The sequence below is a fragment of the Panthera leo genome, chromosome F2 (assembly GCF_018350215.1).
Source record: "Panthera leo isolate Ple1 chromosome F2, P.leo_Ple1_pat1.1, whole genome shotgun sequence".
Classification (NCBI taxonomy): Eukaryota; Metazoa; Chordata; class Mammalia; order Carnivora; family Felidae; genus Panthera; species Panthera leo.
In genome coordinates, this window is record NC_056695.1 from 31323346 (window position 1) to 31395434 (window position 72089).

Here is a 72089-nt window from a genome sequence, read left to right on the forward strand (position 1 = left end):
AGATGGCTTCACTGGTAAATTCTACCAAACTTTTAAGAAATAAATAATAGATTTCAATACAGAACTACACAAGATCTTCCATAAAATTAAAATGGAGAAAATACTTTCCCTCTTAATGAGGTCAACATTACCCTTCTTACAAAACTAAAGAAATGATGACAAAATAATCCTATATGAATATAGATGCAAAATTCACACAAGTTTTAAAAATCATATCCAACTATATGTTAGAATAGGTAATGGGGATTAAAGGAGTGCACTTGTGATGAGCACTGGGTGTTGTATGTAAACACTGAATTACTAAATTATACACCTAAAACTAATATTACACTATGTGTTAACTAAGTGGAATTTAAATACAAACTTGGAAATCAAAAAACAAACAAGCAAAATAAAATTCATTTATTAAAAACATATCGTGACCAAGGAAGATTTATCCTAAAAATGCAGAGTTATTTTGACATTTAAAAATTAATTAGTGCATGGAGCACCTGGGTAGCTCAGTTGGTTAAGCATCCAACCTTGTCTCAGGTCATGATCTTGCAGTCTGTGAGCTCAAGCCCCTTGGTGGACTCTGGGCTGACAGCTTGAAGTCAGGAGACTGGAGCCTACTTCGCATTCTGTGTTTCCCTCTCTCTATGCTCCTCCCCCACTTGCGCTTTCTCTCTCTCTCTCTCTCTCTCTCTCTCTCTCTCTCTCTCTCAAAAATAAGTAAACATTAAAAAATTTAAAAAGTAATAAAAAAATCTATCGGTGTAATTCATCACATTAACAGGCTAAGGAAGAAAAATAATATGATTATATACATAGATGCAGAAGAGCCATTTGACAAAAACTAACATCAAATTCTAATGAAAATTACCAGTGAATAGAATCTCTCAACCTGATAAAGAGAATTTGCAAAAATCATAGCTCTTATAATTCTCAATGGTGATAACTTTAATAACTCTTCCTAAACTCAGGGCTAAGGTGAGGATGTTAGCTCTCACCACTTCTAGTCAACATTGCATTGGAGCCCTAGCCAGTGCAGTAAAGGTAAAAAGAAAAAATTCAGATTCATAAGAAATAATTAATCTCTCTTTGTTTGCAATGTTCTTGTTCTTAGATGACGTGATAGTTAAATAAAATACTATGGAATCTTCAAAATATCCGCTTGAAATAATAAGTGAGTTTAGCTAGTTTACAGACTATAAGACCCATAAATAAAATCAATTATGTGTGCATGTGTATATGTATATATGAATGAAATAAGCTGATATTAAAATTTTTTTAAATTCCATTTAATAAATGCAAACATTCTATTATTTGTTCTACCCTTCAGTCCTCATGTAGTAAAAAATTAAAAAGAACAAGTAAGTTCAAAAATTTTATATAAAACCTTACATGGTCAAAGAAAGAAATAGAAAGCAAGAAAGGGAAGACTCCTTGAATGAACTCTGGTGATAGATTGGAGTCAGCCATATAGGTATATATTCATATCATTTTAGTATTCATCCTTATGAATGGTTAAAGAAATAAATATTGAGTTGTGTGTATAGATGGGCTAGTAAATATACATATATTTCCTGGGTGTATCTGCTCGGAGGACTTAGAGACAGCAACCTCTTAAGGCAGCAAGCATGCCATCACCTGGATCTTTGTTTCTAAATGCAGTTCTCTAACAAATAGAATTGAGATCCCTTGGAGAGATGGATAATTTAAGAGCTGAGGCAGGATAATACAAGATGAGGCTAGAACATCTCATAAAACCAGAAAGTAAGAGAATGCAAAAAAAAAAAAAATAATGAGGGCATTATTCACAAGGACACAGGAACCAACTATATATAGTGAGCTCCCAAAGGCCAAATCTGTAACAAAATAAATGGCAATAGTATTGGATTATAATCCAAAAACAATACTGAGTATCTGCAAGTCTATGCTGACATAAATAAGTGATTAAATGACAGGATGGATGACTAAATCAGAGGAGGGGGAAAAAGTAGAGAAGAAGCAATTAGTTTGACTTACACAACATAGCACCAAGCTTTTATGTAAATTAAGCACACACACACACTCTATAATCATGAATGTTTATATCTGAGTATATACTCTCTCTATATACATATAGAGAGTGTATATATATAACTCTCTCTATATATATATCCATTATATACATTCACACATTTTACACATTATATCCACACAATATAATATGTACACATTACATATTATAAATATATGTCTCTATATATAACTTATATATATATACATATATATATATATAAACTCATACTAAAATAGATATAAATGGATATAGAAAGGGAAGAGATTGCTGTTAGGGACTAAGAAGGAAGGGAAAGAATGCCTTTAAAAATACTATGTGCCATATTTCTATATACAGAGTGCTTTTAAAAATACTATGATAATGTGTCATGAACTGAAAATATGTATCAAAATAATGGTAAAAATAGTAAATGGATGTAAGAAAAAATAGTCCCTGATCACTAAATAATTACCAATTTTATCAGATATCTCATTTGGTGATTAGTATAATTCTATACTTAATAAAAGGTAAATTATAATGTTTTCTCCAGAAGTTAAAATAATCATAAATCTATTGAATTTAAAATCTACACAACTAGGTCAGAAAAAAAAACAGATAAAGATTCATTAAAGTACCCATGAAAGACAGCTAATACATACATATCATCTAGTTGAATTCTCATATTACCATGGAAGTAGGTAATATACTCTTAATTTGATATTAGAGGAAATGGTGTTTCGGTGAAGGTGTCTAATTTGGCCAAGGTCACACAACTAGTTTGTGGGAGAGCAAACACAAGCAACCCATGTCTATCTGACTTTTAAAATTCAGCCTTTCCGTGGCACTATATTTACTTTCTTTTAATTAACCCCTGTGAAAACCTTTTTCTTTCTTGAGTCCCAGTTGAGTTTATAAAATATACAAAATGCTCAAAAACAAAATTGTGATATATCCACTATAAGTAGGAGTAGCTACTTACAGCTTTATAAGTGACGGTTGGAATTTTATGTTCAAGCGATTGTGACTTCCTTTTCTACATATTCTGTCAAAACTGAACTACAGTGTCTGCAACTGTACAGAGACTGTTATTAGGTGACATGACTCCTGTATTTGCTACCCGCTGGTTTTTAGATTAGAGATATTCACAATAGTGTGTCCTTAGGAAAACATTTGTGTTACCCCTGTTTTCATATTTCAGAAAATAAAACACTCCTTTTTTATTGCTATCAGTTTTACTCTTTATTCTATGTCATGTTCTATTAAGTTCAAATGCTATAAATAGCCACAAACATTTGTGAAATGCTATTATAAAAATGTTTAGAACATTTCCATTTTTAATGATATGGAAAGAAACTTTTTATTTAATGTGATATATTCACATATATTTGTGTTTATTTTATAGGAAAAGAAGTGAGACCATCTTTCACTCAGATTTCTTATAAATATTTGACACAAAATTGTCTTTAATGAGCATTTCTTGTTTTAAAAGTCAATACAGCATGTCTTATCTAAAATCTTATCTGAAATCTTTACTGAGAAGTAATCAAAAATTATGAAGATAATTAAAATTAATAATGTGTATATATGGCAAGTAATCGAGAGTAAATATTCATTCTTATAAGGAAAATATAAGGATTAAGTTGATAATAAGCAGACTGGTTAAATGTGCATTACTGGAAATAGACACGCTTTTTTTTTTTTGAACATGCTTTTCTGTAATGAAAAGTCTCTATTATAACAGGATCTTTAAAAGCAGAGAAAGGCATCAGCAATAAGGAAATAAGGATTTTGTAACCTGGTATTTTTTAAAGACCTGTGAGATGAGGTTAAATTATTTACTTAGTTCACAGTTAAAATTTAGTAGAGAAAAAAGTTAAATCCTTACCTTAATTTCAGTGCTGTTTTATAAGACAATTTTAAATTAGAATCTGCGTACCTGTGAGCTGTTTGAAGAAACTCATTTATTCTTGTAATTTATTAATTTTGAAAAGCCGTTTTGTAAAATTTGCTATGCTAGACCCTGAAACTGCAATGGCAAACTATTCTATTTGCCTTAAAAGATATGGGATTCTCAAGGAATAATAATAATACTAACAACTAAAGAAGGCAATGATAGTGTATCTGATAGGCAATAACGTGTGAAATACACATTTCCATCAGAACCGGAAAGGGTCGCCTAATTCAGTATTCAGATATCAAGGAATGTTTTCTATAGGAAGAAATTCTGATCTGTAGATGGATGTAATGAATAAAAGTTTCATAGATAAAGGGCAAAGATAGAGGTGGGAAGTACTGGGGAGAGTGATGAGGATGAGTGCTCCGTGCTTAGACAAAGTGATACTGGGAGTCATTGGAAGAACCATAAGTGGTATAGTTTGGTAGAAATGTCACATGCATGGCATATGCATGGCTACATAGAAAAAGAAGTAGGGAACAAACAATGAAGGAGCTTATGGTCTTTCCTAGGGAAATAAACGTTAGTAAAGAGGCTGGTGATATGTTTCAGGTGCTAGATTCATCTGGGCATAGTGATGGAAGTGCTTATGAAGAATGAGGAAAAAGGGTGTGGGGCTGTTTTGAGCAAGGATTGAGTTCATGTCCCGGTATCTCTCATTGAGTGTGAGTTTAGTGAGAATGGAAGTGTCAGGATTAAGTCCTGAAAATATATTACGTAGAGAAAGAGAGCAGTCCAGAATGGATACTTTGAAGTATCAGACAGGCAAAAAAAAAAAAAAAAAAAAAAAAAAATGAGGGGAGGATAGTGACATGAATTCAAAGGATGAAGATTCTCACAAAGTGAGTAGTCTACCACATCAAAAGCCATAGGAAAGAGTATAAGATAAAAAGCGTGCAATGGATTTAGTCATTGAGTTGGTTGCTGATTAACGTGATAAATCTGCTGTTCGTTGATCTGAAGGCAAGGGTAAAAGAATTTTGGTAGTAGCATTTTTAGTATTAAACCCACAGTAATTATCTCTAAAGCAGAAACTACTGAATATTTTTCAAGGAATCAAAGATACTCATTTGCTTATCAAATCTTAGAACTATGATTAAACCATCAATACTTTCAAAGGGTGTATTGCATAAAACAAATTTAAAGAGGTAGTAAAGAAGGTTTTGCAGTAAGTAATGAACTCATGTCCCATTTTCCAAACAAGTTAAACAGGCTAAAAATAGGACTGGTTTTATGAAGTAGCTAAATGTTTTTCTGAGGCAGATATAAAAATTTACATAGGCTAAGCAGAGAGACTTAGGAAACTATAGCTCTGTGTCTCACATTACTGAAGATAACTATCAAAAATTGTATTGTAAGAAGCAGTTTTCTGTTTCTGGAGCAGTATGGAGTAGCTTATATTAACTACAACAAGGAAAGATGAGAGTGGTTATCATGCAGTTAGAAGTTTGATAGGAATTTTTTTTTAATGACCTGATAGGTCTCTCACAGTGCAGTAAGTGCAGTGATTATCATACTTTCGGACTTGGATTATTGTGTGACCAGAATTTAGTTGCAATATCTAGAAATTATTAGCTATATGATAATACTTTACTTAATTTTCCCAGGTATCTAAATCTCAGTGCCTGCATTAGTAAAATGTAGCGAATGACAGTATCTATCACAAGGGGTTATGATGAGGATGACAGAAAATGATCTACAAATCAGTGCCTGGCATATGCTGGTTCCTTAATAAATCCTTAATAAACATTTGTCTTATTATTGTTGTTACTGTTTTTATTATAGTGAATCACCATAAAAATCACATCAAATATCCTATCTTCAGTTCAGTAGCAAAGGGATGGTATCAGGCTTGAGTAAACAAAATCGCTTGGTTGCAGTATATTATCATCACTATAATTTTTAAATTAAAGAAATATTGTACAGTAAAATTATTACATATATAATGTAATATATATTGCTGCCTCTTGTTCCCTCCGACATGAAAGAGCAAACACAAAACTAAAAGTTACCCAGTTTATATATTTCAGCACACAGCCTTTGCCCAAGTAAGAAGCAACCAGAGTCTAGGAGTTCCATTTCTCACAGTGCATTTGCTTCAAGCAGGAAATTTTATTTTTCAGGGCTAGCTTCCTCGAGCATGTTCATTAGAGTAAGAGGCTTCATTTATTTCTAAGATTATTTTTACAGTCATACATACTGATTCCATTTTGCTAGCAGTATGGAACTTCTGGTACTTTGAATCCCCCAGAGATTTAAAGACTATGGGGCAGAAGAAATCGCCCTCAATCAATTAACCTGTCTTCCTGTCTTCTGTAATATATTTAATGCAAAACTGAACCAAATTTCAGTAACATTATATTATAGGAAAATGAGAGGAAAATCCATACTTATGTTGTTATGGTAAGGACATATAAACAGCATGCAGTAAGAGTATATATTTTTACTGTTTTACATAACTTTAAGTTGCTTACAAATTTTCTGAACTTTTTGTTGTCTTACCTTAGGCCAAACAAAACCCATTTTATTTTTAGTTTGTGTTTTATAATTTTGCTTTGGAAATCATTACGTATAAATTATTCATAACAAATTCCCATTGCTCAGTCTTTCCATAAAGCTATCCATAAAATATTATAAATGCTATGGCTGTTCAAAACATTTTAAGACAGAGATTTTATAAAAACAAAGTGAGGAATGAAAGCCATTAGATAAATTTTGAAGAAGTTATGCAGTGGCAGCATCTAGAAAAAAATAAGCAGCAACTATAACGATGAAATATATACACATACATTAGCTGTTTATTGTTTTTCTATTATTAGGCTCTGACTATAGAAATTAAATTAATAAATTACATTGATTATATTCTTAAAATGATGTTATGTATGTAACAAAACTTTACATAGGAATCAGAAGATATATTTGAACACTTTGAAGAAACTTTGTGGTCACATATGTCCTTTCACTTTTCTTGAGTCTGTCAAAAAGCAGAAGTTTTACTTGGAGTCTTAAAAAATACTCAGTGACAGAAGACCTGTAATTAGATCCTAAACATCAAAGCAGTTGCTACATATTTTTTTTTTTAATTTCTTACATTTGTTTATTTTTGAGAGACAGAGAGAGACAGAGCACAAATGGGGGAGGGGCAGAGAGAGAAGGAGACACAGAATCCAAAGTAGGCTCCAGGCTCTGAGCTGTCAGCACAGAGCCTGACGTGGGGCCCAAACTCACAAACTGTGAGAACATGACCTGAGCTAAAGTCAGACACTTAACTGACTGAGCCACCCTGGCACCCCTATTTGCCCTTATTTCTTAACAATTTTGATATCTAGTTCACTGTAGATGTCTATATAGTTCACTGTAGATATCTATCTATCTATAGATATATAGATATATATATCTACATATATATGTAGTAGAGACATCTACAGTGAACTAGATATCAAAATCATTAAGAAATATGTATGTACATATTTAGTATATAAAATCTCTCTCTATATATACATATAGTATATAAAGTCTATATATATAATATGAAGTATATATATATATATATATATATATATATATATATATATAGTATATAGTATACTATGTAATATATAAAGTCTTCTCCTCCAAAGATCTTGTTACAAAACCTTCCTTAGCCTCCTACCCCAATCATTTGGCTCATATCAATAAACTTGAGATCTCACAAATCTCAATTTCAAATATCCCTGAGTCATTCTATTACCTTTTTATCTTCCTGCTCCCTCTGTTAACCTAACTGCTACAATTTTTCACACCCACCAGAGCTACTTGGACCACCAGCTGTTCACTGTTCTAACTGCTTTTTCTCCCCACCACACATCTTCATTTCCCTCTTCAAGATACTTTTTGTTGTCCATGCTTATAATCATTCCCTGATATACCTTTTAAATTTCCTTGTTTCTCACTCCCTCTATCCTTCAAATGACAAAAGCACCAACCTTTGTTCCATTTGGCACTCTGCCTGTTCTGCGCCGGCTCAAGCAACTACAGAAAAGCCTCAACTAAAATGTGCTTCCCCAACAGGAATTCTATATGGTTCCTTATTACATTCATTCTCTCTCTATTCTCGATAACTTCCATATTCACAACCCTTCTCATTATATCATACACTCTTATGCCTGCTACTTTGGATGAATTCCCTTTTTTAATATGCAGCCAGATTCTCATTTCGTATACTAGCTTCTACACCTTTAGCCCACCTTAAAGATATGGCTCAAATAATTGTTCTAACTACCTTTTGTAATATATGCCCCCCTCTCTATTGTATCATTTCCATCAGCATAGAAACATGCTATAATATCTCTCATATAAAAAAAACATGATTACACATTCATCTATAATTGTTTCAGCACAACTTTGCAGGGAGTCTCATCAGAACAATTACCTTTTCTTGTGATGTCCACTGAAGGAGGCTTCAGTCATTCTCGAGACCAATACCCTTAGAAATTCAGAAAATATGTTCTTCTTAAAGTCTCAAATGACTTCCAAGTTTTCAATTCCATTGATGATTCCTCAGTACTCATTTACTTGACCTAGCAGAAGCATGTGACAATTGATCATGTTCTCCATTATGAAATACTTTACTTCCTTCACTTCCTTAGCTCCCAGAACACCATGTTCAATTGATTCTGTTGTAATTCAGTGGCTAATATATCTGTTTCATTTACTTCCTTTCTGATATATTCATAATGGACTGCTTCAGGATTTAATCTCTAGAGTTCTCATCTCTACCTATCTTATCCATTCTTATGGCTTGATGTACCATCAATGTGCTAATAACTCCCAAATATGTACTTCCAGCCAGACTAACCTATAGTCCAGACACATCTATACAACTAATTATCGTCTCTTGTATGCCAGCTTTTAAACTTAACATCTCCAAAACCAAGCTTCCACTTCTTTGCACCAAAACCTGCTCCTCTCCCTAGCTCCTTGGTCTCAATAAAGTGTTCTTTACTCAGTGTCAAAAGTCTTAGTCATTTTTTAGTTTCTTTCTTGTATATATCCACATGAAAGAAATTAGTAAATCTTGCTAAATTTACCTTCAAAATACACTGATAATCTTACCACCTTTCATAGTATGCATTTCTATCACTCTATTCTGAGATATCATCATCAAATAACAGAATTCTAATACCTTCATGACTGTTCTTTCTGTTTTCATCCTTATCCTTGTAGTCTGTTTTCCATGTGCCAGTCCAGGTAATCCTCTTAATATTTAAATTAGATCAGATAATTCCTGTGCTATAGCTACTTGAATGGATTCCCATATGAATAGAGTAAAAGTCAAAAATAATAGAACAGGTTAGAAAACCTATAGAATTTGATTTCATCCACTACTCTGACTTCATTACCTAGCAACTCATTCAGACTCTTCTCCAGATTTGTTAGCCTGCTTATGTTTCTTTAACATTCCAAGTATATTCTGCATCCTGGCCTTTGAACGTGCTATTTTTTTTCTTTTCCTGGAATGTGCTTCTCATAGATATGCACATCTCTTATTCTCTGAACATTTTTAATTCCCTGTGCTTGTGTGTGTGTGTGTGTGTGTGTGTGTGTGTGTATACATATAGTATACACATGTATATAGTATCTCCATGTGTAACTATTTTACTATATATATATATATACTACTCTCACTACTCAATTATTAAAAGGACAGCTTTTAATAATTCCTGGAACATAATATATACTTAATAAAATACATATGTGTTGAATGAATGAATAAATGGGAATTTTAATTCTGACACTCATCCTTTGGTGTTGGGTATTTGTTTGGTTTTCCTGATATTTTAAGTAATTTTTTTTTCTATTGGGATCTGCTTTGGCTTCCCTTAGAGAAGACCTATGATTTTGTGAGCAAAAATTCATATTTTGGCACAATCTGTGAAGATCTCTATTGTGAATCAAATTTCATGTCCATTGATCTGGACAGGTCATCCTATGCTCTTATAAGGTGAAATTAATTTAAAACACAATCACATCTTTTTTATTTTTATTTTTTTCACTCAGGCTGAGGTAGTGATATATCACCATGTTAATGGGGGTGGGTAACTTGTTTTTGTTTTAAAAAAAAAACATGTTTTTTCTCTATCACTCCCTCAAGGACTTAATCCACATTCATTTCTCTATGTGGACTTGATTTTAAAGTTTGTGTATGTTAAGATTCTTGTCTAAATTAGGTCTGACTCTTGATCTAGGTATTTGGGTAAATGTTATAAAAAATCAATCATTGCTGAATGAACTGCTATATAATAATGAATTGCCAATTATGATTAGCATTTTCTTACCATTTTGACTTTTTATTCTAATAATGTATAAAAAATATGAAAATTTCAACAAAATGCTATATTTTATTCTTTAAAAAAATAATTCCAAATTTGAAATTATATGTGCTTAAATTTTTTGTTGTTGTTTTATTTTTTTTAATTTACATACAAGTTAGTATATAGTGCAACAATGATTTCAGGAGTAGATTCCTTAATGCCCTTTACCCATTTAGCCCATCCCTCTCCCACAATCCCTACAATAACCCTTTATTTGTTCTCCATATTTAAGAGTCTCTTATGTTTTGTCCCCCTCCCTGTTTTTATATTATTTTTGCTTCATTTTCCTTATGTTCATCTGTTCTCTGTCTTAAAGTCCTCATATGAGTGAAGTCATATGATATTTGTCTTTCTCTGACTGACTAATTTCACTTAGCGTAATACCCTCTAGTTCCATCCACGTAGTTGCAAAAGGCAAGATTTCATTCTTTTTGGTTGCCAAGTAATGCTCCATTGTGTGTATGGATATATCCATACACACAATGTATATATATATACACGCACACACACACATGCACGCACACACACATATACACCACATCTTCTCTATCCATTCTTCCATTGATGGACATTTGGGGTCTTTCCATACTTTGGCTATTGTTGATAGTACTGCTATAAACATTGGGGTGCATGTGCCCCTTTGAAACAGCATACCTGTATCCCTTGGATAAATACCTAGTAGTGCAATTGCTGGGTCGTAGGGCAGTTCTATTTTTAATTTTTTGAGGAAACTCCACACTGTTTTCCAGAGTGACTGCACCAGTTTGTATTCCCACCAGCAGTGCCAAAGAGTTCCTCTTCTTCTGCATCCTTGCCAACATCTGTTGTTGCCTGAGTTCATGTTAGCCATTCTGACAGGTGTAAGGTGGTATCTCATTGTGGTTTTGATTTGTATTTCCCTGATGATGAGTGATGTTGAGCATTTTTTCATGTGTTTGTTGGCCATCTGGATGTCTTCTTTGGAGAAGTGTCTATTCATGTCTTTTGCCCATTTCTTCACTGGATTTGTTTTTTGGGTGTTGAGTTTGCTAAGTTCTTTATAGATTTTGGATACTAACCCTTTATCTGATATGTTATTTGCAAATATCTTCTCTCATTCCGTCAGTTGCCTTTTAGTTTTGCTGATTGTTTCCTTTCCTGTGCAGAAGCTTTTTATTTCGAAGAGGTCCTGGTAGTTCATTTTTGCTTTTGTTTCCCTTGCCTCTGGAGTTGCTGCAGTCAAGGTCAAAGAGGTTTTTCCTGGTTTCTCAAGGATTTTTATGGCTTCCTGTCTTACATTGAGGTCTTTCATCCATTTTGAGTTTATTTTTGTGTCTGGTGTAAGAAAGTGGTCCAGGTTCATTCTTCTGCATGTCACTGTCCAGTTTTCCCAGAACCACTTGCTGAAGAGACTGTCTTTATTCCATTGGATATTCTTTCCTGCTTTGTCAAAGATTAGTTGGCCGTAGGTTTGTGGGTCTATTCTGTTGCATTGATCTGGGTGTCTGTTTTTGTGCCAATACCATACTGTGTTGATGATTACAGCTTTGTAATACAGCTGGAAGTCTGGGATTGTGATGCCTCCTGCTTTGGTTTTCTTTCTCAAGATTGCTTTGGATATTCAGGGTCTTTTCTAGTTCCATACAAATTTTAGGATTATTTGTTCTAGCTCTGTGAAGATGCTGGTGTTATTTTGATAGGGATTGCTTTGAATATGTAGATTGCTTTAGGTAGTATTGACATTTTAACAATATTTGTTCTTCCTATCCAGGAGCATGGAATCTTTTTCCATGTTTTTGTGTCTTCTTCAATTTCTTTCATAAGCTCTCTATAGTTTGCGGTATATACATTTTTCACCTTTTTGGTTAGATTTATTCCTAGGTATTTTATGGTTTTTGGTGCATTGAAGTTTTGGAGATACAATAATAATGTGTAGTTTTGTACTAGAGGAAAAAAAAAAACCAAGCAAAACAATTGAATTGAAAGTACAATGGTGCTGACCCTGATCAAATCACACATGATATGTTATAGGTATGACTTCAATTCAGTTGGAAAGGATCCACTAAATAGTGACACTGAACTTTCTATTTAAATAAAATAAAGTTAAAAAGTAGATATGAGATAAATTTCATACCTACATGGATCAAAGCTATAACTTAAAGAGCTTAAAATAAATTATAGGAAAATGATTTTACAACCCATGGAGCAGAAGACTTTCTAAACCAAGATTTGAATATAGATCCATAAAAATGTGATAAAAATCAAAAGATTGAAAATTTGATCAGTTATCCATATCTGCATAAAAAAAGTAATTCAAATAACAGTGTCTTTAAAAAGTATTTATTACTTCTGACTTTGTGGTTGTTTGATAGTTCAGCTGATCTGAGCCAGGCTTAATTGATCTTGACTAGACTTGCTTATGTGTGTGTGGTAAAATAGTGGGTGGACCAGGAGCTGGCTGGTTCGGGGAGGCCTCATTCACATGTTAGTAGATAGATTGACTGTTGTTTGAAGCAACAAGGGGTAACTGGGCCATGTGTTTCAACACCAACTAGGGTAGTCTGGGTTTGTTCACATAGTGGTGGGAGGTTTCTAGAAGAATAAACTGTATGTAGTGTGTGAGTCTTCTTGAGGCTTAGGTTCAAAACTGGCACATCATTCTTCCTAATGAGCTTTATTGGCTAAAATAAGCTATGAAGTGAACCCAAATACAAAGCACGGGAAATATACTGAATTCATTAATGGAGAAGTTACAGGTTAGATTGTCAGAGGTGTGGATTGCAAGAGAAAGGACTGAGGTATTGGAACCATTTTTGTAAAGAATTTACCACAATAATATGTGCAACTTATTTGCATATAAAAGTTTAATATTCTTAATATACATGGAATCCCTGAAGTAAGAAAAATAAATTATATAATATAACTTGACAATAATAAATACAATAGTAAAAAGAATAAATAAATAAATAAATAAATAGTAAATACAGTAGTAAAAAGAAGAATAAATAAATATAGATGAGTAGCTATCTGAAGGTTTTTTCAAACTTATTACATGTTGGTGAAATGCAAATTAAGGAGTAATATGTTTAACTTTGAAATGGGCAAAAACAGTCAAATAAAAATAAAGTGACCATAAGGAAATGAAAACTGTGGAGATAGTATATATGCTATTATTGTATTAATGGGAATATAAATGAATCAAAATTCTTTTGAAATAATTGGTACACTTATTAAAATGCAAAATGGGCTTAGGTTTTGATCTAAGAATTCCATATACTTATTCTATAGAAATAAGTTATCTCATAGATTACTGTATGTTTACAATATGTTATTTGTTTCAATATGTTATTTTATTTATTTTTGACAGAGAGAGAGAGAGAGTGTATGAGCAGAGGAAGGTCAGAGAGAGGGAGAAAGAACACCAAGCAGGCTTTTGCTGATGTGAGGCTTGATCCCATGAAGCATGAGATCATGACCTCAGCTGAAATCAAGAGATGGATGCTTAACGGACTGAGCCACCCAGGCACCCCATGATAATGTTATTTTTTAAATTTTTTTAATGTTTATTTATTTTTGAGAGAGAGAGAGAGAGAGAGAGAGAGAGAGAGAGAGAGAGAAACAGAGCGTGAGCAGGGGTGGGACAGAGACAGAGGGAGACACAGAATCTGAAGCAGGCTCCAGGCTCTGAGCTGTCAGCACAGAGCCCAATGCAGGGCTCAAACCCATGGACTGTGCAATCATGACCTGAGCCGAAGTTGGATGCTTAACCAACTTAGCCACCCAGACGCCCCACTATAATGTTATTTTTGATGACAGTTATTACTGTTAAAATAGTAGTTATTACAATTAAAATAGATTTAATTTAATTTAAATATTTATCAAGATGAGAGGAATGGAAAAAATAATGGTATTTCCACAAAATATAAAAAGTAACTCTTAAAAATAATAATAAGGACTAGAATATATGGAGATTTGATGAGAATAAAATTGTATATAAAGAATGGTGGGAAAAGTTAGTCTTTTCAATACTTGACAATAAGCTCGTTCACAATTAGAGAAGGGGAAAAACATGGCTCCTACCTTATAGCATACACAAAAGTGAATCCCAAGTGAATTGTAGTTCTGAAAATGAAAAAAAGAATTAAAAAAGGAATTTTAGGAATAATATAGGAATATATCTGGGTGGGAAAAGTTTTTTAAAGAGAACACAGAAAACATTACCCATAGAAGAAAATACGGCAAAATTGAGCTCAATAAAAAGAACTCCAGTTCATCAAATGATACTTAATATTTAAAAAGTATATAATGAGAATTTAAGAGGGAGAATATTTTCACCAAAAGTGATAGAAAAATCTCATATCTAAAGAATATTTTTGAAATCTCTACAAACAATAAGAGAAACATCAAAATAGAAAAATAGTTGAAAGCCTCAAACGGATGTGTAAAAAAAAGATACACAAATGTTCTAGTCATCATTATTCATTAACAAAATGCAACTTAAAAACCTCCATGTGATACCAAACCTCTGCTATTCCTTAATGCCTATAAAAGAAAGAAGAAAGAAAGAATGAGAAGAAAGAAAGAAAGAAAGAAAGAAAGAAAGAAAGAAAAAAAGGTAGATTACTAAGTGTTGTATAGAATGTAAAACAAAAGTAGTCCTCATACACTGCTGTATGGAACATACATTAATTTAGTCACTCTGTACAACAGGAATCTCCTATTAACCTTAAAAATATGTATACCTCCATAGCTTAGCAGTTCTGTTCCTAGGTATATATAGTAACAAATGAATACAAATGCAACTAAGGAAATATTTCAATCAGAAATAGAAGCATCATTCTAAATGTGCACAAATTGGAAACAACCAAAGGTTTTATAACCAGCAAAATGATTAAAGAATGTGTGGTGTCTTAAAATAGAATACTGTATATCGAATGAAAAATAACTGGGGGCCACCTGGGTGGCTCAGTCGGGTAAGCGGCCGACTTTAGCTCAGGTCATGATCTTGTGGTCTGTGGGTTCGAGCCCCGCATCGGGCTCTGTGCTGACAGCTCAGAGCCTGGAGCCTGCTTCAGATTCTGTGTCTCCCTCTCTGTCTGCCCTCCCCCACTTGCACTCTGTCTCTCTCTGTCTCTCAAAAATGAATAAACGTTAAAAAATAAATAAATAATTGGGCAAAATATAATGGCAAAAAAAAAAGCCATATGAAAAATGATGCATATTGTATGAATATATTTTACAAGAAATAACAAAATAAATAAACTGCTTAATAATGCAGACTTACATGGTAAAATCGTGAGGAAAGGGAAAAAAAACAATTACTATAAAAATTAAAATAGGCAGTATTTTTGCTAAGGAGATCAGTTGCTGGGAGAAAAAAATGAGGGAGATGTTAAGGTTGTCATTGATGTTCTTTTGTGATGTGTTTACCCAGGTGCTCACTTTGTGCTAAAACAGATCTGCTCTTCTTTGGAGTCTACTCTTATGAATGTATACTATTTTTTACATTGTAAAGATTACAACATTTACCCTGGATTTCTTATTCTCAGAAGATGTTCTATTGAGTAGTTAGACATTAATACTCTAGGCTTAAAACAAATAATGTTATGTTTATTCAATAATTGGTAAAAGATTAGTACTTTACACTTTAAAAAAAAAATGTTTATTTATTTATTTTGAGAGAGAGAGAGATAGAGAGTGAGCAGGGGAGGGGCAGAGAGAGAGGGAGAGAGAATCCCAAGCCGGCTCTGTACTGTAGCACAGAGACCAAGGCAGGGCTAGACCTCAGGAACTGTGAGATCATGACCTGAGCCGAAACCAAGAGTCAGACGCTTAACCCCATAACCTACTGAGCCACCCAGGCACCCTAGAATTTTACACTTTAAATATAAAATCTTTGTTATTGTGGATTCTGTCTACTCAAACCCTATGAAGAGGAATAAAGTCTCTTCTTGTTTTGAAGGCAGATATGTCGAATGCTCTCATTTCATAAAAGAGGAAATTGAGCCTTAGTTTTGTTAAGTCATTTGATTCAGAATACACAGGGACTGGTCAGTTTGAACAGGAAAAGAACAAGGGTCCGTGCTCCAAGGTCAGTGCTCTTACTCATATACAAGCTCTCAGTAATGTAAACATATCCAAATACATGACATCTTCCACATGTTTACACTTTCTGAGCCTCTATAAAATCTTACATTGCAGTTAACCCCTTCCTTCTTCCTAGAGATTTCAATAACTAACCAGGTTGTATTGGGAAAGACAAGACTACAGCGGTTTGGAACTATCTATGAGGGTGAAATTGGCTTCGATGAATAAGAAAAAGGAAATACTGGCTGCTGTGGGAACCAATCTAAAAGTATCGAGTCTCTAGAAGGACTTATCTAGCAGGCATTATCTTGGGCAGAACACAAATTTGAATGGGTACAATGGACTCCATTGGCCCAAACATGGAAATTCTCTACATGTGTGTACATTTTTCCTCTCTGTAGGAAGAAAATTTTGCAATTCTAGAAGAAAGTTTAAAACTGTTATTTTCAATATGATGTATATTGAGAAGAATCACTAGAAATAAAGAAGATAATATTCATGAAGATACAGCCTCCTAAAAGTATGGTGCTGGCATAAAAACAGATATATAGACCAATGTAACAGAAATAAACCAAAACATAACAGTCTATTAATTTTCAATACAGGCACCAAGAATACACAATGGGGAAATGATAGTCTCTCCAATGATTTTACAAAACATTTTTTCTAGTTTCCTTGTTCTTATCTGTTAATACTAGCTCTCCCCTTCCTTTCCTTATTGCCTGCACATTACACATAGTGCAACTTTTCTTATAGTGATAGTCACCAAATCAAAGTTTTTCAAAGGTGTTCCTTCTTTTCATTATGCATAAGGTTATAATTTTAACTTTTTTTGATTGACATGTAAAGATATTTATGACCTGGCCTCTAATTAGATCTTTCTTACCTCTCAAAACTCCCATGTCTTAACTTTTTAAATATTTCAGTCAAATGGAAATACCTGAGTTGCCAGAAATTTTCTGCAGTCACTTATTTCTTTGCCTGTCTGTACAAAATTTGTTCTTTTTTTTTAAAATTTAAATTCAAGTTAGTTAACATACAGTGTAGTATGTTTCAGTAGAACCCAGTGATTCATCACTTACATATAATACTCAGTGCTCATCATCACCCATTTAGCCCATCTTCCCACCCAACAACCCTCCAGCAACCCTCAGTTTGTTCTCTGTATTTAAGAGTCTCTTATAGTTTGCCTCTCTCACTGCTTTTAACTTATTTTTCCTTCCTTTCCCCTATGTTTTCTGCCGTCTTTCTTAAATTCCATATATGAGTGAAATTGGTCTTTCTCTGACTGACTTATTTCACTTAATTATGGAAAGAGCCCAAATGTCCATCGACTGATGATGGATATATATACTACATCCTCTTTATATATATATATATATATATATATATATATATATATATATATATATATATATATATATGTTATATATATGTTATTTGACAATAGAAAGAATGAAATCTTGCCATTTGCAACAATGTAGATGGAACTAAAATTTTTTCTGTCTTAAAATCACCTTCCTCAATCCACCATTTTTTATTATGGTGAAATCCTTATATTTCAAGCCTTGGTCCATAAGCTTTGAAATAATCCTTTGGAATACTTCTGCTTCTCTGTCATGCAAACTTGTGTCTCTCCTACTTTGCATCGTATGTAGAATGGCTAGTAGAGATATTATTTCATTTTTGAATTCTCAACAAAGAAATTATATCTTCAAAGATATTCATTAAATTGATGATAAAAAATTTAAAAAGTATTTATTCTTCTAATTGTCTTATCAGAATCATGTAAGTTATTTCTTTTGCCACCTTTTAAAATTAAAACCTATGTAAAATTTGAAATGACTTTATAATAACCTTAATTTGATGCAGATCTACATACTATCTGATGTGTCCAGTATTTATAGGCTCTAGTGTCCTTTATTTACTGATTGTTATGGAAAGAAAATAATTTATTTTATTTTATTTTGAAATATAAATTTTAGAAACAACAAAGTAAGTTTTAGTAATACTTGACATGATTCAGTGAATATGTAAATGTAAAACATACTAAGAAAAAATGTTTCATTAGGAAAATGCAATCAGTCTTCATGTACCAAAAATAATTAACACAGCAGGCTACTATTGAGTGTTGATTAAAAGTATATATTAATATATTTATAGTAACTATATCTGCTACTGTATTTCACTGTACAATGAAACCAGAGGAGATATTTTTGAATTTTTAAAGACTGTTATATGGTAAAGGCTAAAATTTTGCATTCAAAGATATCTAGTTAGTGCAAATCAATGAGACAGTGGCAAAACAGAACAAATTTATTGGTTTATTTAATAAATGTTCAATGATGTGAATGTCAAATATAAACATTTCTGGATAAATATATATTAACAGTGGCTGCTCTCAAACTGGCACAAAAATACCTAGAAAAAATAGAGGAGACGTAATAATTGAATATATTAGATAAAACTTATAGAATTAAAAAGGAGGGAGCCAACTTAGAAGGCCCATTAACTGTAAAATTAGTTATAATGTATTAAAATATAAAAGCACACCTAGATGTGTTTTACTCTATGAGACAACATTTTATGAAAAGTGATGGTGAAATTGTACATTCCTTATCTCTGACCTCTATGGGGAAAATTATTCCTAAAAACTAAAGACATTGATATATACATCTTTTTTATGTGAGCCGTCTTTCAGTTGTTGCCAGAGTATTTTTCCCCAATGCCTTTCTATATCCATTCAGATATACTGTTAGAAAGAAAACAGTAAGTTTCTACAGAGGTTTGGGGGGTGTTAGGGAGGAAGACCTTCCTCTGCCCTTCAGAGTCCTTCTAGCTGGACTTAGAATCAAATTCACATAAGACAGATCAAGAGGAGAAAATCAAACTTGAATCCACACAGAAATGTAATTCCAAAGACAGTGAGGCAACCTGAAATTTCTATGAAGTAGGGAGAAGGGTAGAGTCTGAGGATACAGAGGGAGGAAGGCCATTAACAGGAAGTTGCAAGGAGATGTTTCTAAAACAAAGGTTGCCCTATTATGCAAGCAAGTTTCTTAGGTAAAGGGAAGTAAGTGTTAAAAGCTCTCTTCCTGGTATAGGCTCTGCTTTCCAATGTAAATTTAGGCAGCTGAGGACCAGGAGGAGAGGTTTTTGTTTTTTGTTTTTGTTTTTTGTTTTTTTGTTTTTAATTTGCTTGTTTGCATTTTCTGGGTTTTGATTACTTTTGACTCAAAATAATGTTCATGCCAAAGTGGCTCCTCCTGGGGCAGCCTGCCCTTGACCCCTACAGTTGGAAAGAAAATGGAAGTTTCCACTATCTATTGTAGAAAGTATAACAGGAATAAATAAAATTTTGGATTCAGGATTCAAAACTGGAAAAATAAATCATTATAGCAATGTATGCTGGGTGCTAGAAGAACAGGGCAAAAAAGGATAAATGCATCTGACACTTAAAAATGAGTTGATTTCTGTTCACGACAACCTGCAACTATAGATTTGAGAAACTTATTTCACCTCTCATTTGCCCAAGCATAATGTGCACAGTTACACATATGTTTATACACACAAGTATGGCAACTGGCAAAAAAAAAAAAAAAAAAAAAAAAAAAAAAAAGTTAAATGTACTATGGTTTGTTGGAAGATAATTTAAAAAAACGGTAACAAATACAACAATTTGTATTTTATGAACACAAGGAAAGAGGAGTAGAAACATAAGGACACAAAGAGTCAAAAAGTTAATTGAGAAAATCTATACGTAAGGGTGTAAACCCAAATGTTATAAACTTGTGTGGTACCACAGCAGAACACAAGAAGACTTACTTTTTATAAAAAGGAGCAGAATACTATAAAAAGACAATAACTATAATGAAAATGTCCAGAATAAGATAAGCAGGAAGGATAAAATAAGCAAAATTTTCAAAGAAAAAAAAATCAAAATAGCTAGATTAAAATATACTGGAGGCTGTAAAGATTAAACAGTCAATGCTGGATAGAAAAATGATTAATAAGCAAGTGGGTAAATATCATAAAAAGCAGTGAAAAAAAGATACAGAATAAAAGTTTTGAAGAAGTTTGTATGTAGGGAATGGAGAAAAGATAAATTTGTCAATACCAGGTTTCCTTTAAAAATGAACTAGAAGTCACTACACTAATTATCGGAAAGGATGACTAAAAATAAAGAGGAAGAGATAAGTGATGGGGAAACAAATCAGAAAATATTTGAAGTTCAAGAGTAGGAAAAATTCTGAGGACAAAGTCCCAAATCCTCTAGAACTCTTAAACATCTGGGTGACACTGATCTCATAAACATGCAATTTAAAATGTCACGGATTTGAACAATCTACAAATGCAAAACATGTCACAGATTCCAGATAATACCTCATGAACAATGAAAATCTCATTGGGAGATCTGAAGGAAAGGAATACTCTAAATAGCTTTTTATATCAAGGCTGTATAACTTGAGAGAAGCCTGGAGATTATTTTCTAAGAGACAAAAAAGAAGATACATGTAAGACAGTGATGGAAATAGACTTTGTGGAAAAGACTTCAAGTGATAATTGACAGTGAGCATCAGAGACCTGGTCAGAAGAGAAAAGGTGATAGAGAGAGAGAACCTCCAGCCTGGAGTTTCCTGTGAAGCTTTCAGCTGTATGTAGCACAGGTGCCCTTAACCACAAAGGCACAATGCTCACCTGTAGCACATTTGCAGCAAAGAACCTTTAAGGCATGGGTCCACCCTCTGAACTTTTTTACCCTTCAACATAACTCTGTACCTGTCCAAGCCATTCATCATATAATATAGTAACCAAATAGGGGCAACACATTATCTTCCTATCCATTTGAATCTGTAAAATAGAAAATTAACACACTGAATTATCACATCAACCAGATGATTAATTTGCATATAATTTCAATATTAAATGCTACCTATGCTTGTGATTTTAGTAGTTTTATTTTTCTTTAGCAAGCCTCAGTATCTCTCACTTTTTGAAGGGTATATTAATAGCTGCTTTGTGCATATGTGTGTATGTGAGGACTAAAATAAAAATATTCAATGATTTCAAATATATTTTATTTATATAACTTCCAAAATATTGACTGAATGTACATATACTCATATTTTGAGCTATTTAATCTACTCACATACATTAAAGTGAGGTTAGCTAGCTGCATGAATAGCCCAGATGCAGATATAAGATGTAGCACACTAAAGCTAAAAGGTTTAAAGTAATACAAGAAACATGTTCATAATCATCAGACAGGACTAATGTAACTCTGGGCAACCTCAAAGAGCAGGTAAATAAAGAAGCCAGATTGTTTTGTGTGGGCAAAGGTTTGACAAGAAATAATATACCCATATTCTCAATTATTTATTAAATATGAAAACCAAGGAGAGTAACTTTACAGCCGAGTAGCCCTGCAGACACCAAGTTAACTAAGAGATCAATAAAATATCTCTAATAATAAGATATTGGCATCATGAACTCCGAAGTTTGATATACTGAAAAGGGCGTAATATTATTTTTGTGCCTAAAATGTACAGCTTCATTCCAACCATGGGAAAACATCAGACAAATCCAAGTTGGGATCACTCTAAAAATAACTGGTCAGTACTCTTTCTAAATGTCAGGGTCATAAAAGACAAGGAAAGACTGAAGAAATTCTATGATCTGGAATTGATTAGGGAGAAATCATAATGAAATGCAATGTGAGATCCTAAGTAGGATCCTGGAATAGAAAATTAGCATTAGTAGGAAAAATGGTGAAATTAGAATGAGGTATATAGTTTAGTTATTAATATTGTACAGATGTTAATTTATTGTTCTTGATAGTTATATTTTTATCACATAGGTTGGAGATATTATGGGAAGATGTTGGGGAATATATGAAAATTATATGCACCATTTATACAACTTTTCTTTAAGTCTAAAATTAGCTCAAAATTAAGTGTTTTCAAAGAATAAGTTTTTATTTTCATTTGCACATTAATATTACTAAAGTCAGCTGTGATATCTGGGACCTACAAGATTTTGCTCTTTCCTTGGGCTTCTGTTTGCTTCTGCATTTAATGGTTATTATAATTCTAATTATAGTAATTTATGCATCATAATTCATTACTTTAAACACCTCTTTTCTGTGAAGGAAAATTATTCCATTTATTAAATAGTCCATTTTAGGCTTATTTATATATATTTATGCTGCACATTAAAATGTCACTTCTTTTTTAATTAATAAATTACACAAACATCAATGATATAGGCAAGGAAAAACTTCAGAAAACATTTTTGTAAAATATTTAATTCCCAAATAACCAATTAAGTTAACAATCTCAATTGTGGCTTTATAACCTAACTTTAATTAGATTTGACTTGGATCTCTGGGTATTCTGGAGATCTGAGAACTACGTATGAAATAATTTTACAAAAAATGTCAGTGAAAACAAAAACACCTAATTAAAAAGTTTAAATTATGATCACTTAAACTTGCTTTTTTGTCTCAATAAATATATGTATGTTGAATGCATCTTATAAGACTTACAAACATTTGCATTATTTTACATGTTTAAATATATTTAAGATTTAGATAAATTCATTTCTTGCAAATATCTTTAAAATAAATGTCTTCTGATACAAATACTAAGTTATACTCACAAATACATATGGTGAGGTAGTGAATAAGGACAGGTCATCATTATATTGTGTTCGAGTTCATAAAAACACATTTCACTTTTGTTCATGAACACCTTCACATTTATTACCGACGTATTAATAATGAGAAAATGTCTAGAATAGAGTCTTGTGTAAAATGTAAAACTGTAAAACTCCTAGAAAGTAATGTAGGAGAAAACCTAGATGACTTTGGGAAGGGCAAAGACTTCAGATACAATATCAAAGACATGAACTATGAAAGAAATAAGGGATAAGCTGGACTTCATTAACATTAAAAAGTTCTGCCCTGTGAAAAACAATGTCAAAGAATAAGACCAGCCCCAGACTAGGAGCAAAAATTGCAGTGGATACATCTAATAAATGGTTGCTCTCCAAAATATAAAAAGAACTGTTAAAACTCAAAAATAAGAAAAAAAAGAACTATTTTATTTTATTGAAAAAAATTTTTAAACGTTTACTTGTTTTTGAGAGACAGAGCATGCTCAAGGGAGGCGAAGAGAGAGAGGGAGACACAGAACCTAAAGCAGGCTCCAGGCTCTGAGCTGTCAGCACAGGCCCCGTCGCGGAGTTTGAACCATGAAAGTGAGATTATGACCTGGACCGAAGTCAGACGCTTAACCAACTGAGCCACCCAGGCACCTGGAAAAAAAAAATATATGTGTTTTAAAAATGGACCAAATAGGGGCGCCTGGGTGGCGCAGTCGGTTAAGCGTCCGACTTCAGCCAGGTCACGATCTCGCGGTCTGTGAGTTCGAGCCCCGCGTCAGGCTCTGGGCTGATGGCTCGGAGCCTGGAGCCTGTTTCCGATTCTGTGTCTCCCTCTCTCTCTGCCCCTCCCCCGTTCATGCTCTGTCTCTCTCTGTCCCAAAAATAAATAAAAAACGTTGAAAAAAAAAATTAAAAAAAAAAAAATGGACCAAATACCTTACTTAACAAACACCTCACTAAAGAAGATATAAAGGTGGCACATAAACAAATGAAAAAAATGCACGTCTTTTATTTATCATCAAGGGAGTGCAAATTAAAGCAACAAGATATCACTACACACCTATAAAATTGACCAAAATCCAGAACACTGACAACCATAAATGCTGCTAAAGATGTGGAGTGATAGGATCTCTCACTCATTGCTGGTGGGAATGCAAAATGGTACAACTACTTTGGAAGACAGTTTGGTCATTTCTTATAGAACTAAACATCCTTGTATCATATGATCTAGCAATTATTCTTGGTATTTACCCAAAGGAGCTGAGAACTTATATCCACCCAGAAACTTGCACAAGAAAGAATATGGCAGTTTTATTCATAATTGCCCAAACTGGGAAGTAATCATGTTGTCCTTAAGTTGGTGAATAGATTAATAAACTGAGGCGCATCTGGACAGTTTAGCGATGAAAAGAGTTATCAAGCTATGAAAAAACATGAAGAAAACTTAAATGCATGTTCCTAAGTGAAAGAAGCCAGTCAGAAAAGGCTGCATACTATAGGCTTCCACGTCTGACATTCTGGAAAAAGCAAAACTATGGATACAGTGGTTGCCAAGGGTTGGTGAGTGGGAATAAAATGGTGGAGCACAGAGGATTTTGAGGGAAGTTAAAATACTCTGTATATTATTATAATGATGGATGCGTGCCATTATGCATTTTTCCAAAACCATAGATTGAACAAACCAAGACTGAACTGCAATGTAAACTATGGACTTTAGGTGATTAGAATGTGTCAATGCAGGTTCACCAGTTATAACTAATACACCACTCTGGAAAGGGATGTTGATAATAAGGAAGGCTATGCATGTTTAGGGGCAAGGGATATATCGGAAATCTCTACTTTCCTCTCAGTTTTGTTGTAAACCTAAAAAAAATCCTTATAAATGTAAACTCTTAGTTTACTATTTAAATATCTTTTAAGTATCTTTTATAAAACCTATTTAAAATAACAATATTTTGGGGGCGCCTGGGTGGCTCAGTCAGTTGAGCGTCCGACTTTGGCTCAGGTCATGATCTCACAGTCCGTGAGTTTGAGCCCCGCGTCGGGCTCTGTGCTGACAGCACAGAGCCTGGAGCCTGCTTTGGATTCTGTGTCTCCCTCTTTCCCTTCCCCTCCCTGCTCATGCTCTGTCTCTCTCTGTCTCAAAAATAAATAAAAACATTAAAAATTTTTTTTAAATAACAATATTTTCATTTATTTTGGTTGACCTCTTGCATTTGTTATAGAATGGAATGTGTGAATTTCTTTCTTCTTTTTTTTTTTTTTTTTTTACATTTAGTCTTTTGGAACTTAATCTTGGAAGCCACAATTGATGTTCACCAAGAAATTTTAAAAGTAGAAAATATGAAAACCCTTTTCAGAATTTTTAAAATGAGTTCATATATCATTCTGTTTAAGAAGTTTTTGAATTTCAATTTGCATTAGAAATTCAAGAACTCACGTAGTGCATTAAAGATCATTTAATGCATTTTAATCACCACAGGATTAATCACAATCAATAAGTTAGCAGTGATTGAGGCTTACTACTTATTCTAAGATTTAAACAGTCTGGTAGAAACATATTTTTCCTTAAAATTTTAAATAATTAATCAGGTGGATCAGACACCAGCTAGGGAGAATTCTATGTTCTATAATTCTCCTTAGTAAAATAATATCTCCAAATTTCATCGTAAATCTGTGATTTATACAATAAATATTGTATGTTGGACTTCAATATCTAAGTTTATATTCATTTTTAAACTTAATATCTAATGACAAGACTTGCCATCGACATATTCTCTAATAACATATAAATTACCTAGATTTTCAAAATTTACATGTGGTGCTTTCCATATTCTGCTGTATTGTGATTTCTGCTACATTTTGTTTCCCTGCTCATATGAAACTCAGACTTAAGTAAAATGATCTCAGGTTTTATGTATTTGTTTTCTTTTGCCAAGTTTTGGCCTTTTATTTAACTCCTTTTAGGACAACTCCCGAAATGGAATCTTCTTTCATAGAAAGGAAAATGGAAGCTATTCTTATAGCTTCTCCTTAAGAAGTATCCAATATAAAATTAACTTCCCCCCCTACCTGAGATGATTTTAGTCCATGAACATCATCTCTGTGTATACAAAGTGAAATCCAAACAAAACGTTTGATTCCTTCTTTCACTACTTCAATCACTGTTTAAATGTCACTGCTTCAAAGATGCCTAGTTATCACCGTATTTTAAACTACAAATCCTTCCACATTACCAAGAGGTATGTTCCACTCATGTTCCAGCACTCATATTCGTCATTTTCAATGCACTCTTTTAGTCTTTGCATTAATGGCAGTTTCATGTTTCAGATAAATTACTCTGCATTACTGCTTTAAAAGTAGACAATTTTACTGTCACAATGTATTCTCCCCCATCTCTGTCCCCAGAAAAAAATCAGTCCTCCCTCCATGACCTAGTGATCTCAGGCCATGGACTCTCTGTTCTCCAGCTGGAATTTAGCTCACCTTTCACTACTTTGGAATCATGTCATATTGTCCAACTCTGGACATCGGTGGCATGGTGAAGGTCTTAATTTAATTCCACTCATAATGCAGCCATAGCATTCAGACAGCTTTGGAATTGATGGGGGATAAGGACACATAGTTACAATTACACCAACAATTAGTATCGCCTGATATACTTAGAGTCGCAGCATTTAATGGGTCTACAATTGGTAGGGTTACCATCACTACTGCACATGCAACCCATCTTGGTAATACTGTCTTCTTCTGCTCACTTGGATTCCTAATGTGCTGCATGTCATTTGGTGGCACTTTCTGAACTAATAGATTGGTGTCAAAATTTTAAAATAAATCAGTTTTGGCTATGCCACTGCCCTTTTAAACTTGGGGCTAGATGCATAAATCCCTTTGCCAGAAAAAGAGCGGTTAATACAAAAATTCTAAGACAAATTTAGAATGGTTAAGAGAGAGGAATCCTAGTTTATTTTCTGAATATAGATTTAAAGGAAAAGTACAGAGATTAAGGAATTTAGAAAATGTGTTGGAGCTGGCACCGATCCGTTGGCAATAGGAACATAAATATAATCATGCATTACATAGTTGCAAAAAGTATAGGCTGTGGGGCTCTTTCTTCATGCCGATGTGTACTAGAGAATATAAAAATGAAACTAAGCAATAAATAATACCAATGAGAGATCAAATAGCCACACTATCAGAAGAGCGTCACTGTTTCTATTTACTAATCATCTCTAAATAATAAAATGAGCATGCATCACTCTGGATCCTATAAAGAGATGACATAATAATTTAATAGGAGAAATTTAACATAAAGAATTATTAAGCTATGATAAGAAAGTAACTATAAGCATAAAAAGAGAACTCTATGTGTACCCTAGGGCTGGGAGAATGTCCCAAAGAAAATCAAATTTGTAAGAGAGGCCTGATCCCCAAAGCTGGGATATATACCTCATTGGAAAAGGTGAGATTACAGCCCACTGAAAGGCTAAGAAGATCCCTGGGTTGCCAAGAGAAGAGTTTTGCCACAATTGTCAGGGGGGGCCATAGAGCAAGTTAGGGCACTGCTCTGAGCTTAAGGTCCAGTGTGTATAATGTTCACATTGAGTGAGTTACAGAAAACAAACTTTTGGGTGTGGTGGTGCTATCTATCGCTGATGGAGGACCCTGCTCGGATGTAGGGACACTTGTGCTGTCATGAGGCCTGGAGCACACAGTGTCCAAAACAGGAGGGCCCTGAAAGGTTGATCACTAGGCAGGGGCTAGAAATGAAAGACTGCCAAGAGACTGAGCATTCAGAGTGTATGGCACAACACCACCAGATGTTCTTATATACTCACAAGGTTAATCGACTACATGTTGTATCAGGAGACAGAATTCAGTCCATTATCAGAACAGCGGCTCTGAAATGTAAGTCTGGAGCTGAGAACCAATTCACTCGTAACTGGTATAGACTCCTCCTTGGTTACTTAGTTTCCATATACATCTTAACACCACATTTCAACTCCCATCCATAAGTCAGATTCCATTTTTTTTTATCCCATATTCAACTAGTCTTAAGGACGTCATAGGCATGGATTGTGGAAGAGAAGGCAATGTGACCGGAATTGGTATCAAAGAAGTCTTAGCTGACTGGTTATACAACTCACCTGTACCTTCTGGACCTGCCCAAGCACAGTGCCTTACATACATTTTCATTTGATGTTTGCTGCTGCCGTACCTACTCAACCTTATGACTAGGTGGGTCAGATAATACCAGGTTCATGATGGGAAGCTCAGGCCACCTGAAGTTGAATGGTTAGACTTTTAGTATTTACCAAAGCATAATAGTAAATAGAAGCTTTTTTTTTTTTTTTTTTTTTTTTTTTTTTTTTTTTTTAACCAGAGAATGGTTATCCAAAGAAAAGGGCATAGATTTGCTCTAAAATCCTATAGATCTGCACTATGATCCTCCTGTTGGGGCTTGTTGGATCTGTATCAGATCTTCATTTGTGACAAATCTTTCTAATATTATTGGATCTATTGGTAATAAAGCCCAAGTGGCTGAGTGACTAGTATTGCCATCTGATATTACTGCAAAGTCTGTGTGCTGTTCAGATACCCACTTGAAACTGGATGAGTCTGTATATGAGTCAAAGTGGCACACTCAGACAGTGTTTATGTTGCCTCCAAAATTACAGAAGGCCTACCAACCATATGCCTGATTTTTTCTTGATACATGTTGCAAACTGCAGCAACTTGTCTTTCACCTTGGGAAGGCTATTTCATTAATCCCATATATCATTAATCGTCAGGAACTTCCCTGACAGAGTGGCCCTGATTTTTGGAGGAATTAACTCCCACCCGTGAGTTTCCAAATGTCTAGTAAGATACAAAAGTAACATTTTCCAGCTTATCAGTTCTTAACAGGATAATATTCTCAACATAGTGGACCAGTGTGATGTTTTGTGGAGTGCTACAATGATTAACATCTCTGGGGACTGTATTGTAACAGAGAGCCAGATAGTTTATGTAGTCTTGAGGCAATAATGTGAAGTTACATCATGGGCCTCAGAAGTAAAAGCAAACTACTTCAAGTGGCCCTTGCTCATTTGTAAGAGAAAAAAAAAAAAGCCCGGTAAATGGCTGGATGCAAAAGACCAGGGGATATGTTGATTTTCTCCAGTAAAGATACTACACTAAGAACAGCAACTACAGGGGTCCCTGGCTGGTTCAGTCGGTTAAGCATCTGACTTTGGCTCAGGTCATGATTTCACAGCTCATGAGTTTGGCCCCACATTGAGCTCTGTGCTGACAGCTCAGAGTCTGGAGCCTGCTTCAGATTCTGTGTCTCCCGTTCTCTCTGCCTCTCTCCTGCTCATGTTGTCTCTGTCTCTGTCTCTCTCTCTCTCAAAATGAATAAACAGTAACAAAAAAAGAAAGAAAGAAAGAAAGAAAGAAAGAAAGAAAGAAAGAAAGAAAGAAAGAAAGAAAGAAGGAAAGAAAGAAAGAACAGCAGCAACAATAGAACAGCAGTCATCACCTGATAATGTTTATGATGGTCCACACTCATTTTCCAAGATCCACCTGGCATCAGGAGTCAAACTGAGGGGTTAAATGGTCTGAAATAGGTATCCACACTCTGTGGTTTTCTTTCTGGTTTACATACTTGGACGGGAAAGTTTCAGGAGCTCTCACTTAGCAGATAGAATAGCTCTCACCCTATGAGTCAGAAACCCAATGTGCAGATACTTCCAATTATTAAGTATGCCTATTCCAATTACAGGTTCAGGAACTGAGAGAAAAACACACAAGAGGCCTGTGGACCAACTGAACCCACTTAGAGTCTGACTTAACTCTCTATCTATCACCAGAACACCATATGTCTCCACTTTGATAGACCACAGTAGAATTTTGGGTCACCAACAATTACTGTTCATTTAGAACAAGTGTCTCAAAATCTCTAAAAGGTATGGTATTTCCCATTCAGTTACTTTTGTCCATGGCCATAGCCCTTTGAAGAAAGCTCAGTGGAAGATTTATTGTGTGTACATATGGCAGTGGTCCATATTGGCAGAGAAGATAGTAAAGAGTGAATTTGGCACTGAGAGGCGATAAATTGATACCTGGCACAGAGTTTGAAGAGAGTGTAGAGTATTTCTAAATGAAAGCTTTGTAAAATGTAGAAATTTTAATATTGAAGACAACTTATTTTCTAAGGAGAGGAAATGTCAAGTAAGAGGAATGTTTCTTTTAAGGAGTAAATATTGATACTGTATTGTAAAACATAAGATACTAATTCACACTCAATGTATAATAAGATTAATAGTGTCAAGGAATGTGTCCTAGGAATACTATTCATCCTGCTAGGTCTGGGCATGTATTTGACACGTAATAAGATTGTACTGAATGTATTTCTCTTCCCAATGAGGTTAGATTATATAAATATTTCTCCTGGCTAAACTATATGAAAGCACCTGTTCTGGGGGGGTGGGTGGAATAAAAGTTTCAGCTGTGGACATATTTTATTAAAATAATGATACTGAACTATTTCTACCATTCATTTTATCATGTCTGTTAACAACTCTTTATTAACATCAGATGGCAAACATTTGATAATTACCCCCAGATAAAATTGAATAAATATATTGTTGTAGCTGATACTGTTTGTTAATGGCAACTTAGATGTTGGTGAATCTAGATTAAGTTAGAGTCTTCCTTATTGCTGGAGCATATTTGAGAATAAGAAATAAAAAATAAATAAAAAATAGTAATTTCAGTATATTTATGAACATTATATAAATGATACAATAAATATCAGTGAAGTGAATAATAAAATGAGTGATTTTCTATCACTGTGAAGAAAATCTATCCTTGATATTTTTATTTCCTTACTTGATTGCAACTAGGCTATTAAGCCTGAAAAAAAGATACAAGAATGTCTGCATTAACTGATTTAATGTTTCCTTTATTTAGAAAAAATAATTGAGCAATTTAAAAAAATATACATGAGCCAGTGTGTAATTCAATTACATAAAATCTATTAACATTTAATAAATAGAAAAAATAGCAATGCTAACCTTTGTATTACATCAGAATTGGTTTTATAAATTCAACATTTTATTAACAGAATACATTTCAAAATTATTCTAGGATGTCATGTAGACATATTTCCATAATAAAACAGAAACATATCAGTGAGCATTTATTTCTAACAGAGCGAAAATACAGAATTAAATGTATGTACGATATATATGTACCCTAATAACTGGTCTTATGGGGAGAAAATGGCGATGTTCTTTCTGCCAATGATTAAGTAGTAAAGATTTTTTAAATTAATTGATTATAGACTATTGGAAATGTATGGCTATCTGTATGTCCATAGTTAAACTGAGAAAGATGGAAGGGGTAGGTGATTCCAGTTTCCAGAAGAATTAGCATTTTAACGCAATGCTACAGGGCATGAGACATATCATGGCAAATTGTTTATGGCTGGACAATTCACTTCTATTTAAATTATGCACATTCACAATTTCTATTATATAGGTAAAAACAGCTCTGAAACCTTGATGCAGAGTATTCATTAGATAAATCATTTTAAATCATTTAAGCCAGTGAATCCAGAGGAAATAATAAATGAATTTTGGTATTTCTTCAAACCTGGTAAATATATTTATTGATTATAAAATCTAAATAAAAAAGGTTTAGAAAGTGAATCCTCAGGGAATAAACTTTTTTATAGCTCACCTTGTTCAAAATAGTCTAATTGACATGGAATTATTGGAGATTTAAACAATTACCTCACAAAAACTTCTTCACATTTTAAAATTTAAGTTATCTAATGTTAACCTTTCTTATTTTCTCAGTTTTCCTCAACATATCACCTACTATGTAAAATGGACTCAATTTTTATATTAACTTTAATATAACTTATGTAAATTATATTAATTTATATTAATTAACCAGGCTAGTTTTATTTATATTTTTATTTATTTATTTATATTTTTTCAACGTTTTTTATTTATTTTTGGGACAGAGAGAGACAGAGCATGAACGGGGGAGGGGCAGAGAGAGAGGGAGACACAGAATCGGAAACAGGCTCCAGGCTCCGAGCCATCAGCCCAGAGTCTGACGCGGGGCTCGAACTCATGGACCGCAAGATCGTGACCTGGCTGAAGTCAGACGCTTAACCGACTGTGCCACCCAGGCGCCCCTTATTTATTTTTTAAATACGAAATTTATTGTCAAATTGGTTTCCATACAACATCCAGTGCTCATCCCAACAGGTGCCCTCTTCAATGCCCATCACCCACCCTCCCCTCTCTCCCACCCCCCATCAACCCTCAGTTTGTTCTCAGTTTTTAAGACTCTCTTATGTTTTGGCTCCCTCCCTCTCTAACCTCTTTTTTTTTTCTTCCCCTCCCCCATGGTCTTCTAAGTTTCTCAGGGTCCACATAGGAGTGAAAACATATGGTATCTTTCTCTGTATGACTTATTTCACTTAGCATAACACTATCCAGCTCCATCCACGTTGCTACAAAAGGCCATATTTCATTCTTTCTCATTGCCATGTAGTACCCCATTGTGTATATAAACCACAATTTCTTTATGCATTCATCAGATGATGGACATTTAGGCTCTTTCCATAATTTGGCTATTGTTGAAACTGCTGCTATAACATTGGGATACAAGTGCCCCTATGCATCAGCACTCCTGGATCCCTTGGGTAAATTCCTAGCATGCTATTGCTGGGTCACAGGGTAGATCTATTTTTAATTTTTTGAGGAATCTCCACACTGTTTTCCACAGTGACTGTACCAGTTTGCATTCCTGCCAACAGTGCAAGAGGGTTCCCGTTTCTCCACGTCCTCGCCAGCATCTATAGTCTCCTGATTTGTTCATTTTAGCCACTCTGACTGGCATGAGGTGGTATCTGAGTGTGGTTTTGATTTGTATTTCCCTGATGAGGAGCAACGTTGAGCATCTTTTCATGTGCCTGTTGGCCATATGGATGTCTTCTTTAGAGAAGTGTCTATTCATGTTTTCATTTCATTTCATTCATTTCTTCATTGGATTATTTGTTTTTCAGGTGTGGAGTTTGGTGAGTTCTTTATAGATTTTGGATACTAGCCCTTTGTCCGATATGTCATTTGCAAATATCTTTTCCCATTCCATCGGTTGCCTTTTAGTTTTGTTGATTGTTTCCTTTGCAGTGCAGAAGCTTTTTATCTTCATGAGGTCCCAATAGTTCATTTTTGCTTTTAATTCCCTTGCCTTTGGGGATGTGTCAAGTAAGAAATTGCTGCGGCTGAGGTCAGAGAGGTCTTTTCCTGCTTTCTCCTCTAGGGTTTTGATGGTTTCCTGTCTCACATTCAGGTCCTTTATCCATTTTGAGTTTATTTTTGTGGATGGTGTAACAAAGTGGTCTAGTTTCATCCTCTGCATGTTGCTGTCCAGTTCTCCCAGCACCATTTGTTAAAGAGACTGTCTCTTTTACATTGAATATTCTTTCCTGCTTTGTCAAAGATTAGTTCGCCATACTTTGTGGGTCCAATTCTGGAGTCTCTATTCTATTCCATTGGTCCATGTGTCTGTTTTTGTGCCAATACCATGCTGTCTTGATGATTACAGCTTTGTAGTAGAGGCTAAAGTCTGGGATTGTGATGCCTCCCGCTTTGGACTTCTTCTTCAAAATTACTTTGGCTATTCAGGGTCTTTTGTGGTTCCATACAAATTTTAGGATTGCTTGTTCTAGCTACAAGAAGAATGCTGGTGCAATTGTGATTGGGATTGCATTGAATGTGTGTAGATTGCTTTGGGTAGTATTGACATTTTGACAATATTTATTCTTCCAATCCATTAGCACGGAATGTTTTTCCATTTCTTTATGTCTTCTTCAATATCCTTCATAAGCTTTCTATAGTTTTCAGCATACAGATCTTTTACATCTTTGGTTAGATTTATCCCTAGGTATTTTATACTTCTTGGTGCAATTGTGAATGGGATCAGTTTCTTTATTTGTCTTTCTGTTGCTTCATTATTAGTGTATAAGAATGCAACTGATTTCTGTACATTGATTTTGTATCCTGCGACTTTGCTGAATTCGTGTATCAGTTCTATCAGATTTGGTGGAGTCTATCGGGTTTTCCATGTACAATATCATGTCATCTGCACAAAGTGAAAGCTTGACTTCCATCTTTGCCAATTTTGATGCCTTTGATTTCCTTTTGTTATCTGATTGCTGATGCTAGCACTTCCAACACTATGTTAAGCAACAGCGGTGAGAGTGGACATCCCTGTCATGTTCCTGATCTCAGGGAGAAAGCTCTCAGTTTTTCCCATTGACGATGATGTTAGCTGTGGGCTTTTCATAAATGGCTTTTATGATGTTTAAGTATGTTCCTTCTATCCCAACTTTCTTGAGGGTTTTTATTAAGAAAGAATGCTGAATTTTATCAAATGCTTTTTCTGCATCAATTGACAGGATCATATGGTTCTTATCTTTTCTTTTATTAATGTGATGTATCACATTGATTGATTTGCGAATGTTGAACCAGCCCTGCATCCCAGGAATGAATCCCACTTGATCATGGTGAATAATTCTTTTTATATGCCATTGAATTCAATTTGCTAGTATCTTATTGAGAATTTTTGCATCCATATTCATCAGGGATATTGGCCTGTAGTTCTCTTTTTTTGCTGGATCTCTGTCTGGTTTTGGAATCAAAGTAATACTGGCTTCATAGAATGAGTCTGGACATTTTCCTTCCCTTTCTATTTTTGGAATAGCTTGAGAAGGATAGGTATTATCTCTGCTTTAAATGTCTGGTAGAATTCCCCCGGGAAGCCATCTGGTCCTGGACTCTTATTTGTTGGGAGATTTTTGATAACTGATTCAATTTCTTCGCTGGTTATGGGTCTGTTCAAGCTTTCTATTTCCTCCTGTTTGAGTTTTGGAAGTGTGTGGGTGCTTAGGAATTTATCCATTTCTTCCAGTTTGTCCAGTTTGTTGGCATATAATTTTTCATAGTATTCCCTGACAACTGCTTGTATCTCTGAGGGATTGGTTGTAATCATTCCATTTTCATTCATGATTTTATCTATTTGGGGCCTCTCCCTTTTCTTTTTGAGAAGCATGGCTAGAGGTTTATCAATTTTGTTTATTTTTTCAAAAAAACAACTCTTGGTTTGTTGATCTGCTCTACAATTTTTTTAGATCCTATATTGCTTATTTCTGCTCTCATCTTTATTATTTCTCTTCTTCTGCTGGGTTTAGGCTGCCTTTGCTGTTCTGCTTCTATTTCCTTTAGGTGTGCTGTTAGATTTTGTATTTGGGATTTTTCTTGTTTCTTGAGATAGGCCTGGATTGCAATGTGTTTTCCTCTCAGGACTGCCTTCGCTGCATCCCAAAGTGTTTGGATTGTTGTATTTTAATTTTCGTTTGTTTCCATATACTTTTTAATTTCTTCTCTAATTGCCTGGTTGACCCATTCATTCTTTAGTAGGGTGTTCTTTAACCTCCATGCTTGTGGAGGTTTTCCAGACTTTTTCCTGTGGTTGATTTCAAGCTTCATAGCATTGTGGTCTGAAAGTATGCATGGTATGATTTCAATTCTTGTATACTTATGAAGGGCTGTTTTGTGACGCAGTATGTGATCTATCTTGGAGAATGTTCCATGTGCACTCGAGAAGAAAGTATATTCTGTTGCTTTGGGATGCAGAGTTCTAAATATATCTGTCAAGTCCATCTGATCCAATGTATCATTCAGGGCCCTTGTTTCTTTATTAATCCTGTGTCTAGATGATCTATCCATTGTTGTAAGTGGAGTATTAAAGTCCCCTGCAATTACCACATTCTTATCAATAAGGTTGCTTATGTTTGTGACTAATTGTTTTATATATTTGGGGGCTCTTGTATTCGGCACATATACATTTATAATTGTTAGCTGTTCCTGATGGATAGACCCTATAATTAGTATATAATGGCCTTCTTCATCTCTTGTTACAGCCTTTAAAGTGTAGTTTGTCTGATATCAGTATGGCTACTCCAGCTTTCTTTTGACTTCCAGTAGCATGATAAATAGTTCTCCATCCCCTCACTTTCAATCTGAAGGTGTCCTCAGGTCTAAAAGAGTGTCTTGTAGACAGCAAATAGATGGATCTTATTTATTTATTTATTTTTTTGTATCCATTCTGACACCCTGTGTCTTTTGGTTGGAGCATTTAGTCCATTTAAATTCAGTGTTATTATAGAAAGATATGGGTTTAGAATCATTGTGATGCGTGTAGGTTTCATGCTTGTAGGGATGTCTCTGGTACTTTATGGTCCTTGCAACATTTCACTCATAGAATCCCCCTTAGGATCTCTTGTAGGTCTGGTTTAGTGGTGATGAATTCCTTCAGTTTTTGTTTGTTTGGGAAGACCTTTATCTCTCCTTCTATTCTGAATTACAGACTTGCTGGATAAAGGATTCTTGGCTGCATATTTTTTTCTGTTCATCACATTGAGGATTTCCTGCCATTCCTTTCTCGCCTGCCAAGTTTCAGTAGATAGATCTGCCACTAGTCTTATCGGTCTCCCTTTATATGTTAGAGCGTGTTTATCTCTAGCTGCTTTCAGAATTTTCTCTTTATCCTTGTATTTTGCCAGTTTCACTATGATATGTTGTTCAGAAGATCGATTCAAGTTATGTCTGAAGGGAGTTCTCTGTGCCTCTTGGATTTCAATGCCTTTTTCCTTCCCCAGATCAGGGAAGTTCTCAACTATTATTTGTTCAATTACACCTTCAGCCCCTTTCTCTCTCTCTTCCTCTTCTGGAATTCCTATTATATGGATATTGTTCTGTTTGATTGCATCACTTAGTTCTCTAATTTTCCCCTCATACTCCTGGATTTTTTTTATCTCTCTTTTTCTCAGCTGCTTCTTTTTCCATACTTTTATCTTGTAATTCACCTATTCTCTCCTCTTCCTCTTCAACCCGAGCTGTGGTCGCCTCCATTTTATTTTGCACCTCATTTATAGCATTTTTTAGCTCCTCATGACTATTTCTTAGTCTCTTGATCTCTATAGCAATAGATTCTCTGCTGTCCTCTATATTTTTTTCAAGCCCGCGATTAATTTTATGACTATTATTCTAAATTCTTTTTCCGTTATATTGCTTAAATTGTTTTTGATCAATTCGTTAGCTGTCGCTACTTCCTGGAGTTTCTTTTGAGGAGAGTTCTTCCGTTTCATCATTTTGGGTAGTGCTTGGGTGGTGTAGAACTTCAGGGCACTTTGTGCTGTCTGGAGTAACTTGTGTTGGTGGGCGGGGCCACAGTCAGACCTGATGTCTGTCTCAGCCTACCGCTGACGCCACAGTCAGACTGGTGTGTACCTTATCTTCCCCTCTTACAGGGGCAGGACTCACTGTAGAGTGGTGTGGGCCCTGTCCAGGCTACTTGAACACTGCCAGGCTTGTGGTGTTGCTTGATGGGATCTGGCGTATTGGCCGGGGTGGATCTGCAAGGTGCACAGGGGAGAGGGGCAGGCTTAGCTAGCTTTGCCTTGGTGGTCCCCACGGGAGGGGCCCTACAGCACCAGGAGGGAGGCAGGCAGACCCGTGGGAGGGATGGATCCACAGAAGCACAGCGTTGGGTGTTTGCACGGGGGATGGGAGAGGGAGATGGTGCTGGCCAGAGCCTTTTTCCCCTGTGGAGCTGAGCTCTGTCTTCCAGGGCTCAACATCTCTCCCTCCCAGTGTCCTCTTGACCTACCGCTCTCCGAGCAGAGCTGTTGACCTATAACATTCCAGATGTTAAGTCCTGCTGGCTGTCAGAACTCTCCCAGTCTGGCCCCTCCGCTTTTCCAAGCCAGACTCGGGGATTCTGCCTTGCTGGGCGGGCTGCCCCTCCACTGCCCTGGCTCCCTCTGGCCAGTCTGTGTAGCACGCACCACCTCTCCGCCCTTCCTACCCTCTTGCATGGGCCTCTTGTCTACACTTGGCTCCAGAGAGTCCATTCTGCCAGTCTTCTGGTGGTTTTCTGGGTTATTTAGCAGATGTGGGTGGGATCTAAGCGATCAGCAGGATGAGGTGAGCCCAGTGTCCTCCTACACCACCATCTTCTCTCTGTCTAAGCAGGCTAGTATTAAATTAAAGTAAGAAATTATGGATTCCTGTGAATCTAGCATCTCATTACACAGTAACAACTCTTTTCCATTTATGACAAGAAACACTCTATTTTCCTACACAGTTTCCTCTAGCAAAATATTTTGCTGACTAAACTTAGTTATACTGTTTAAATGATATCATTATGAAAATATGTTTAGCAAGGCATTATTCAAGTTAATTTAACAAAGTTAAATTTTGTGCATTTTTTAAACCTAAAAAACATTTTAAATTCTTCTAAGCATAATTGTGTCACAGTAGTTCTGAAATAAAATCAAGGTAGGGACTAAAATTTGCATATTTAGGATGCAATATAAGGTCATGAAAATATTTTTAAAAGTCTACTTTTGTACTGTTATGCCTTTATCCCAGTTTTTTCTTTTACTTTGAAATGGGAGTTTTGAATTTAATCCTTTTTTGTTTGTTTCATTAAAGAGCAACTGAAAATCAATTAGTATAGTCTAATAAAATGTGTATTTTATAGAAAAAGAAATTCTAAATTTGGAAAGAAACTATTTCTTTGAATTTTAACAAAAATTTTTATTATACTGCTTCAGAAATTTTACCAAAAATATTTAGATATTGTTTTGACATATCAAACATACTAAAAGTGTTAACCCATGAAATAGGATAGTTGTACATCATATGATAAATAAAGAGACAAGGAATCAGAAATAACTCTTCTAATACTTCCTGCCACTAATCTCTTGAAATCTATATAACACCACCATAATTAGTGCTATAATAAGGGCACCATTGGGCTATGTGTGTTTGTGTTTGTGTGTGTGTGTGTGACAGACAACAGTGAGAAAATTATTTCTGTCAAAACTTAAAGGAAGCACAAGGAAATTTCCCAGATATATAAAATAAAAACAAAAAAATAAATGCTTGTCATCACCAATCTTTGCATTTTCATATTAAATAAAACAATTTTTTAAATGTTTGTTTTTTTAATTTGAGAATGAGTGACTGGGGCAAGGCAGAGAAAGGGACACAGAGAATCCCAAGCAGGTTCCACAGTGTCAACCCATAGCCTGACACAAGGCTCAAACCCACAAATCATGAGGTCACAACCTGAGTAGAAGCCAAGAGTCATACAGTTAACCTACTGGGCTACCCAGGCACCCTTTAAAAAGAACAACTTAATCATTTAAAAGGATAAGTTATATTTCAATAATAACTTGTTGAATGATTTCTACCTGTATAGAATCAGGTTTTAAAGCAATGATCAAAAACTAAATTACTTAATCCAATAAATCATGTGAATATTACCTCCCATCTCTTTTTTAGGTGAAGTAAATCAAGAAAGACATAAAGACATTCTGACCTCAGAGAGGTTAAATAATCTCATGCAACTTTCCAAGTTCCAAATGACAACTGTGATGCATATATCACAAAGCAGGAGATTGGAGTTACCTCTTTCTTTGGTAGAAACTGAAGAAAATATTTCCATTTTGGATTGCATAGTGAAAAAAACTGGCTGGTCACTCAGTTGTTCTGAATGATCTATGACAACCTCTGTTTGCAACAGAAAACCCTTCCAATCAATCTTTCAGTACATCATTTTTTTCTTTCTTTCTTTCTTTCTTTCTTTCTTTCTTTCTTTCTTTCTTTCTCTTTTAATCAACTTTATTGAGGTATAATTGACCAATAAAATTATAAGATATTTGCAGTGTACATCATGGTGATGTTACATATTTGTAAATCTTAAAAGGACTTATCCTCATCTAGTTAATTAAGTAATTAACTTATTTATTTATTTATATTTTTATTAAGACCATTTAAGTTCTACACTCTTACCAATTTCAATTATACAATTCAGCAAAGTTGCAGGATACAAATCGCACAAAAACCAGTTACATTTCTGACAATGAACTATCGCAAAGAAAAATTAGGGAAACAATTCCACTTACAGTTGCATCAAAAATAAGAAAATACCTAGGACTAAATTTATTCAAGGAGTTAAAAGATCTCTACATTGATAACTGTTATAAGACACTGATGAAAGAAATTGAAGAGGACAGAAATAAATGGAAAGATATTTCATGTTAAGTTTAAAAGCAAAGATTAGGAGATATAAGAATATTTAATATTATTTTCAATATGTGCCAGTAAACTTCAAAACATATATACACATACACACACCTGTATGTGTCTAACTGTTGAGAGTGGTTTCCTCTTGGAAGGGAGGTTTGAGGAAGAAATGAAAGCAGAACATTTTTACTGTTATATTATTGTTACGACGTCAAAATGCTTTCAGCGCTTTAAACCTGAATAGCTTACATGTCATAATTTAATGAAAATAAAAATTAACATTAATTAAATTAAAGAATAATTCCATGTTTTCAAAAAATAATAAATACAATAATTTAAGTAAATTGAATAATTGAATACATATATTGCTGGAAATTACAGCAGTGAGTTTAACTTTTTCCATTAATTTGCAAGATACCCTCAACTTATATTTCATTAATTATCCTCAGCAAATTATTGTCCCAGTTTGACATTCCTTAGGCATTACCCTGCGTTAAGAACTCTGCTCCACTACTCGGTAAATTCTCCTGGAATGTAAATTGATTTTAATATTAATCTTACCAAAATATAATTAGGGAGTTGACCCTGGAGCACTATCATCAAACTTTTGCATAAGAACCCATAATTTTATGGGTGCTGTATACTCCATAATGAGGATCTTTAAAAAGATGTATTTTTACTCATTTCATCTCTACTGGAGTTATTTTTAATGATTTATTGGATTTTTAATGAGATAATTAATAATACATGATACTCATCTCTGGCAAAGCCCCAAATAATTTGTGTTAAAATACTTAAAAATATTACAGTAGAAACAAAATTAACACAGAGAATAAATACAAGTCATAAAATATAGTTTAAAAAGGAATGAATTATTTACTTTTGAACACATCAATAGAAAAATAACATATACACTGCCAAAAACGTTTTCAAAAAGGCATGAAATGTCTAATAAATATGAATAATGAGAGAAATTTTTATCCTCAAATTTACAGACCGTAGATATTGTTATAATAATGCTCCATTGGTCATGAGTGTATTGGAAGCACTCACAACCCTTCAAAATCTATTTTGGTCAACAAGTAAATACGCTACCAAGAAAATTACATAATGGATATCAAATTGCATAATATATATTTGAAATAATTGCCTTTTTATATTATCAAAGCTATGTTCCTTTCTATCTTCCTATTTCCCTCCCTTCCTTCTGTTCATCTTTCTTTCTTCCTTTCTTTCTTTGGTAAACAGAAAGGCTACATTTAACAAGCATTAAGCTAGATGAATAAGAATACACAGATGAATTATCATATTTCCTGTCTTCATCTAGTTAATATTTAAGCAATCATTCAAGAAAATCCTTTGATTTATTTTATAAAAATTATATAGATATTGCAAACGAGAACCAAAATCTCTTTGTGACTGGAAACTGTTTTGTTTCCAGATACATTTGAGTGTCTGGGAAAGGAGTTGCAAACTTTTTCTTAAAAGATCAAATAGTAAATATTTTAGGCTTCACATTCTCTGTGTCAATTGTGAAAGAATCCATAGATAATAAACAAATTAACACATTTTGTTGTTGGCCTCTGGTCAAGAAAAATGCCTGCTCATTTGAGGAGCTGAATGGATGCATGGTGACAGCCACATACATTGATTCAGTATTCCATCATAACTACTTTTCACCATCTCATGTAGGTACATTTGCATGTAACACTGAATTGTATATAAAGACAATTGTCAAATAAAGACAAATCCAGAGTTTCAATAAATAGAAATTTTATTCCAAAAGAATATTGCACTAGGGAGAATGTTCTAATCTCCAGAAATCTGGAAGCATTTCAAAATAAAACAGAAAAAAAGGGTTTTTATTTCATAAGAAGGGATAAGTAATACTTTGCAGACACTTTAAGGGGACATTGGGTAATTAAAGGAGAACATGATTATGGTTTGACAGGAAATTTGTCTCCCGTTGTTAGAAGATACTCAGGATAAGCTGACAAGGGGCACATTCTCCTTTTTATTGTGTGCTCAGTCTTGGAGACAGCCTAAAGTTCAGGCATCTAAAGGGAGGAGAGATGCCTGACCAATATCGATTGGGTTAAGCAGAACAGAGGATAAAAATGAGCGACCATGAGCGTTTAATCACAGACTGTAATTGTTACTTTAACCCTTTTGAATTCTGGAATTCTGTACTCACCTGGCCTTCATCTCATTTCCCTGGCTGCTCCTTCTCCATCTCCTTTCTAATTCACCTTGTGTTAGTGACTGAAAATAATGACAATTTTAAAAAGAAAAGAAAAATTCACGATACCTATCATTTGATTGAAAGCAAAATCAGGAGGGGCGCTGGGGTGGCTCAGCCGGTTAAGCGTTAGACTTCAGCTCAGGTCATGATCTCGTGGTCCATGAGCTCAAGCCCTGAGTCAGGCTCTGTGCTGACAGCTCAGAACCTGGAGCCTACTTCGGATTCTGTGGATCTCTCACTTCCTGCCCCTACCCCACTCATACTCTGTCTCTCTCTCTCAAAAATAAATAAACATTAAAAAAAAAAAGCAAAATCAGGCATGTGAAGTAGTAGGAAAATACAACCAATGAAATGGCAAAATATATCAGTTAATAGACACCATTCCAGAAATGAGAAGAATGTTAAGAATAGTAGGCAAGCAAATATATTATAAATAAGCTTCATTTGTTCAAAAAGATAAAACATGAATATAAGAAAATAAATGGATGATATACATAAGACTCATACTGAATTCAGACTGATGAAAAATTACTGAGATGAAATATACCTAGCAAATTACACTATGGAATCAAACGTTAGGGAACACAAACCCTAGCAATAGAAACTACTTAAAATGAAAAATAGAGGGGAAGAAATACCAATCAAAATAAAGCAGACCATCAGTGAATTTTTGAACAATAAGGTCCCAAAAGAAGGGAAGCTATAATGGCTGGGAACATTTCAAAAATTTGTGGAAAACTGTAAATCCATATCTAAGTATTTCCAATGGACTCCAAGCAGAAGACACTTAATGAAGACCATGCAAATGTACATCATACTACTTTGATGAAAACCAATTATGAAGAGAATGATTGAAAGTATTCAGAGGAGGGACGCCTGGGTGGCTCAGTCAGTTAAGCGTCTGACTCTAGCTCAGGTCATGATCTCGCGGTTTTTGAGTTGGAGCCCTGTGCGGGGCTCAGTGCTGACAGCTCAGAGCCTGGAGCCTGCTTCAGATTCTATGTCTCACTCTCTCTCTGCCCCTCCCCTGCTCACGCTTTCTCTCTCTGTCTCTCCAAAATAATAAATAAATGTTAAAAAAAATTGAAAGTATTCAGAGGAAAAAGACATATATACAAAGAAACAAAATTAGAAAAACAGCTGACAATTCAAGGCAGAACACAATGGAAAAAAATATCCCCCAAATTCTAATAGAAAATGAAGAATAAATTTGAATTACATAGATACTAATATTTACTTTTAAAAATGAAATGAAAATAATTTGAAACACATAAAAACTGATATAATGCATCAGCTGGACAGTACTGCCAGTGACAATAAAGAAAGATCTTCAGACAGATTAAAAAATAATGTGAACCAAATAGGATCCACTTAAAAAGAAAAAAAAAACAATGTAAAAGGTAAATATTTGGGTAAAAATTTAAAGCATTTTTCTTATTTTTTATATATCTGCATAAGAAAAGTCTTTAAAGGAAAATAATAAGATGGCACGTGGATTTCATACATTAAATAAAATAGCACATAGAGTAGCACAAAGCTGAAGAAGAAATTGGAATCATAGTATGTTAAGGTTCTTATACTGTATGTGAAGTATTATATACTATTGCTAGAAGGTAAACCATGACATATTAAAGTTTTATTCTATAAAACCCACAGCAATTATTAGGAATTCTGTAAAAATAAAAAAAAATATGTGATACAGGTAAAAAGCAAGTAAAACTCCTAAAAAAACAACCATGAAAATATATTCAATTAAGCAAAAGGGAGAAATAGAAGAAGGATTGGGAGAAAGAAGAGAGATGAGACAAATACGAGACAAGTAACAAGATGATAAATTCAAAAAACTATATTGATATTCACATCAAACACAGTAGTCTGAAAACACCAATTAAGATTGTTGGATTGAGGGGCGCCTGGGTGGCGCAGTCGGTTAAGCGTCCGACTTCAGCCAGGTCACGATCTCGCGGTCCGTGAGTTCGAGCCCCGCGTCAGGCTCTGGGCTGATGGCTCGGAGCCTGGAGCCTGTTTCCGATTCTGTGTCTCCCTCTCTCTCTGCCCCTCCCCCGTTCATGCTCTGTCTCTCTCTGTCCCAAAAATAAATAAAAAACGTTGAAAAAAAAAAATTAAAAAAAAAAAAAAAAGATTGTTGGATTGAATAAAAATAAAACTTCTTACTATAAGCAACCTACAGGAAACCCATTTTTAATACAAAAGACACAAATAAATGAAAAGTAATAGGACAGGAAAAGATATGCCAGCAAACAGTAAATCGAAACATAACTGGATTGACCACGTGTGAAGAAACAATCTGACTATGGATAAGAAATTGCTTACCCATCCATTTATAGTTCTTAGTAGATTTCTTCTCATTTTTTTTCAAAAGAAATTAAATAAATTATAAAAGAAATGGGGATACCTACAGATAGCATTTCATTTGTGTGGAGTTGTTATTTTCTTCCTTAAACTTACTCCTCTTTCAGCAAGAGCACAAGTTAATAACTAAAGTGCTAACACTTCATTTGAGATGTACAAGCCAAAGATAATGAGTTGATGAAAAAAAAAATGAAGCAAAGAAAGATATGAAGCAGTGTGATTATATTATCATGCTGTCTACCTGAAGAGACAGTGAGTTGCAGACAAAGTTGCTGTGGAAGGACTGAAAGGAGAAACTACACCACTCATTGTACCAGGTTAAAGACAAAGGAGGAAGCATGTTTCTCCTGGCTCTCTCTCCTCTCTTACTTCCTGTTGCTTATGGTACATCCCAAGTGGGAACCATCTTCTATACTCTTTTGTTCAATGTTCATGAAATTAGATTCCAAAACCTGTCTGATGTTTGTTTTACTGAAGTCCATAAGTGAGAAAGACAACCTTACATAAGTAATCTGTGAGACAAGATAAAGAAGAACGTAGTTGGGGAAGGCTGAGTAACGGCACAAAGTTTACGTATCATATATTTGCCAACTTTATGTTTTCCTTTACCCCCTTATTTCCAAACTTCAGTGCCCCAGCCTCTTTTCAGGAAGAGAGATTCGTTATATGCAATTCTTAATGTACCTCTGAACCAATTCATCTTATCGGCACTGTTGTACATAAGCTACTTCTACTCCTCAAAATACCATCTTACATTAAATGGAAAAAAGTTGGAGGGGAGTGCCTGGGTGGCTCAATCAGTTAAGCATCCGACTATGTTCAGGTAATGAACTCATGGTTAGTGAGTTTGAGCCCGCGTCAGGCTCTGTGCTGACAGCTCTGAGCCAGGAGCCTACTTCAGATTCTGTGTTTCCCTTTCTCTCTCTGCCCCTCCCCTGCTCATGCTCTGTCTCTCTCTCAAAAGTAAATAAACATTAAAAAAATTAAATAAATGGAGAAGAGCAATAAACCAAATACAGATTTGAGTAAGTTAAAACAATATTCTATGTAGAAATGGTAAAGAGAAATATATATATAATTGCATTTTATTTCAGTTTAAGGACCTGAGTTTTTATATTTGTTGTTGTTCAATATAATTAAGTCATTTTGCCTGTTTATTTTCAATGCTACATTTTGAATTGATTGAAAAATATTTAATGCTGTCACTGAAATGGATTCATTTTCTTCTGAGCAAACCACTTAGTCACTTGATATTCTCTTGTAGTGAGAGATTTATATGACAACATATTTCTTTTGGTAAACAAGCGACTGGCACAAAGAGAAGTGGAATGTCAATGTTGGAAAGGACATTTAATTTCTCCTCTATGTATAAAAAGCTCGGTGTTGGCTGGGTTTCTGCGCAGCAAATGTGAAAAATAAAATAGTGTATAGTCTTTTTTGATTTTCCACCAAAAATGTCAAAGGAATGACATTTCTCTTTTATTTATTTATTTATTTGGTGCTAAGGCCTACAGTTTAAAACTATGAGATAAAAGTGAGGAGACAGACCAACCACTCTGTAAATTCAGAATGAGCAGTAGTACAAGCACCAGTAAAGTAATACAAGAGGAGAGATTAAATTTGGAATATGCTGATCATTTTTTTCGTGACGATTTCCTAAATTTGGTCTATTAAACTTTTACACAAAAATATTATGTTCTAACTGGCAGGTTAAGATGCCCATAAGATGGAATGATTATTTGGATTAATAGTTGAACCAGTTAAAATTAAGCAAAATAAACTGTACAAGCATCAAATAGTAAGGGCAGACATCAAATAGAAAACAATGAATAAAACTGAGTGGAGAGAAATACTGAATGCTAGGATAATAAAAATATTATTTTTAAAATGCTTCTAATGATAGAGTTAGATAATCAGGATCCAATAGTGCTATCAAAATATTCTGGGGTGTTGGGTGGCTCAGTTGGTTAAGCGTCTGACTCTTGATTTCAGCTCAGGTCATAGTCTTGGGGTTGTGAGGTCAAGTCCTGCATTGGGCTCCACATTGGGCATGGAGCGTGCTTGAGATTCTCTCCCCCTTTCTCTCTGAAAAAATTAAGATAAAACAAATTAATATTTGTAGTAAAAAAAAATCAAACAATAATTAAATCACCAAAACCACATACCACATATTTCTAATTTTAGGGCAAAGTGAAATAATTTACACAACACAGGGCAAGTGACTTAACCTAAGTCACTTAAAAATAGTATTTAGAAATGATATTGAAAGCTAATAAAAGATTTAAAACTGTATATAAATACTGTAATGTGGTTAGAAATTTTGTAAGAAATTCTGAAACTTCTTTTATGTTATGCTTGTGTTGAACAAATAATTAATATATTGTATAGAATTAAAGCTAGGTTTTTCATGGAGAAAAATGTTACAAATAAGAAATGGGAGGAAGACAGCATGAAATCTTTGGTATTGGATTGGAATCAGAAGTATCAATATGAACTCATATTTTATTTTATTTATTTTTATTTATTTATTTATTTTGAGAGAAACAGAGACAGCATGAGGCATGGAGGGACAGAGAGAGAGGGAAAGAGAGAGAATCCCACGCAGGCTCCCCACTGCCAATACAGAGCCTGGTGTGGCCTCAAACTCATGAAACCATGAGATCATGACCTGAGCTGAAACCAAGAGTCATACGCTTAACCAACTGAGTCACCTAGGCACCCCAGTATGAACTCATATTTTAAGTCTAGATGTGATAAATTGATGATGATTATGATAGGTAGATAGATAGATAGATAGATAGATAAATGTGTTGGCTAGTATACAGCCAGATACAGCTAGATACAGGTATCTCTTAGGGTCTTTGAGCAATGACACTCTAATAGCACTGTGCATGTCTAGCGCCCAGATGTTGATACCTAAAGTCTATTCTTCAATAAAAGGAACCAAGGATTCTTGGAAAATTGTTAGATCCTGGTGCTGTGTATGGGAAAACATAAAATGAGTCTGGAGCATCTTGTAGTAGGAAGGATTCAAAAAGTTTAGGGGCACATTGAAAGGACACAGAGCTAGCAGAAAGAAGCTTCCAATGGCCAAAGATGGAACAATTTAAGCAACAAAATAAATTGATCATACTGTAATATAATCCATAATATTAAATCAGTATCCATGGGTCCATATTGTTATAAATAATTGATTAAAAGCATACAGTGGGAAGAAGGGACAGCTGATCCTCACAGAACATTCCAATTAGTAAAAGTATAACAGAATTAGAGAAAGAAAAAAATCACCATTAGGGCACCACAGTAATAATTGTTGCAGGCAAGATCCACCAATGGAAGCTAAAATTATTGTATAAATATGGATGGGAAACAATATTTGTACAGTATCAAAGAATGTACCACATGATGTTTGTTAGTGGCAAATATTAAAATAGTAACTTTATAGTTTAGAAACCAGCAGATACCACCTTAATAAAATGATGAAGTTTACATCAACCATCAGAATACTTATTTATATCATATTTATATCACATAATTTTGTGGTAGTCTAGCTCAAAATAGAGAACCTCAATCAAATCGTAGGTGTCCATGAGAAAATCCTAATGGAGGATCATTCTTGTAAATAATGGCTCATACTCCTTGAAAGTGTCCAATTTTGAAAGATAAGGAAGGGCTGAAACTTGCCACAGAAAGGATGTGAAGGAGGTAGGTAAATGGGAGATGGGATCCTGGACTGGATCCTGGACTAGATCCTGGAGTGGAAAAAGGAAAAAATAAATAAAAAACCCAAAAAACCAAGTCTATTAGGGAACTCTGTACTATTTTAGTAGCTATATTTTAAAGCTAAAATTATGCCAAAATAACAAATAATAATAATTAATTCTAATTTAAAATTGTTATTGAACTCTATGAAAATCATTCGTGTTTCTTCTGTAATAAAAAGGAAATATTACAGGAACGACTGGGTGGCTCCGGCGGTTAAGCAGCCAACTTCGGTGCAGGTCATGATCTTGTGGTTCACAAGTGTGTGTCGGCCTCTGTGCTGACAGCTCGGAGCCTGGAGCCTGCTTCAGATTCTGTGTTTCCATCTCTCTCTGCCCCTCCCCTGCAAATGCTCTCTCTCTCTCTCTCTCTCTCTCTCTCTCTCTCTCTCAAATACAAATTTAAAAAATAATAATAATAAAAAAAAGAAATATTACAAATTGTGTATCTTACCTGTGATGACAAATAGCTATCAATGGTATGTTACATTAAAAAGCCCAGACTTTATCCTTCTAATCTAAGTGTAGTTTTGTTCCAATTTTAGTATATGTGCTGCCGAAGCGAGCACTCTAAGTGTAGTTTTGAAAATGAATGACCAAGTAAATGTTCTTTAGGGGGGAAAAAAAACTGAATAAGAGAATATGTGTATGTATACATATTCACACACATACATAAAATATACATATATATGTTTTTACATAAAAGATGTTTGTATGTCTCCAGTATTATGAGATTTAGCTGTCAAAAATGATACAAGGGTGCAATCTGTGCCAAACATCCACACTGGCATATTTATTTTAAAAATAAACTGGGAAATATAATTTATTAACATTTCAAAAAAATCATTGAAAGAAAAAATGCATTGGATTTTGGCTCACTTTTTGAACATTTGTATATACAATATCCTCCAGATATCTTGACAGGAACCAACTGATATCATCAAAAGTAGAAATGTTTTAGCTAACATTTTAAACTCCTATGTAATTGATTCAATGAATCAGTGGACAGTATTCATATTTAGTAATTGACATCAACAGCACATGCTTGACATGAAGATCTGTTTATCATTTTTAAGTTAAATATTTAGTTTTGAAACTCAATAAAAATTAAAATTTCAAATAAATAAACTTAGATTGAAACTCTAGAATCATCATATCACAAGATTTAATTTTGTATTTTATAATGTCATGAAATAGTCAAAATTTCCTATTTTATTTTATTTTTTTAAATTTTTTTTAACGTTTATTTATTTTTGAGACAGAGAGAGAGCATGAATGGGGGAGAGTCAGAGAGAGAGAGGGAGACACAGAATCTGAAACAGGCTCCAGGCTCTGAGCTGTCAGCACAGAGCCCGATGCGGGGCTCGAACCCACGGACTGTGAGATCATGACCTGAGCCGAAGTCGGCCGCTTAACCGACTGAGCCACCCGGGCGCCCCAAAATTTCCTATTTTAAAACGTTACCAATAATATTTTATAAAGAACAAAAATGTTTTATAACATGCATAAATAAGTTATGTTTAATATATTATTCAATGATTATCTTAACTGTTTAATGTAAGTTTTAAAAATTGGGTGATATTAATATAATATTACTATTAATAAAATGACTACACATCTATAAGAGGATGGATTGTAACTAAAATAAGATACAGAATTAACAATAAAAAATGTTTAAGATCCACTACTTCAGTGTGTTGTAAACATCTTCAGGGCAATTATCATGGCTTGTTCCCTGTTTGTCCTCCAAAGGTTAACCTAGTTCTTGGTATATAGTGTGTTCAAAATAAGTAATAATTATAGGAAAGAATTACTACCTTAAAGTTGAATGAATGAATGAATGAAGCAGTCTTCACATTAACAGCTCAAGAAAATTACTATTTTCTCAGATAGGGATTAAAATCTAGGATATCTGAGTTCCCTAGTGTTAAATCTCCAAGATCCTACGTTTTCCCAATTATTTTGTGTTCTATTTATCAATTGGTATCAAGATAGTTAGAAAATTTTGGTTGATTGGGCAGAGAAGGAAATGTTAAAGAGTAAGATAATTCAAGCACAAATATGTATAGGAATTGATTTCTACTAATTTTTCATACAAAAGTCTGTCAAGATGGCCAACAAATGAAAAGATGCTCAACATCAAAATTACAATGAGCTATCACCTCACATCTGTCATAATAGCTAAAATAGAAAAAAAAAAAAAAAACCAAGCAACAAGTGTTGGTAAAGATTTGGAGGAAAGGAACTCTTGTGCACTGTTGGTGGTAATGCAGCCACTGTGGAAAACAGTATGGTGGTTCCTCAAAAATTTAAAAATAGAACTACCCTAGTAATCCAGTAATTGCACTACTGGGTATTCACCCAAATACAAAATTACTAATTCAAATGGATATATGCACCCATATGTTTATTGCAGGATTATTTACAATATCCAAAGGAAGCAGCCCAAGTGTCTATCAGTAGATGAATGGATAAAGAAGATCTGGTATGTGTGTGTGTGTGTGTGTGTGTGTGTGTGTGTGTGTGTGTGTGTGTATGCAATGGAATATTATTCGACATAAAGGAAAAAGAATGAAATCTCATCATTTGTAACAAAATGGATGGAGCTAGAGAGTATAATGCTAAGTGAAATAGTAGAGAAAGACAAATACCATATGATTTCAAACTCATATGTAGAATTTAAGAAACAAAACAAAGGAACAAAGGTGGGAACAAAAAAAGAGAGAGAGAGAGAGACAAACCAAGAAACAGACTCTTAACTGTAGAGAGCAAATTGATGGTTACCAGACGAGAACCGGGGGTGGGGGGGTGGGGGAGATAGGTGAAGTAGGTGATAGGGATTAAAGAGCGCACTTATCTTGAACACTGAGCAGTGTAAAGAATTGTTGAATCATTGTACAGTACACCTGAAACTAATATAACACTGTATGTTAACTATGTGGGAATAAAAATAAAAACTTAATGAAATTTTTAAAAAGTCTATCTCAAATGTAGCTAAGACTTTACAGATGATGCAGAGAAAAAGGTGCTTGTATGCTCTCTTGGTGCATGATGGATGGACTTTGAAGAATTTCATATGGATGGACCCAGAGGGCTGTTGATAAAATATCCCAAAGTTATGTTGACAGTACGAATCAGAATTATTCTTGTTATCTATTATCTGAACTTTAGCAAAAATTCATCAACTATATCAAGAGCTATGGAGGTGGAGATAAAGTAATAATATTTTATAGATATACATAAATCATAATAAAAGGTTATGTATAAGTTCAATTGTGTTTTATAGCATGTTTCAGAAGTCTGATTATCACATTTCTAATATTTAGTTATGTTACTTTGCCTGTAAATTTTTGATCATTAAAATGTGATTGCAAAATAGATTCTACAGTTTATCTTAAATTGTACATTTACGGAAATCATGAAGCCTCTAAAGGCTTCCTTATTTTCATGGGTGAGAGTGTCAATCCTGCAACATTGCAAAGTACACATTTTTTTGTGTGCATTTCTGGTAGTACTAAGTCTCAAAACTATGTAGAAAAAAAAGAATTAAAAGCTTTAATGAATAAAATAAAATTCAAGAGTATCTCAGAGTATTTCATTTAATTCATACAATGTTTCTAAGAGCTGTTGTACTCTAGGCTTGATGTAAAATTACTTACTATTAATACTGATTCTCTGATGCAGGTGATTTCTTTCTCTGACTGAATTCATACCTAAATGGTGAAAGAATAATGCTCTTTCCCATTTCTAACTCTTTTAGGTAGAGTGACGATAAGTATGACCTTAAGCAATTATAAACCTCTGGGTCATTTTATAAGGAAAAAAAGGATAATACACCATAGACATACAAGTTTGTTTTGTTACGTTAATCCTATAGGAAACAATTTGTCTGGGAACACAGAGTTCACTAGCACACAATGATTTTATTTTTCTTCAGGGGTTCCAGTCAATGCCTAAAAAAGAAGCAATTTACTAAGTTGTACCTTGGGGCATTGTAATTCACTACACATGGGTGAACATTTTGCTTTGGGAAGATAGTTACTCATGGCAAGATCAAATCTTTCCAGCTCTATTTTGCAGCGACAACAGTAACTTGTGTAAGAGTAACAATGACAATGTAGAGTCCACCTTTCTTTTATAGTAGTTTTCAGCTTCTTTAAATTTTAGTCTGCTTTTTAGCAACTTCCCAATTGATTTTCTCTGTGTATAGTATAACCTTAACAATGTGACATAAGTTTAAAAAAATCAGTCAGGCATTTTGTGTATGTGTGTGATTTCTACCTCTTCAATAAAGCTTTCTCTTGACTCCACAAGACTGTACTGTTCTCCATTTATACTAAGTCAAAAGCCACTAATAGTGCCTGTCATTCAAAATACATTTAATGAAATACTGATTTATATTTTTTTTGTTATTTGTTCAGGGATCTTTGTATATGTTATTTCACTCAATCTTCTCAAGAACATTAAAAGGTGGGTATTGGTCCCTTTCTCATATCAGTTAGTAAAGACTGACATCAAGGTCATATTGTTAGAAATAGGAGAGCCTGGGTTAAAGGCTTATCTGTCCATTTTATATGTAATTTTTTATTTACATTTATCATGTTAATAAAAATTCAGGTAATGTATGTTGGCATACTAGATTTGACCCATATTATGTATTCATCAGCAATTTAATTTTAATGGTCATACAACTCAGTTTTGGACTTATATGAAAATCTAGAGGCAGTCAGACACATTGTAGCAAAGCTCAATGACTTATTAAGTGTGAATTACTTCAAATATTTCAAATATTTTGTTTGTAATTGAAGAATCTTGTTTGTATGCATCCCATCCCCCACAGCACTACTGTATTCTTATATTCTAATATGTCATTGTGACTGTGAATTACCCAATATAATTTCACTCTTGACTGTATCATTGCTTTGAAGCCTCTCTACTAGGTAGAAAAAGAAGACAAGTCATGTTTAGTGTTGCTAATATACCTTATCTTTTTTTTTTAGTTGACATAGAACATTATATTAAATTCAGGTGCACAACATAGTGATTCAACAAGTTTCTACATTATGCCTTATCTTCTAAAAACTGATTATTACATGGAGAAGATGAATTGTACTAGCATCCATTTTTCATTTTTCTACCAGTTCTTAATTTCATACAATGAGTTGAGTTTTGTTTGATGAATGGCTCCCTGTTACCTTCAGGACCAAATCCAAACCCCTTAACTTGGCATACCAGACCCTTTATAATCTGCTTTGTGATTAGTTCTCCAGTTTTATCATTTGGCAGTCTCCCCTCACACCTGTGCCCCAGGCACACTGGACGATTTGTTGTGCCTTGGCAATGCTGTGTCTCCTCATGCCTGGGTGCCTTTGCATGTTCTGCCTAGTGAGTGCTTCTGCTCATTTCTCTGCTTGGCTAAATCCTACTCATCTCTCAAAATCAGTTCAAATATTGAGTAAGAATATTTCCCACTTGACCCCAGCCTATGTAAGAGAGAGATTGATAGATATACATGCACATTCCAGTTTCCAAAAGACTTGAACCTACCTGAAAGCCAATCCCACCCAACTTGTAGAATCCTTATAAAAACAAAATTTTTGCTTATGTTAAATTAAGTTAGGATTAACATTAAAATGGAATGTTGTAAACACTGAAGGCCACAAGGAATTTAGAATTTTGACCCATCTTTTTATTTATCTTCTTATTTATCTGTTCCACGATTGGCATAAAGTGAGAATGGATCAAACATCCAGATCTGCTGCAAAACATACTTCTTGTTTCTTCCTTTATACCATTTCAAGAGTTTCTTATATTTTTGCATACATGAAAGCTTGCACAAAACTATGTATAAAGTATTTTATGAATGGTTCAAGAGATTTTTAATGTTGTTTTGGATTTTATAGTATTGACATGTAAGTATTGATTTTAGGGCTCACCCCTTAATTAAAATGTAACTCAATTATTTTATATATCCACATACTCCATTGAATTAAATAATATATATCTTTTTTTCTAGTCATCTGAAATATCTTTAAAAACGGGAGATATATATTTTATTTTGCATCATAATAGCTCCATTTTGGAGGCTCAATAACTTTTGATAATTGAGTAAGTTAATGTATACATATCTTAATAGGTATATTTTCTCAGATCACAAGTAGACTTTACCACTACTTTGTTACTGAAAAATTAGAAAAGTTGCTTACACTATATGATATTTTCATTGTTTCTATCAGTGCCTGTTCTATTGCCTTAAATTCATCAAAGGAGGTATTTAATAAGGACTACAGGAGTAAAAATTCTTTGCATATGACAGAAGGTATTTGCATAAACTTACCAAAGAGATACTTTACTGAGAATTAAAATATATAAATAAGCATAAAGTTTGGCAATGAAAAATAATTACCATTTTAAGGTAGTGCTTTAAAAAATGCACTGGATCCATATAAACTTTTAATATTCAAATGATGAGGACTATGAGTGTGCAAGCTGTGTAGTAACACAATTGTTGCATATTGTCAGGTAACAAAAGATGCTTGGAGAGGTAAATAATTATCCATTTTGATATAAAATATTGTCCATTACCTTGAATCAAAAATGAATATTTAAGACATGAATTCAGTTCATCTTTTCCCTGTAAGGAAAGATGCTATTTGTCTTTATGAACTGGATTAAATCTTAATATAGCCACCAGAGACCAACCAGTTTGATAGGAATTATTTTGAAGCTTTAGACACCTAGAAGACTTTGAAGTTTTTTTGCAGAAGGACATAGGAACAGATATTTAATTTTTCTAAATAAAAATATGTTTTATGCCATTGAATTTAAAAATTATTGTTGGGGTGCCTGGGTGGCTCAGTCGGTTAAGTGTCCGACTCTTGGTTTCAGCTCAGGTCATGATTTCACGCTTTGTTGGGCCCCAGCCCCGCATCAGGCTCTGTGCAGACAGCACCATATTGCTTGGTATTCTCTCTGCCCCTCACCCGGTCACACTGTTTCTTTCTCTCTCAAAATTAGATAAATAAACTTAAAAAAAATAAATCGTTTATGACTTTCTGATCATGGAATTGATGTTTGTTTTTCAGTTTATATAAATCTATTTTGATAGAATAAGGCCATAAAATAATGCTGTTTTGGACTCTTAGGAGGGAGAGGCTTTTCAACACGATATGATGCTTGTGAAGAGAAAACCCTGCAGAAGATCACAGATTTTCCATATGTTATGTTGTTCAACAAAAGTTCAGTGTAGCACATAATTTATGGATTCTCACGTGATCCAAATATCAAAATATGTTAAAAATTCAACTCAATCATTCCTGCTAAAGTTTCTGCTCTTCCTTGTTAACTTTTCAAAGACAAAATTATACCCTCTTTCTTGGATAAGTCCTAAATAGTAGATGCTGCTTTTCTCAAAGTATTTAGGTTATAAAATAACAACATACTAAGTTTATATTTGAAACTTTTATTTATACCAGAAATAAAAATTTAAAAGATACAATTTTTTAAAATAATTTTATTTTTAAGTAATCTCTGCACCCAATGTGGGGCTTGAACTCACAACTCTAAGATCAAGGGCCACATGCTCCACCAACTGAGCCAGCCAGGTGCCCCTAAAATGTACAATTTTAAGAAATAGGTCAGTATGTGTGTGCCTCATTTATTCATATACCTGAAATAAGTTTCTTAGGTGGAATTTCAAGAAATATTTTTGTGAAAACAATATATGGTAAAGGATATTTTACAGATAGGGGACAATTTGCTAGTAGTCCACACTGTACAGTGACATGTGATATGTGCTCCTCGTAAAAGAATGTCATTTCCATACCCTCACTTTCCTAGTCATAAAATAGATGGGTTGCAATGGGTGATACTTAATGTCTTTTTAATGTTAAAATTACTCTAAGATTCTGGCAAGTCAAAACAAACCTGATCCTGGGATCTTTCGTTCATTCTTCATTCTTTATCATAGCATCATTGATAATGTTAGAGTAATATAACAAGAACAAAGATTAACATGGTATAGTAACATAACTTCTCTTTCTCATCCTCATTCAATTTCCATCATAAGTTAGAAAATAATTAAATAAAATATTCCTCTTTTAGGGCCGAGTTAAAATTTCCAAAGACGATAATCTTTAAAGCGAAACATGTTCATACATGTGAAAGTATTGATTAGTTAGTAAGTGGAAAATGCTTTTATGTGTGCCTACGTTTCACCTATATTATTCAATCAATTCATCAATTTATTTTTTAGCAAATATGAAGTGAATGTCTCACATTGTAAAGGACTTTAATGGGGATTTATGCAAGAGTGTATTATTATAGCATAAATTACAATAAACCAAACAGAATTATACCAAAACCAAAAAATCTTCAATGAAACCAAAACATTTTCAAGGTCTGTTTGGAGCAGTGTAATGAGTTCAGTTTTATATATGTTGAGATTTGATTAAAGAATATATAATATTAAAGTGGCAAGTAAAATAATAATTCAAATAAGTGATCTTGATGAGGGTTAATATACACATATTATAATATTATGATAATGTTGTTGAGTAAAGAAATAGTTAAGGAACAGGAGAAGAACATCAAGGTGAGGAATATAATTAAGTCAACACCTAGGAAGAGAATTGGGTATGTTTTTATAAAAATAACTTCCTGTCACTTACATTATTTTTACTGTGGTTAATAGATATACTTCTTTGGGGCGCCCGGGTGGCTCAGTCGGTTAAGCGTCCGACTTCAGCTCAGGTCACGATCTCGTGGTCCGTGAGTTCGAGCCCCGCGTCGGACTCTGTGCTGACTGCTCAGAGCCTGGAGCCTGTTTCGGATTCTGTGTCTCCCTGTCTCTGCCCCTCCCCCGTTCATGCTCTGTCTCTCTCTGTCTCAAAAATAAATAAACGTTAAAAAAAAAATTTTTTTTCAAATAAAAAAAATAGATATACTTCTTTAATTTAGTTGGCTAATAGATATACTTCTTTAATTTATTAACTTTAAAACTATATTTATCTTGGCAACAGTAGAGAAAAAACCTTTGCATGCCAAGACCAAACTGCTTTTTTGGTTTCAGCCAAAGGTATATCTATATGCATATGATACAGCTGGGTATCAATGTTGGGGAAGCACAAAGAAAACATAAAATATTTTCAAATTTTTCAATATTCAAGATACCCTTTGAGAGTAAATGTTGGAAATGGTTGAAAGTCTGTTCACACATGAAACAAAGTAACTAGATTTTATGGAATAATAAAGTTCTAACTTCCATAAGTTATAGCAACTTCCTTCATTAATTTTATATGATCTAAGAGATCCATATATATGTGATATGACTATATAGTGTTTTTGGAGGCCACTTGATTGTAACTTATAATTAGAAAATTAGTCTCTCCATAAATGTAAAGTAAAAATAGATTCTCACATAATTTCGGGGAATAGGTATTATTTGTTGAATAATGGGCTATTTTGCTGAAATGTATACAGTGCTTCCAATTTATACCTATTTTGTTCAGCTTTTTCACTTGTTTTCAGATGATCAATCTGCATTAATGGATGTTTATAAGTATTCTAAATGTTTAGTAGTAGGAGGGAAAATTTGACGTCTGTATGTTTCTGTCTAAAGTAACAAGTTGCTTTCGAACTTTAAAATTTACATAAAGAAAAATGGAAGCTTTTTTTTTCTATAGTACATCCTGTCCTAACTTAAAAAAATGTAAATGTGAAAACCTAAATACATCGATTTCCTATTTTCATCTAAAAAAAGAAATTCCTTTCAGTTTGGAAATGAACAAAGACTTCTCAATAAATATGGAACATCCTTTTGTACTTCAGCTTTAGGTTTATTTTAATGTTTTAAATGTGGTTTAAGAGAAATCGACATTAAATTGCACAAAGGACATAGATTCAAACATATAGATTGGAACGTACTCTTTAAAATAGAACCATTACAACAAAATTGTACTCTTTATCTCCAGAATTATAACAAGGTTACTTTGTATTTGCAGGAGGGGAGAGCAGAGGCAATAACTTGGTGAAAATAAATGGAAGAAAACTTTCTAAAATAAATGAATGTGCAGACCAACTCAAGGTCAGTTGTAAGCATGATGAGAGAGATAGTTTGCCATCCTTTATCCTTTTTTCACTGAAAATAGATCTACATTTATACAGATGGCTTTTTCTTGTAGGAAGAGGTTAGTTGTCATTCACATTACATTTGATACACTTTGGAATGAATCAAATATAATTTTCTTCCATATGTCTAGCAAATCAAGCCCATTTATAAACACTGGCCACACCCATTTCAATCTGTTGTCACCAGTGTAACTCCTCAGAGATAAATAAATATTCCATAAGTGCATCAGATGACAGTAATGATATACTTTAGTTATAATTTCTCTGGAAAGTAATATGATATCTTCTGTCATTTTGGTTCTTATGAGCTAGAAAAATTGTCAGCAATTTGAAGTATTTTTATTTTATTCACTGGCATTAGTTAAGATATAATGTTTCCTTTAGTTGAGTCCCACATGAATGCCAATAAATATTTGTATTTCTTAAAGAAGTTAGAAGTAAGGGAAGAAAAAAGTACGTGAGATTTTTATCTTTGAAAAATACCTAAGTCTATGAATTTGAAAGACATTTGGAGGTCATTTAGTTCAGCCATGTAGCTATTCAATTCTTTGCACCATAACCCAGTAGCTTGAATATGCTTGAGCACCTCTAAAAAGTTGAAGTCACTTTTATACAGAGGAATTTCCACTATTAGATTCCTCTTGTGAAGGTGTATTTGATACATGGCTAACAAAGGCATATTTTGTTTCATGAATGTAATGCCAGCAAAATTTTTGTTTAGAAAATCAAGGGTTCTTAACCTTTAACATTGTACCACTCGCCAAAAACATTAGTTCAATGTTTATTTTGTTTGTTTTTCTCATTTGTCTAACTCTAAACACAACTAAAATTATGTTATTTTTGTTTGTTTTGCTTTTATACCTATTTTTCATATTTAGCATTATTTAAAATTTTAGTTTCATCCCCCCTGAAGATTTAGTCCTCCTTGCACAGCTCATTATAAACATACACAATGTATTTTATGTAGCCCCATGCACATATTTTATTGAAGCTTACTGTGGAATTCTCCATGCAAAGTCAATTCATTGGGCATGTATCATGTTATACCTAACTCATAGGAATGTTTTGTGATTATGAAGTCATCATCACCATTTGAGAGCCCTGTCAATTCTTGGATAATATTGTATTGAAGAATGCTATTCATAACTGATTTCAACAACTTCATGCAGGGCAATAACTGCCACCCACTATCTGATCACACTCTTTATTTTCCATTTTTTCCTTATTCTCACAGAGTCAAAAGTACGTAAAACCTGTAAGTAAAATCTCAATGTATAAGATTTTATTCATATGTATGAGCACACAGCATGGCAACAGTGAAGAAACTCCTGTTGGGTGGGGCAGGAATTATTTCTTTATACTATAGTTTGATGTATTCTTCCAAGATGAACATGAAGTCCATTCACTTCAGTGCCAACTATTCTTTAGGAGGCTGGTCCTCTGATGCACAAAGAAAAATATGGCATTAAACTAATGGGATGCTCTCAGAGCAGAAAGAACCAAGAACAGTATATTTTTTTTCCTTTAGCAATAATGGGAGCATAGTATGAGCACAACTAAGAGCTAGTATAAAATAGAGTTTGAGAAAATGAGTTATGGAGTGCACTCATGAGTAATTTTTTTAAAGAAAAGGTACACATTTAATGCTTTCTGAATCCTAGAATGTCTCAAGTGCCTTTCTTCCACCTGAATATTTGTGTATCTTAGCTGTATATTTGTTTCCTGCATCCCAGTTCTTTTTTTTTCCAAAAGTTTGAAAGATGTTATGTCATCTTCTAGTCTTCAGTACCATAGATGAGAAAATGAGAAATTTCTTATCTCTCTCTTCCTTCTTTCTTACTGGTACTCATTGCTAAATATGCTTTCAGCCTAAAAACTTAGGCCATAGTATCAAGCTTGCTTTGCCTGGGACTTCCTGACTCAACTGTTTGTGGCAGGAGCTTTATTCTAATTGTATGAGCAATTGGGCACTCTCTTGACCTCCACTGTTGAAAGCCTAAAATACTGTGATCTTAACCCATCTTTGAATTCTGTTGACAAAACTTCAGAAGAGTGGATTTATTCTGAACAGAGATTTCTTGATACTCACCTCCAGAGAAATAGTATTTCTCCATGTATGTAGGCCAGCTCTTGACTTCTGCTCGGGATCCCTGAAGACAGAGGTGCAATCTTGCTTTTAGAGACAAGTATCCCTTAGATCTGTGAGGGAATGTGTGTTCATTTTCTTGTCTTAGCTTCTCTGTCTATTCATGGCTGCCTTCCCCTTGAGAGAAGATTGTTATATGTAATTTCTTAGAATATGACATTCTTTAAAATTTTAAAACTTTTGACTTCTGTTTTCCATTTTCTCTCTATGAGGACTTGATAGGTAGGAGTCTCTAATTTTCCTTTCATCTAGATTGGTCTTCTCTAAGACTCTGATCTAACTTGTAGTGTACTCGGAAGCCTAAACTCAGTGATAAGTCATAAGAAGCCTACTTCAGAGAAAAAGGTCAGTCATCTTCTATTTGGCTAATAGCATTAAAAAAAAACAACTCTTGATTTTCATCTTTCTAGTTCCCATAACATTTCACAGTTGATTGAAAAACATGGTGTAAAAGAGAGATATGCTTACTGGAATTCAAAACTATAGCCTAAATATGTCCAAAATATATGGCCTTATAGTAACATACAAAGATTTATGTTAGAAGGTGGAGGAGGGACAGTAAAGTATCCTCCAGACTGAGAAGGCACTTTTAGACCAAAAAATGAAGCAAACTACTCCATACCATTCTGATAGTTTTATTCAGGGTAACTTACTGGCAGGTGAAACTGGGAGGATGGATGATCCTGACACTATGCAGGTATTCTCCTTCTGGAAAGCCTAGCTCTTAATCCACAGATTTTACAGAGCAAGGGGATGTGCAGGGGTCATTGTGGTGAGGTGAAAGAATTTACCATTTACAGATCTTGTGGAGCCATTTGTGCACCAGAGGGGAGAGTGGAGAAGAAACTATGTTATCTCTAGTAACCTAAACAACTTTAGGAAACATCAGAACAAGGCTTCCCACATTCTGGTCTGGGCATATATTAAATTTAAGTGTCCTGGAGCAGATAGCTCTGAGGGAGGTCATTGTGTTGACGTGAATAAGATCAAAGGCCAAAGATGGAATCCCTACTGTCAACACACTCCTACCGTATAGAATGGTTTAAAATGTTTGGATTTCTTGATTGTTTGTTTCTGGTGGACAACAGGTTTCACAGTAGGCATCATAACAATGAGAGACTCCAAATGGCTGAAGGGATCAAGATGGAATAATTTTTAAAAGGGGGGAATGGCGTGGATTGATCCTGCTTTGTAATTATGTATAGCACTGGTCTTATCCGAATGGTAACATTCTAAAATATTCATGTGTAATTTGCATTATTAAAATAAATTAATTTTATTCATATTATTGAATAGGATTCAGCAAATGTATTCATCTATATAACCACCACTTTAATAGTATATAGAATATTTTTGTTTCCCTGTACCCTTCCACCTATCTGATCACTGTAAGTTAGACTTGAGTTTTCTAGAGTTTTGCATGGATGGAATCATATCATGTATACCATTTATATTTGGCTGTTTTTTTCCTTCAACAGAGTGTTTTTCACATCCATCCATGTTTTTGTTAACATCAATAATTCATTCTTTTTTATTGCCGTGTAGTATTCTACTGTATGGATGTACCACATTTGTTTTATCATTATTTTCTTTTCTCTATTATAGAAAATAGTTGAAATATCAGCCCCAATTAGCATAATAGGATAGAAATAATTTGTAACTCAAGGAAGTAAATAGGAGACACATCTTTTGTGTTTGCTTCGCAATTTGTATTATAGACCAAATTACCAAATTATAGACTTATTATTGGTAAAGATTTCTATATAGACAGAGCTTATCGCATGCAAACCAGCGTGAACAAAATGATCTCTTATTGAAATATTCCATTCCTAATATTTCCAAAAATTGTTGCTTTGAAATTGCTATGCATGAAACCATAATACTTGAAAAATAGAACCCTAATGAATGTAAGTCACTGTTTAAAATGGAAGCTAATCAGTGGGATAGAGCTGCAAATGTTTGACGATAGATATTACTGCTATGTAGTAACATTAGTCATGCTTCTTAAAACACTTTATGCATATGTTTGTTTTAAACATATTTCCATCATTTAGTTCTAAGAGACATGTCATTTAGACTGCAGTAATTGAAAACAACCAATAAAAGGAAGAGTAATTTAAGAAGTTTTCTAGTGTTTTTTTCTCTCATGCCTTTTTTTTTCCCCCTTTCTATTTTGCCTCATCTTAGTGCCATCCTTAGACTCAGGTATAAGGTTACAAAGCACAGAGACCAGCACTTAAGAGCATCTTGAACTTTAGGGAGGCCTGCTCTTCACCTTCTGTGGCTGAACCCTTTTACATGGGGTCAGAAGTTACCAGGCCAAGGGAAGCTTCACATCTAGAGGAGAGCCCTCTCTGTCATAGAGCATGGTCCAGATACCTGGTACTTTTCTTTAAAGGCCCAGAGCCTGTTTCTGGTTCTTGCGATGAGCTTTTCCCTAATACCTTCTTTCTAAAAGCAGACCACACTGCTATGTTTGTATCTGGGGCCTTAAGGGGTAGTCAAAAAGTGACTATTTTAAAGGGGTGGGGCATAGACAGAGCAGGTGCTTCAGCTGGATCGTCCATATGCACTTGTGGGATGGCAAAAGAAGAGGTGAAACTTATGGGCTGTAGAAGCCAGTAGGCAGTGGCCAGTTCTCTCTCTCTCTCTCTCTCTCTCTCTCTCTCTCTCTTTATTTATTTATTTATTTATTTATTTATTTATTTATTTGAGAGAGACTGCACGTGTGCACATGAGTGAGAGGGGCAGAGAGAGGAAGAGAGAGAATCCCAAGCAGGCTCCACCCAGTGTGAACCTGACAGGGGGCTAGATCCCACTGAAAGATCATGACCTAAACCCAAATCAAGAGTTGAACACTTAAACTGAGACACCCAGGTTCCCTTTGCTGCCGTTTCTGCCATGGATATGTGAGGAATAGAGAGTTTTAAATTTGAACTTGGTCTTCCAGGTGATCATGAAGATAATTTGTCAAGGTATGAAAAGAGGATCTATTTGATTTAAAAGTTTGATGGCTTAATTTAAATTTTAAGCTATTTATACATATGGAAACTTACCATACATATAAGTAGCTTAAGTCTCTCTCTATATATATAGCTTAAAAGTAAGTTTTTACTCTTACCCAAGTTCTGAAAATATAAATGGAAAACTGAATTTATTTTTGAGTCTATTTTTGAGTATTACAAGCCAAGTGTAAAGAATTATGTTAAGTAAGTCTTTGTTTTCAATGAACCTTTGTGGGATATTCAACTATGTTCATTCCTTCATACCAAGGAAGCTGATAGCAAAATGATCTGATTCTTCTTTCCCCTGCTTCCTATCACTGAAAAGTAGGGAGGGAGGGTGTAGATTGTTTTCTTGTATTTTAATAAAACTAAGCTTATTTCTGTTCCAATAACATAATCGCTCATTTAAAATAATGAGGACTCTTTTTAATCTGTTTTAAGTAGATGATCACATCTCTCACCTAGCTATTGCTGTTGTTGTTAGGGAATTTTTATTTATTTGCAGAAAATAATTCAAACACTAGAAAAACAAAAAGTTAACTTTTCCCATGAATTTAACTGTATATATTAAATGCTAAGTCCTTTAGAAAAGTGAAGGAAATGGGGACATCTATATTTTAAGAATTGAAAGTTTTACACAAAGAGTTTTATAAGGATATATTTGTAATCTATGTAAGCACCTAACAATAAATTCATAATATAAATTTAAAACTGTGTATGTCAAAATGCCATAAATTAAAAAGAAATGAAAAAGTGTGTAATAGTGATTTGAATTTGTCAATACATTAGTTACAAAACATAATTATAAGGCGGAATCAAAAATATAAACAGTTCTAGAGAGCAACTGGCAAACAGGCAAGAACAAATAACTAGAAAAAATATGTAAAATTTTATTCAACTTACTACCTGCTAAGTTTTATCAAATGATAAATAGCATAATGATAAGCAGGTTTAAAATTTATCAAATTATATAGTAAGTTAAGATGAAAATAATGTTTACTGTTTGAAATTGTGTATCAGATTGGTATCACTATACTCTGTCATTTGGTTTGTTAATTCATCAAAAACAATTTAACAACATATATTAAGAAACACATCTAGGACTATAACCGAAGAAAATCATCTCACATTTAAAGATTTATGAATATTTTTTCTTACTCAGCATTATTAATATGAAAAAACCTATGAGGAAATTTATAGATAAATGATGTGACAAGTACATTATGAAATATTTTGCAACCATTAAAACAATGTGCTCAAAAGATATTGATGGTATTGAATTATTAATTTAAACAGGTGCTCTGTTAAAAATTGTGCTGAGCGAGTTATCACATTTTTCAAATACAAATGACCAAAAGATAACATTTATTCTCTTTGGGTGTTTACATTATACATTGCTTTTTGGCATCCTATGCCTCGTCATATATTCCAAACACATGTATTACTTTTTTTTCATGTATTACCTTTTAAACAAGGAAAAATATCATATTTCGTAAGGCCATTTTACCTCATTTTACTGAATTTGAGGCACAGGTGGGACTTGCAGGGGATGGTTCTTACAGAGAGTTAATTGACTAACTAGGTCTAAAACATAACATTCCAAACTAGGATTCTCCCAGGATATCTTTTTCCTCCAAAATCTGATGTCCCGAATCCTTCCAAGGATTTCCAAGATTGATCTGTACCTGAATGTACCTAGAGTGCTTACTCTGTACTAAATCCAGTAGTAGTCTTGCAGTGGAGACATTGAGTTTAAAAAGGAACTGAAGTTCAAATGTTGATACATTAAAATACTTCACAATAAAACGTGAAGTTACTTCATAAAGGGGATCGATGGCGAGCAACTGGTCATAGGAATTTAGGTGTGGGGATGGACAATTCTTTGGAAAATGAGAATTTCCAGGTGAGGCTTTGGGTAGTATTCGGATGAAAGTAAGACAGAATGAAAGTGAAGCTCTGTATAAAATGGTAAGCTGAAATCGTGGAGCAAGAGAATAAGCAAAGTGTGTAATGAAAGTAACCATACAACGTTAGAAAAAGGGAAGAAAGATACTCCTGTTCAAGAAAAATAACTCAAATAGTCTTCTGAAAGTTTATGCCTTTTTCTATTTTAGTTAGGAAAACAAATTACTAAATAAAAGAGCAACTATTTATTTTTGATTTGAGTTTAGTTGACATACAATGTTACATTAGTTTCATGTGTACAACATAGTGAATCAACAACAATATGCTACTCTGACCACAAGTGTATGTAATGTTATTACAATATCATTGACTATATTCCCTATGCTGTGCTATACCTTTTATTCCTGTAACTTATTCATTCTATAACTGGATGCATGTATCTCCCACTTCCCTTCACCCATTTTCCCCATCCCTCCATATCCTTCCCCTCTGGCAACCATCAGTTTGTCCTCTGTATTTATAGGTCTGATTTTCCTTTTTGATTGTTTGTTTGTTTTTGTGGTTGTTGTTTGTTTTGTTTTTTGTTTTTGTTTTGTTTTTTTTTTTTTTTTAGATTCCACATACAAGTGAAATCATATGGTACTTGTCTTTCTCTGTCTGACTTATTTCACACAGCATAATATCCTATAGGTCGATCCATGTTGTTGCATATGTCAAGAGATTATACCACATCTTCTTTATCCGTTCATCTATCAGTGTATACTTGGATTGCTTTTGCATTTTGGCTACTGTAAATAATGTTGCAATATACATAGGGGTGCATATATCTTTTTGAATTAGTATTTTAATTTTCTTTGGGTAAATATTCAGTAGTAGAATCATTGGATCATATGCTATTTCTATTTTTAACTTTTTGAGGAACCTCCATACTGTTTGCCACAGGGGTTGCACCCATTTACATTTCCACCAACAATGCACAAGGGTTCCTCCTTATCCACATCCTTGCCAACACTTGTTACTTCTTATTTTTTTTTTTTGATTTTGGCCATTCTGACAGGTGTGAGGTGATATGTGGACCTGCATTTCCTTTATGATTAGTGATGTTGAGAATCTTTTAATGTGTCTGTTTTATCTGTAAGTCTTCTTTGGAAAAATGTTTAGGTTCTTTACCCATTTTTTCAAGAGATTATTTGTTTTTTTGGTGTTGAGTTGTATATAGATTCTTTACGTATTTTGGATATTAATCCCTTATCAGCTTTTTATTGTTTTAAATTTTATTTAAGAAACTACTAAAGCTGAGAGATGCCTGGGTAGCTCAGTCGATTAAGCATCCAACTCTTGAGTTCGGCTCAGGTTATGATCTCCCAATCATGGAATTGAGCCTTGTGTCTGGCTCTGCCCTGAGCAGGGAGCCTGCTTGGGATTCTCTCTCTCTGCCCCTCATCCACTTGCACATGTGGGCCCCTCTATAAACAAATAAACAAGTATTTAAAAAATACTAAAGTTGAAGTATATACTCCAATAGGGAAAAAATGCTAAATTTCACCTAATACTCTTCCCTTCTCTATCATAAAAATGCATGCAACAATGAAACTAACTTCAGAGAGTACACAAACGTTAATCCTTGGATTTTTGAAAGCTGTGTAATTTGTTACTCATTTAATAGCTTACTGACTTAGATCATATGGCTCGCTAAACCATTTAGAGATCTATTGATCATTCACCATAGTTAGGAAACATTTTTGTTGCACTTATATTTATTGTTAGTTTTACTGACTACTTTTTTGCATTCATTCTAATTTGTTCATATTCTGTTCACAAAATATCCTATTCATAAACCTTTGACAAGAGAATGTCTCAAAGATGCAGAAATTCTATTTATCAAATAAATTTCATTTAATTTTCCTTCAACAACTTCAAAATTCCTTATTTCAGTTATTGAGAAATGCAAGGTAGTTTCCTCATGACTCAGTGTTTCTCTGACTATATCTCTTAGAAAAAAAATCATAGCTATGTCAGCCAAATAATGTTTGGTGATTCCCAGCATGAACAAACTTGAAGGGTTCTGTTATCTAAGAAGAATCTTTGTTCAACATGGTTATGTCCCATATTTGTACCATTAGATTTGTGGGAAAATGCATTTTAAAATAAAATTCTACTAAAAATCTATGACATGATGATGTAGTTCCTGTATATTTTATTATAATTAGTAATTTCAAAGTCTTAAGGACTTTTATGATTACATGGGTCCTGCCCACACAATTCAGTAAAATCTTCCTAAGTTAAAGTTATCTGATAGGCAAACATAATTCCATCTATAACTTTAATTCCTGTTTACCATGTAATTTAATATATTCACAGGTTAAAACAAGGACAGTTTTGGAGGGATCATTTTCTACCTACCACAGCATCATTCCATTTCTTCTGACTTCCATCACTTTTTAAAAAGTAAGTGTTAGTTTTGTTTTTTCTCTTAAGACTTTTAAATTTTAATAAGTCTTTGAATTTGGTCTTTATTCTGAGCAATTGATGTGTGCTTCCTTTTATTTTTATTTATGAGCTTGGGGTTTTAATAACTTTTAAATTTGTTGCTTGATATATATTATCACTTACAGAAAATTCTCAATCATTAGCTCTTCAAATATTGTTTCTGCTCCATTTTCTTTTTTTCTGTTTTTGTGGGATTTAGATTGCAAATATGTTATATCTTTTTAACACTTCATTTCTTTATCTCACATATATTTTTCTGCAAATCTCTGCCGTTTGTTATATTTTTCAGCTTTTCTCTTCTTGCTTCAGTATGGATATTTGTCTTTAATCTATATTTCCATTTATTTGCCAACACTTTAGCTTCATCTAATCACCTACAAAACCCATCCACTGAGCTCTTAATTTTATTCACATAGTTTTTACTTCTTCAGTTTCCTTTTTGTACTTTTCTGTAAACTCTCTATTTCTTCCTGAATGTATCCACTTTAATTATAATGTCTTAATACATTTTTCGTAATCAGGTTAACTATTTTAAGGCCTGTGTCTGAAGATGATGTTTTACTGCATTTCTAGCTGGTTTGTCTTTTTTGTCTATTGCTTCTCCTGGTTTTAAGTTAGGACTTGTCACTTCATACATTTGGTTATTTCTGATTGAGTATGCTTGATATTGAAAACACAAATTCTAAAGACAAATTGAAGCTCTGCTTGATACTATAATTCAGTAGAGAGTTTATACTTGCTTCTCACAGGTATCCAGTCTAAAGATACTTGCAATCCAAATTCTCCATAACCCATTCAGGGGTGAGGTGAATCAAAGGTGAGCTTTAGTTCCTAGAAATGAAATTTAGTTCCATTCCTAGAGAAAGAGAGGAGCTTGTGGTCCCAATTAAACCCTGTAGTCTTTACTAATGGGCTTTTTCTGTTTGGTAGGCTTGGAATTCTAATATTTTCTGGTCTACACTGTGAGTCAGCTGAACATGATCTAATTTCTCAGCTTTTTAGATGTCTCTGTGGTAATCTGCAAAGTTACCAAGTACTGCTACTAATAGAAATATAATGTAAGCAAGAAATGTGAGTCACATATATAATTTAGAATATTCTTGTATTCACACCAAAATAATAAAAAACAGATAAATTAATTTTAATAATATAGTTTATTTAGCCTAATATATTAAAAACATTACCATTTCACCATACAACCTATATAAAAATCGTTAATGATTAATTTATTTTTCTTCTAAGTCTTTGAAATCTGCTATGCATTTTCAATTTATGTCCCAGCTCAATTTGTGCTATCCATATTTCAAGTGTTTTGTTTGCTACTTCTGGCTAGCAGTTACCTTCTTGAAAAGTGGAGGTCTAGTGGAAACATAGTTCTGGTTGCTGACCTGCTCTTTCTAGGTTCAAGGTCATATGAGTCTTCATGGACTTGTTAGTTCCATAGTGCTACTTTTTATACTTTGATTTTTTTTCCCAATCGTTCCCATTGTCATAGTTGAATTCCCTTTTCCACTATTGCCAGAAGCATAACTCCTTCACAGCTTCTTTTGAATTTCTATTTTTCTTAAATTATGTGTCATGTTCTCTCTGATTTTCTAATCTTTTACTGATTTAATTTTCATTTTTTTTTACAGATATTGACTAAATTTGAACTTATATAAACATTTACGTTGCTTTGGCTTAGAAATTGTAACATTACATACTTAATTCAGCCGATATATTCAATCAATTCCTTCCCAACACATAATATATTTAAATATCTTCTGTATTTCAATGTAACAAATCTCTTATCAAATGAAATTTAAAAATTAACTCTTGGGGCACCTGGGTGGCTCAGTCAGTTAAGGACCTGGCTCTTGATTTCGGGTCATGACCTCACAGTCATGAGATCCAGTCCTGCATTGGACTCTGTGCTAAGTGTGCAGCCTGCTTGGGATTCTCCCTCTCTGCCTCTTCCCCACTCATGGTGTCTCTCTCTCTCTCTCTCTCTCTCTCTCTCTCTCTCTCTCTCTCTCTCTCTCTCTCTCTCTCCCCCTCTCTCCCTCTCCCTCTCCCTCTCTCTCTCTCTCTCTCAAGATAAATAAATAAACATTAAAAGTTAACTCTTTACCTTAATTTGGTTACTCTGAGTATTGAAGTGCATGGTATGCCCATCAGAGGCAGAATTTGGAGCATGTTTACAATTCATAGAGTGCTCCCTGAATTGTGATTTCTGCAGGACACTTACTCCCTAAAATCTCTATTATTATAAACTGAAATTAATATGAATAGGAGACTTTTTTGGGAACCATTTACTACTAAAAGGTTCACATTTATTTTAACTCTAGCATTTCCAAACTTCATGGATGATAAAATTACCTAAGATATAATGAGAAAAGAGCAAAATTAATGAAACATAAAGTTAGGAATGGAGAACAGCATTCCTGTTTAAATAAAATATGATGTACTATTACTCAAAAACCAATTAAATTACTATTTACTTCCATCATCACACTCAAATCCTCTATGTAACATTCAATTAATTTTCAAAAAGTTATATACTTGGATCTTAAAAAAAATTTTTGATTTATTATATTTGCTTTTTACTCACATAATATTTTCTCAAACCTATGACTGTTATAAATCTACTGGTCTCTATAACTTTTTTTTAAATCTGTATTTACTAATAAGATTTGTGCATTTGATTTTCAAAAGTGAAGTATTGCATTTAAGAATCTTTAAAATGAATTTAACAGACACTCAGAACTGTTTTTCAAAACTATAATAAAGTAAAAGTTGTTGCTATGGAAATGATGCAGGCAGACTGGGGTCCGAGAACCCAGAGGGGCACCCTGCAGGACCGGCCAAGAAGGTCCTTGGCTTTGTGCAGGATAGAAATAAAATGCAAACTGGGAGGAAGTGAAAGCAAAGTGTATTGAATAGCATGAGTGACAGATGTATATCTGATGGAGTGTCTGGGAGGACTGGAAAGGAAAGGAGAATGCATCTCTTTGTCATTTGAGCCTAGGGTTTATATTGGAAAGGGGTCCAGGAAACGTGGTCCTTCAGGAATCTAGGGTAGGGTCCAATCAAAGGTGAGTAACAGGTGAATAATAGGTATTATTTTCTAAATCATTAAAGGGAGGGGCTATTAATGTCAGTGTCAGCTGAGGTTTGTTCAAAGCTAACGTCTAGGAACATGGTTGGGATCTGGTTCTTCTTAGATGTTATCAGGTGTCTGGGTCCTAGGGAAAAAAAATATCAGACTTGCATCCCTCTTGGAGTGGGAACATAGCTTTCTTGGATTTTACTCAGCTACAAAATATAGAACATGAGTAAATAGAGCCTAGCAGGAAGACAGCAGAAATACAGACTTTCTAAAACTGAGTATCTTCAGCTTCCCTATCTCAGAAATAGGTCAGATTGTGACCTGTTATATCTGATTTGACATACTTTTTTAAATTTCTTAAATGGGTAAGTAGTAAAGGAAGGGAGCCTCCTCAGTAAAGAAACATAAATCCTCTCTTCCATAAAGACTTAAAGATGCATGGAAAACACCTACAAAAATAATGGTCACATTCCTCATTAAATGAAAAGTCTCACTCAAAACAGTATTTTGCATATTTTTTTCCATGTATACTTGTTATTTGAAAATAACAATGCTGATATCGAATTTAAACTCAGCACTTTGAATTAATGACTACATTTCTTTGGTAGTCTTAAACACTGTATCTACATGACCTCCTTTATTCATATTTGATGTGAAATTGGATATTAGGAATATAAAAGAGGGAAAATACATACTTAACTTTGTATGAAATGAAGTATTATATGAAAAAAAA